Source organism: Lissotriton vulgaris, chromosome 8, assembly GCF_964263255.1.
Source record: "Lissotriton vulgaris chromosome 8, aLisVul1.2, whole genome shotgun sequence".
NCBI classification, from domain to species: domain Eukaryota; kingdom Metazoa; phylum Chordata; class Amphibia; order Caudata; family Salamandridae; genus Lissotriton; species Lissotriton vulgaris.
The window spans coordinates 369,504,313-369,576,401 of NC_141696.1; positions in this window are offsets into that span (position 1 = coordinate 369,504,313).

Consider the following 72,089-nt stretch of genomic DNA (forward strand, 5'->3'; position numbering starts at 1 on the left):
TGCTAGATCGTAATTTCATGCGATAATTTTCTTGAGGAGTCTTTTCTCGTTTAGATTCTGTAAAGTCTTTTTGTTCGACACAGTCTTTGGTGGGGGTGGACGAGTCTCGGTCAGATTTCAGTCCAGAAAATTTTTTTATATGACTCGTGTGGACCCACCCCTTTCTTCCTTCTATTTTCACGGCCGTCCTTGTTGTAAGCAGTACGGTCTTCGGAGACTTCCAGCGGGGCTCCAGCGGACTTTTTCTGTCGAAGTTTCGGACGAGTACCGTATCACCAGGACGGACGTCGTGTGGCTTTACATCAGTGTTGTCAGGGAAGGCTGCGGCAACCTGTGAACGACATGATTGGAGTGCAGACATCAAGGAGGCAAGGTAATCTGTCAACATGTTAGAATCAACATCAGTAATCTTTTTTGGAATGGGCGTCCCCCACATATTCGGTGGTCTTCCAAAGACCACCTCGTACGGGGATAGCCCTGATCTCGAATGGGCGACCATTCTCATGTAGAATAGTGCCACTGGCAGGGCGACTATCCAGTCGACCCCTTTCTCCTGACATATTTTGGCAAGGCGGATCTTTAGTGTCTGGTTATGCCTTTCAACAAGGCCTGCGGCTTCTGGATGTCGGACACAATGGAACTTCCACTGGTATCCCAGTAATAAAGAAACTTCTTTCATTAAGGCAGATGAGAATGGCTGACCGTTATCTGAGTACACGACACGAGGCAGGCCGTATCGTGGGAAAAATTCACGAACCAGCTGCTTGGCAGTGGTCGGAGCAGTGTAATCTGGGACTGGGTATGCTTCGGTCCAGCGGGACAGAGCACAGACAACTACGAGAACATATTTAAATCCTCGACAACGGTCCATCTGGATATAATCCATCTGGAGGACTTCAAAAGGGTGATCGGGAGGATGAAATCCACCTTGCTCTACAGGGACGCTTTTACCTGGATTGAACTGACAACAGATCATGCAAGTACGCACTTTCTGTTTTGCGGCTGCTCGTAAGTGTTTATTGTTCCAGAGATTTTGCAAACTGTCTAACATTGCTTTCTCTCCTAGATGTGCAGGACTATGTGCTGTATTTATCATAACTTGAACCATAGAGTCAGGGAGAAACCATGTAGATTTTCCCTTCGTCATCCAACCTTGATCTGTCTGGATCCCTCCTAGTTCGATCCATTTCTTTATTTCTTCTGGAGTAGCATGTGTCTGAATGTCGATAACATCTAGTGTGGGATCCCTGACTGTCATACAGTTTGTCGGATCTGTTGTCTTTGTCGTATCAGTTATCTGAGTGTCGGTCAGTGCTGTATGTTTTGCTGTCTGATCTGCCAGGTCGTTACCCTGGGAAACAGAATCTGTGACTTTAGTATGTGCTTTACACTTCATGACGGATATGGCTGAAGGCAGATGTATTGCTTCTAACAGTGCTTGAATGAGAGGACCGTGTTGTATCTTGGCACCATGAGAGGTCAAAAAACCTCGTTCTTGCCACAGCATGCCGAAGTCGTGTACGACTCCGAACGCATAACGGGAATCTGTGTATATGTTGACATTTCTGTTCTTCGCTAGGATACAGGCTCGGGTCAGAGCAATGAGCTCTGCTGCTTGGGCAGATAGTGTATCAATACGATGTGTTTCTTTAACTTCAGTTTCAGTGGTCACTGCATACGCGGCCACTAACTCTCCTGTACTTGTTCTCATGCATGAACCATCTACATAAAGTGTCAGGTCTGGATTTGTCAATGGAACATCTGTTAAATCTCGTCGGGGCTTTGTTACTGCATTAATGATCTCTATGCAATCATGCGGAACTGGATCTGTCATAACTGTAGGTAACAGTGTTGCTGGGTTCAGGATACTGCAGCGTCTGATTTCTATGTGTGGCTGGAATAGTGTCAATTCGTAACCTGTCAGTCGTGCTATAGTCAAGTGTTGAGTCTGGGTTCTGTTTAACAGAACCTCTACAGAATGTGGGACTTGTACTGTTAACTGATGACCTAGAACAATTGAATCGCTTTGTCTGATTGCTAACGCTGTTGCTGCTACTGACTTTAAGCACGCAGGGAGTGCCTGGGCTACTGAATCCAATGTACTTGAAAAATAAGCGCAAGGCTTATGTGAACCTGCTTGGTCTTGAGTGAGGACAGACAACGCTGTACCATCACGTTCTGTAACAAAAAGTGTAAACGGTTTGCTGTAACATGGTGTCGCTAAAACTGGTGCTTGGCATAATGCTTTCTTTAATTCCTCAAAGGCTTGTGTGTGTTCCTGAGTCCAAGGGAGGGCAGGCGAAGTTGCTGCCTCCTGCGTCGTTAACTGGATGAGTGGTTTAGCTAGAAATGCATATTGAGGAATCCATTGTCTGCAGTACGAGGTGAGGCCTATGAAGGCCCGCACTTCCTTTTGTGTCTGGGGTCGTGGCATATTTACAATTAACTGAATGCGATCGGGAGTGAGCTGTCTCCCCACTTTGGACAGCAAGTGACCCAAGTACACAACTTGCTGAACACAGAATTGTAGCTTCGAAGGAGACACCTTGTGTCCCTTGTCGGCCAGGAAATGCAAAACTGTTAACGATGCTTGTTCACATTCGGGCTCACTTCGTGCGGTGATCAGCAGATCATCGACGTATTGCAGTAAAGCGGTATTAACTGGCATTTGAATACAATCTAGTTGTCTTTTCAGTGCTTGACTATAGATGCTGGGGCTTTCTGTGAATCCTTGAGGTGCGCGGGAAAATTTGAAACTTCGTCCATTTAAACTGAATCCGAAGAGATATTGGCTCTCCGGGTCAATAGGTACACTGAAGAAAGCGTTCTTGAGATCTATTACAGTAAAGAACGTCGCTTCTGAATCAATAGCAGTCAATAGGGAGGAGATATCGGGGACCACAGGATACTGTGGTACAATGCATTTGTTCAGCTCTCGAAGATCAATCACCAGCCGATATACTGGCGGTGCATTGCGGTCTGTACGTTTAAGAATTGGAATGATGGGTGAATTACAGATATTGGAGTCGGTCTCTACGACCACCCCCTGGGCAATAAGCTCTTCAATGATTTTCAGTAAAGCCACTACAGCATCGGGTGGTAACTTGTATTGTCTGATTCTGGGTAGAACAACTCCTGTCTTGAGTGTAACACGGTATGGAGTGATATGCATACAACCTACATCAGCTGGGCCTTTTGCCCATAAGTGATCTGGTACATTTTTCAATCTGACATCAAAATCTCTTAAAACATAATGACCCTTGAAATCCCGTAGAAAGAGTCTGACTCCCTCCGGGGAACAGCATATTATGGCTCCTAGAGCCTTCAGTGTTTTAATTCCTAACAGATTTTCTGGACATGATTTCGTAAGTAACAAATCTGTAACTCGGGATAATGGACCCACAGCTAATGGTACTGGTTCTGATACTTCATTTACAATAGGCTGTCCTGAAAAACCAAGGGAAACATTCTGTGAGCCTGAGAGGGGTGCCCCTGGGACTTCATTGTGACTGATTGTAGTGCGACTTGCCCCTGTGTCAATTAAAAACTTTCTGTCTTTTCCTAATACGTGACTGTGTACATAAGGACCTTCTTGATCTACAGGAATTTCAATAAGAGGCAAACCACCTTCCCTCTCTAGGCTGTTTCATGTGTATCGGGGGTAATCTGGATATGCAGATTGGGCATACTGGTACATCTGTTGTGAGACTTGCTGAGTCGCGGCAATGGGCTGTGGCTGTGGTACTGCTACTGTCTGTGCTGTGTGAGACTGAGCATGCGCAGGCTGCATATTCTGGATTGGTTGTTCGTTCTGCGAGGTCTGTTGATGACCATGTTCATGTCTAGGCGGATGCGGTCTTTCTTTAGTTTTACCTGTCGCGATGTTGTGTTTCAGGACTGGGCATTCATGTACATAATGACCTTGCTGCTTGCAGTAATTACATGTCCCTTTAACGGGAGCTGCAGAATGATTAGTCTGGGCCCCACCTTTTCTTTGACCGTCGGCTGGGACCGTCTGAGCTACCAACATTTTCATTTTCGTGTCTTTCATACGTTTCTGTTCCTGATCTTGTTCTTCTCTAATTCTGTTCTGGTGATATTGTAACATTTGTAACATCTGGGACGGCGTATTTGCCTGCCAAGTACTTTCAACTTTGTACACTCTATTTTTGACTAATGGTAGGGAATTCTCTACTAATTTTGATACAAAAAGATGTGGATATGACTCGCTACTAGGTTGTAGGCCACTATTTATAATGAAACATTTCTCGAATCTGGAATAGAAGTCACTAGTATCTTCATCTTGTTTCTGTTTACAGGACGAGATTGCGTCCCAATCTTCCTTTCTAGTTGTCAATAATCTTGGCAAAACCTGTACTATTAATCCGGGCAATGCTTTAGTCCTATCCCCAAGGCCTACCCCTGGGATTCGTTTGCTTTCTTCGTCTTCTATTTCTGCCCATGCTATCTTTGACTCTCCCACCTCCCAATCCTTTTCCTTTAATTTCTCGTAAATGCCCGTGGGCAACAGTACCTTTAACATTTTCATAATATCATCATACGTGTAATCCCCCATCAGTAACATGTCTTTGAGCTCTCTGTGAAAACCTGCAGGGTCTTTATCGTGACACGGGACTAATTTCTTCATTTCTAACAGTTCTAACTTAGTCAGTGGAGTGTGGACATACACACGCCTTAAAACTTGATCCGCACCCATAACTGGGTGTACTTCTCGTAAGGGGTTCTGACTTTCAATGCCACTACCGCATTGCATGTGATACGTTTTCCTTTCTGGAGGCGGCGGGGGAACATATTCAGAGCTTATGAAGGTGTTATACTTACGTCGTTGTTCTAGAATTATTTGTATTAATTTGGTACTGAAACCTCTCCATCTATCCATGAGTAGTGCTTCTAATGTTTCGTGTAAGGGACCTGGATCAGAATGATGGTTTCTGAACTTGATGAGGAGGTGCTGAATCATGTATACACCTGCTATTTTCTGCTCGTCTGGGGAAAGGTTCAAGAATGTCTGCACTAACGTATCGTCATTATATATGTCTGGGTTTTCGGCCCATAACACGGCTGACCGTGCTAGTTCCTGTTCATCCATAGAATTGAGTACATGGTACCCCATTCGGTCTCGAAGCCTTTTATCAGTTTCCTGGAACTGATGCTCAGAAGAATTCGGATTTGTTAAAGCAGAGAGAAAAACTCTCTTGTTTTCCGGACGGACGCCTTTCCTAAGGTAATTTCCCTTACCTACATACGCTATAGTATCTGTAGTCCTTCCTTGTTCTGTAAGTTCTTCTTCCTCCTCGGAGGAAGCTTTATCATTCTCTTCCCGGTGTGCAGTTAATACTGCCTTTCTAATTTTCTGGGACATACTGGCTATGCAAGCCCCCCTATCATGTTTTCCTTCGGCTATATTTTGACCCCACTTGTTTAATGCGTCTAACTCACTTTGATCTGTCTCGGGCCTGTCTCGTTCTCTTATTAGACAATTTATGAAAAATCGTAATATCTGGGCTTGAATGTCAACTTTCTGTTTATGCATGGCATCTTTGACACTGTCAGGGTCTTTCCCTGTCTGAACAAACTCGTATATTCTATCGAGACGCTCCTTCATTCCTACATAGCATAGCAAGCTATCAGTGGCAGATCTTAATCGTAGTGATGCCAATATCATTAGATCGTTCTTTCCGGGTACTGGATCATATCTGCAAACTGACATGTTTTCTTTTAATGCGTCAAGACGCGACAAGTGGGGAGACTGGAAAGGATTCTGCGTGTCCCTTAAATTGAATCTGTGTGTCGGTGGCGGGGTCTGCGGACCCGCAGTCGCACCTCCTGCGGCGGATGCTTGGGCATTATCTCTCCGCGGAGTCTGTATCTGAACTTGAATTTGTCGCTTAGTAGGATCAGGTAGGACCTGTTTTGGTAAGTCAATCTTGAGTGCGGGAAGTGGCGGAGCTGGCGGAACAGGGGAGGTCTGTCGCGATACCGGCGGGACATGATCCGGGGGCGTAGTGCCACCCCCATCCCTGTCAGTAGGCAGGGCACGGACAGGCAGATTGGTGTAAGCTGGTACTACATCCTCTAAATATGAATTTAGGAATATGTCTTTAGTAGTTTTATGCATTACTTTAGTCGGAACCAATGGTGTCGGTAAGTTTTTCGGTATTTCTGATAGGGCTTCAGATGTGCCATCTGCTGCAAGATACATACCGTTTACAAGATTATTTCGGGCACGGTCTATTTGTTCTGTTTTTACTCGAATCCCTTCAGTAACTAATTCGTTTTCTTGGTCTTTCTCTGATTCTTTAAGTCTGTCTTCTCTACGGAGTGCTTTGTCAGCACGCTTACGTGATTCCTTACGCCAAAATTCTATGGCGTCCTTCTGAGATTGTCTAGCTTTCTTTTTCCATAATGCTTCTTCTACCCTCATGATGCACTCGGCATCCCATGTTCCGGAGACCGGCCATCTGTGTCTTTCGTCTAGGTGTTTGGTGTAATCGGCCCATAAATCTAGATATAATATGGCATCTATGCCATGCTTCTGGTACATAAAATTGCCGGGAGTGTCCCTAGGGGGAATAGGAATTTCTTCCTCCAGTATCCCTTTCCTAGTTCCTATCTGCTTTAACTTGTTGAAAAACGGCATTTTGCTTACTTATTACTGAATGTTTGATCTTTACTATTTAATACGAGTTACAGCTAGTTGATTCAAGAAACACAATAATGCACATTAAACAGTCACATTCATACCACGACATTAATCACATAAGGACATTGAAGACATAGATGACTACCCCCCTATACTGGATGTACTGCTAAACAGTACAGATACACTGGTGTAACAGTGCAGAAATTCAGAATACTAGATATACTGCTAAACAGTACAGATACACTGCCTAAAAACAGTGCAGACCGGACTTGCGTACCCAAACCCGTCTAGATACGACCCAGCAATGGTACTCACCGGGAAGCACGGAAACAGAAGGCCTCGGAAAACTCGACTGGACTCGACTCGGTACTTCGGAAAACTTCGGAAAACTTCGGGAAACTTCGGAAAACTTCGGAAAACTTCGGAAACCTGGTGGGCCTCTTGACACCTCGGACCTTGCTTCTTTCGGCTAGGCTCTGGTCGGGATCCTCCGCACTCCTCACCGCCTCGTCTGGGCACTGATCGCAGTCTTCGTCACCTCCTTGAGTCAGAGGGAGATGCAGGAAATCCTGCCAGTACGCGTAGGTTCCTTCTAACTGATGGCAGGGGACATAGCTTGCAACGCACCAACCGGCGCGTGAGGTGGGGGAGGGGTCCCTGTTCGGGCGCCAAAATGACGTAAATAATTAATTTACTCTCTTAATTTCTATGCAGGTAAGTACTTAATCAATAATAACTCAGATCGGATGAAAAAAGACAGAGTCCGTGGTGTTAGAGTTTCTAAGGGTTTTATTCCTCAAAAAGGAATGGTCTTGATCAGGATATCATGTTCTGACCACCACAGGGGTGTCAGAAGGGATAGAGCGCTCTCGTTTATTAACAATACATAGCTTATATACTTGATTTATACCATAAGAAGTAATGTAAGAGGCGTAACAGCTGAGAGAAGACAAGATAACAGTATACACGTGGTACTAATACGTAATCAAGAGGCGTGAACTAGGCGTGAACCAGAGGTGTGTGCTAGAAACGTCACTGATAGGTGACGCAAGTGGGTGGCACCAAGAGGTGGTGCTAACAGAATTGTTGCAGTGTCAGCAGAAATCGGAAGCTTGGATGCGCGCGCAGCTGCATGACGTGTGATTGACGGGGTGCAGGGGATTTGACATTTACACTGACGGAAAGAGACAGAAGTCTGGCATGTCAGATCAACTTGTACTTCTATCATATCTGATATCTGATGTTTAGGAACTATACTATCTGGACGGAAAGGTCTCTAGGGCAGAAACTATTCTATGCTAACTGTGGATGCGTGTATAAGCGCCTAAGTGTCTACATGTGAAGCGTGGGGGCACGGGGCCTTCCATGGAAGCATGGCAACAGAGGCTATGAATTATTTGCATTGAGACAGGACGGCCCTTTGGCTCTGCAGCTGGAGAGGATGTTTACAGGATCTAGTAGGCAGGAATGTATTCTCGGGGAGCGGAATAGATAACTCGAAGGTTATAGTCAGTCTTGGCAGAAAGCAGGCTTGAGCTGAGCGCGAGGGGCCGCGCTGAAAGTAAGTCAGAGTTCACGGGTACAGAGGTAGCCTGGGCAGACGCTGCCAGAGTCAGGAGCCACAAAAGAGGTTCGATGGCAGAAATTCAGGGCCTACTCTGCTGGAGCAGGAAAACACGTAAAGTGTACTACAAAAAGACGGTGGCATAGCATACTTAGGAACGGACTATATAATCCATTCATGGTGGATCTGAAAGAGGACATGTTAACGGTGGACGCAAATGTATTTGCGTCTTCATAGAAGTACACAGGAGGGAAGTTACATGCACTTTAAGCTGGTACATGGAGTCGGTGGGGTACGCGCTAGGGAACATAACATGACCAAAAATTTATATTTCCTCAAGTGTTCGACCTCATGGTGACAGTTTCAAATCTCAGCAGGTCCACTTAGCCTTTCACCCATCTGAGTGAGATAAAATGAGTACCATTGAGTTGGGTAACAGTAAAAATTGTTATTTTGCGCCAAGTTACCTTTAGATTAACGTACGCTTTACAAATACACGTTATGTTATGTTCTATCTCTGATTTGGCAAATATAAGAATCTCATCACTTCCAAACATAACGCCGGATAGCCCTTTGAGGAGTTCATGAATGATAGTTTGGAATACCTCTGCAGTGCTTGATATTCCGAAGTTGATAACACATTAGTGCCGAGCTCCACATGCGTGGAAAATGTAGTGATATAGCTCAAGTCTGAGTGTAAGGGCAGTTGGTGGTACCCCGATTGCGGGTATACCTTGGAGAACCACTGGACTCCATTGAGTTTCCCTATGAGGTCATCAATGGTGGGGTTCAGATGGCTTTCCCATTTAACTGCTATGTTTGGGAGTCACATGTTCACACAGATATGGCCTTCTCTGGGTTGTTTTTTCACCACTACTATGGGCGATACACATGGTGTGGAGCCTGTGACATTCTCAATGTTTCTTTCCCGTTCCAATCTGTTAACTCCCTGTTCCACCTTGGGTCTGAGGTGAAACGCAGTGTGATGATGCTGAAGGGCTACTGGCTGGATTGGTTTCTCAATGTGCAATTTCAGCACTTTGTACTTCAGACAGTTGATTCCTTTGAAAATTGCTTCGAACATGGCTATGATGTGTGACAGTTCCTCAACTTGCACTCCAAAAGCGAATGTGAATAGGCCAAAGGTTTTGGCTATGCTGCAGGTGACGGGCATGCCTTGACCTCCTTCCGCTACGCATATGGTGGTCTCCACATTTAAGTCTCCATGGGAGACTGGTGACTGTGGTTGAGTTTATCCATAAGCAAAGAGTCGGACTTTGGCTAGTGTAGGTGGTTGTGGCATGGACTGATACTTACCTGCTGACATGGGGTCAATGGATGCTCCTGTATCAATGGTTGCGGTGACCTGGTGTTGCCCAATGTGTATTTGACATTAGGACGGGGTCTCCGGGTGGTGTTGCTGTGGCTGATCGGTATGACGGTGTTTACTATGCTGTCTGTGACATCATTGTCATCCAACTCTCTGGTCCCACTCATGGCTGCTGAAAGAGCGTGGATAGTCTCTTTTGTACGTGTATATTCTAGCTCCCTGCATACTTTAGCAAAATGATTTTACTTGCTGCATGCTGCGTTTCCTTTCTTTGAGAGGGCAGTCTGTCGGCCTGTGGGCCTGCCCTCCACAATACCTACAAGGCCTTTTGGCATTAGGTGGTCTTTTTGAGGGCTCGGTGCTGCGTTGCGTTTGAACTGCATTGACCAGTTCTGCTTTGATTGTTCTGTGGAATATGCCCTTCTTATGCAAAACCCGAGCTTTGGATAGTTCTTTGGACCTGCCAAGTGTGAGTTTGTCTCTTAGGGACTTGCCAGACTCCTGTAGTATGGCTTCCCGCGGCTTGGATGAGTCACAGCATGAATGATTTGGCTACTGATCTCCTCTTGTTCATCATTGAACCCACAGGTACTGGCAATCTCTTTGAGTCTGCCATAGAAACCATCAAATGATTTTTCCAGTTCCTGACGGGCTTGCCTGAAGATAAAGGGCCTGATGAACAACCGTTTGGAATTGTGACTCGCAAATTGCAAAAAATAGCGAGTCGCAATTCCAAATGTGGTCGCAAATTGTGAGGCTCATCAATATTCATGAGGCACTTGCATTGAGAATGTCTGGCCTTCCCAGGGATGGTGACCTGCTGGGCTCACCAGACCACCATGTCTGGGATTCCTTTTAAAGTAAAACTGGATGCATTTGGAAAAAAAAAAACATTTCCTTTCATTTTTTAAGGGCTGGCAGTGGACCCTGGGACCACTGTCTGCCATTAAAAAATATTTTCGCATGCATTTTGCAAAGGGGATGGGGTCCCCTAGGGACCCCTTTCCATTTGCAACTGAATTATGACCTACTTGAAGTAGGTGGCAAATTGCGACTGTTTTGCGACCACAATTGCAGTCGCAAAACAGTCATACATAGAGCTCAGAGTCACAATTAGGGAGGGACGCCCTAGAAATGCCCCTTCCTAATTGCGAGTCGCAAACGCAATTTAGCGAGTCACAAATAAATTGCAACACGCTAAATAAAGTTTGTACATGGGCTGTAGGGTTTTTGCATGCACATGCAAAAATGGGTGGTACATCTGGCCCTAAATGCTCATAGTCCCTGTTGGTCATTGGCTCAAATTGAGCATTCAGGGCTGTGAAGACTGTGTCCCTGCCTCTGTGAGTGTATTGTATAGTTTATGGATGTCCCTGCCTCTGAGTTGCATTAGAAGGGCGCGGCAGCATTCCACCATGACGTCACTGGCCTCAATGTAGAGCTCAAGGTGCTCCAACTAGTCTCTCCACTTGGGTAATTGGGAGGACGGTGCGTGTTGGATGAGAAAGGGTTCGATTGCTGGTACAGTGGACATTCTGGTGTGGTCTACGTGGCTTACTGCCACAACTCTGTGTTTCTTTAGTTGAGGAGAACTTTTGTTAAAAGAATGTCCCTCCCAGCATGAGCACTGTCTGTGCAGGGGGAGCAAGGCAGCTGCCTGGGCACGAGTATAGATGTCAACAGGAAGTCCACGAGGCCCTCTGTTCTCTTCTAGTGTGTCAAGGTATGTATCCTGAGAGACTGATACTTCTTGGATAGGTACATGCCACTAACCTGATGGAAGTGTCACTGGTGAAGGGCCACTGACTAAGCTTTTTGATCAGGCCACTCCGTGCTGGGCCAGGGCCAATGTGCTGGGATTCATGTAGAGGCTTGCACTGGTTGAGAAACCTGTCTCCTAGAAGAATGCAGGATGTGTACAGGCTTTCATTTGTGAGACCGGGCCCAGCACTTCCCCTTCCACTATCTGGACCTCACCGGCGACCCCACCTCTGAATAGTGCAGGTCAAACTCGAGGGTACTGCCCTCGTCACCAGTGTTGTGTCGGACTGATTAGCCAACAACCACCGCTGCACACAGTGTGGCCTACAGCCGCGCGGCACGCGCAGCACGCGCAGCATAAATAATTAACATGGAGCTGGGTGTTTCCTTATTGGTCTCCAGCAAGTGGATTGCCTAGGCAGCCATACCCAGCACTTTCTATTAGCTCCCATACGCGGCACATGGAGAAAACCATCTCCCCCTCATTTATTGAGTGGCGACATTACAAACCCCAGTAAGGACGGAAGCATCAACCCTCAAAAAACTAAAATAAGTGGTGCAGCGCTGCAGCCCCTAGCTTTAATGTAAAAGGAAAAGCGATGCTAGAGCAGGTGGTGTTTCAAAAGAAATGAAATGCTGGTAGGGCTGAGCCGGCTGTGATGAACAACTAATCCATACATCAGGGCCCCAGCACAGGAAGATGAACAGTTTTGAAAAAATGAATGCGTACCTGAATAGGCATACACATGTGTTTAAAGGAAATGCCACTGCAACCTCCAATAGCCCTAACAGTATAAAGAGTATAAACAAAAAAAACAGTAAGTTGTTTGTGTGAGGGAGGGATTTATGGAGGTTCATTTTAAAGAAGAACAGTTTATGTTTATGTTTGGGATTTGTAAAGTGCATGGCTGCCGAGGGCTTCCCCGCACTGGTAAGTGCTGAACTGGGTAACTGTATCTATTAACGCATTAAATAAGGGAACAACCAGGTCTTGAGTTTTTTTCTAAAGGTGGGTTTATCTTGCAGTGATCTATGGCTGAGGGGGAGATTGTTCCACAACTTAGGTACCAATTGAGCGAATGATCTTCCTCCCCCTCTTGTCCTTTTGACTCTGGTTGTGCTGAATAGATGTTGAAAGGATCTTAGGAGTCTGTCTGGAACATACGAAGATACCAGGGGCCTCACTTATGAGAAATGACGCATCGCTGCGTGAAAGCAGCGATGCGTCACTTCTCAGTGCTCACTCCTTGCGACATTCCTGATGCGTCATATTTAATGTATGACGCATCATGTCACAAGGAATTACATCTACCTTGATGCGTCACTTTGTAAATATGGCGCAACAAGGCGCATTTTTTACGCCACTGGTGTGTCACAAAAAGTGACGCACCGGCGGCGTAAAAGTGACGCACAGCCTCATAAATGAGGCCCCTGATTTCTGAGCTTCACTGGCCCTTTGTTCTTTATGGCCCTGTGTGCAATACAAAGGGATTTGAACTTGATTCTTGTCTCAGTCGGCAACAAGTTGAGCTGTTTGAAAGCATTTTGGGAGAAATAGTGGCAAACTGTTCATTTTAAACTACATTCGGCCTGCAGCTCAGATTAAGGCTTAGGTCATTAAATTGATGAATGACGAGTTTGGAGCCCCCCATGACATTTCACAGTTTTTTTGCAAAACAATGCACTTTGATGTAGATATGCACTTTTAATGCTAAACCGATGCTCGGTGGAGCTGTCTTATGCAGCTGTTGAGGAGTCTAGCTCTGGGACAACCCCTCGGCCGTCACCTACCCACCCGGATATCGGACATTGTTTTTAACAGTTCTTCACGGTTTTATCTGTCTCTCTAATTGACTGCTTTGACTACTTTGTTCCCCTGGAGTAATTTTCCACTTCAGTCTACCTGACTCTGTCTGCTCTCCCCTCTCCTGTTTACCTTTCCCTCTACCTTCCATTCTCCATAAGACATGTGTCTTGGATATGCTATGCGCTAATATCTTATATTACTGTGTAAGTTCACCTTTTTCTCAGAAGCATGTACTGGTAACTGGAAATGTCACTTATGTAACTATGTAACAATGTTCTGAAACAATGTCCTATCTCATGTAAAGCTCTTTGATACTTCTGGGTCTAGCTAGCGCTACATAAAACATTTCAAATAAACAAATAAAATAAATAAATAAAACTATCTATAAAGGAAATATTATGTTTTCTGATTCCTGCAACCATCCTCTCTCAATTAATTCTATTTCCTTTACCCCCAAACCTTTAATTTCTTCCACCATCACCGGAAACCAAGGTGTGCTTTTCGATTTTGCAGCTGAACTCTTTAAACCTTCGAGAGTCACAGCTGCAAAGTACCAGCTCCTTTACATGAGAACAAACTGCTGTCACCTCGAGTTCTCAACCTCACACTTATCATTAATGCCCTCGTCATCAGGATGCTGGACTATTGCAATGGATTGTTCATGGTAGATTTCCAGCAGCGGCTGCTGCCTAAATAAAGTGGTAGTTTAAAGAATGGGGGAGTCAGGTCCTGGGACGTGGGGCTAGCTGGACCATAAATATAACTAAGTACACAGATTGCCAGCCACACACTTACTTAAATCCTCTATTTTTGAGAGAACAAACCATAAGAGACTTCCTGGTTCGTTCGGGTATATCACTCAAACCCTTTTATTATGTATTTGTTTTTTGTCTTTTTTTAAGTATTGATGTATGAAAGGGACACCTTATCGTTTTGTACACCTTATATACATTTATTTACAATTCGCGATTATTTACAACACAAACACATACACATACACATAACTAGTTGTATTATACAAAGTGAATTGCTCTGATATATATACACTCAAATATTCATACTACGAAGAAAAAATCATCTGTAATTCCATAAAGACCAGAGTCAAAAGTATAAACTTGGTGACAATCATAAATCAATGAACTACAGTTGAATGTAGGCAGTTCAAAAAAGGAAAAATAGACTTCAAATTAATTCATTCAGTCCATTCAACCAATAAATGGCTAATCTTTTTACGCCAACGCGTTTCGAATCCGGTATGTCAACTCTACAGATTCTCATCTGGGCTCTGTCTTAATACAGGATATCTGTTGAACCAGCAGCCGCCGGTCAAGGGTAGGGTATTAGTTCTGACTGAGTTTCTTTTCTTTTCGGGATCTTACTGGATCATGCTCGTGATCCTACGTATCCACCAAATGGGGTTTGTTCCCTCAAAAATAGAGGATTTAAGTAAGTGTGTGGCTGGCAATCTGTGTACTTAGTTAAATAAAGTGGTAGGGCAGCACGGGGTGAATATTTTTTAAAAAGCACGTACCTGCCAATCCTGCTGCCGCTCCCGCTGCTGGCCGCCTGTTAGAAGTAGGGGTCTCTAGTTGGGAGATTGTTTCCCTGTTCAAGTGGGGACCCTTCTTCCTAGTCAGGATAAGGGCACTGCACTTCTAAAATAACCCCTGCTCACACCTTTGGTAGCTTGGCACGAGCAGTCAGACGTATCTCAGAGGCAGCGTGTAAAGCATTAGCACATTACATATAGTAATACAGTGAAAACACTACAAAAGGACACCACAACCGTTTTAGAAAAAATCCAATATTTTATCTGTGCAACACAAGTCCAAAAACAGTAAAAATCCAGCATACAGTTCTTAGACATACCAATAAGCACAAATAGACTTAAAATACAGTTCTTGAAGTCAATAGCTCTGTCCGGGGCTATCACGGTGTCATAAACAACAAAGCCAAACAGCTCTGGCTGATTACGGCATCGCAGGCCAGCTACGATGTCGGAAAGACCCCAAAACCGTACCTTTAGAAATGTAGGACATTGGGGACCTTGCGGTAAGCTCCGAAGAGCTGGTGTCAGCAGGCGCCAGTTCCAGAGGTTAGTGCAGGAGTCGTCGGGCCCTTGAAGTCACACGCTTTGCAGATCAAACTCTATGCGGTTGAAGTCAGAAGCACTGGCGTCGGTGGGCATCGGGGCTGTGGTGTGAAGTGCAGCGGCTTGTGATGCCCTTAGGTCACGGTGCAGGCACAGGTTCGGTGACACCATCCAGGGGTGTTGGTGAGACCAGGGCTGCAGTGTGAAGGGAGCGGGCTTATTGAGGTGCTAAGCGTGGTTCCCAAGGGGCAAGCAGTGCTTGGTGACAGGGTCGGACCTTGTTGTCGTTGAGACCAGGGTTGTGGTGCTAAGCATGGCAGTGCCCTCTGTGGTGCCTTCAGGACATGGAGCAGACAGCAGCATCATTCTGCATCTGTTGCAGCACAAAACATGCAGTTCCCAGTGCTGGTAACAGGTGAACTTGAAGTCTTTGCTGTTCCCGAGACTTCTTGAACAGGGGGCATGGTCTACCTCAAGACCTTGGAGAAATTCAAACAAAGAAGTTGCAGAAAGTTCAGTCCAGTCCCTTCTCCGCCCAAGACAGAAGCAGCTACCATAGGGCAACACGCAAACACACAGCAAAGTGGTAGTTCCTCCTCACAGCTTCTCCAGCTCTTCTTCTTGGCAGGTTCCTTGATCCAAAAGAGTTCTAAATCCTAGGGTCAGGGCCCCAATATTTATATCAAATTCTTTCTTTGTTCTGTTTGTGGCAAGGGTCTCTGAGCCCAGTCTAAACCAATTCTGCCCGCTTGCCCCAGCTTCACTACAGGAGGAGGGGATGGCATTGTGCAGAGGAGATACTGCCTATTCAGGTGCTAGTAAAAACTCCTCCCATCACTCTAAATGCAGAACATTCCTATTCAGCCCAACTATGAGTTACCCAGGAAAGGCAGGACACACCTCAACCCCACTAGTGGATGTCTACAGTGAATGTACATCCCCAGCGCCTGTCACTCCAAAACCAGATAGTCAATACACAAACCAGCAGAGGCACACAGAATGGTTAAACAAGAAAATGCCTACTTTCGAAAAGTGCCATTTTGTAATTTGTACTTGTAAAGCACACTAATACCCCAACTGGGGTGTCCTTGCGCTGTAACGCATACAGCTGTGGAACCCTTCCTGGCTTTTCCTTGTGAAATGTCCACTCCTGGGCACCCCCAAGGTGAAGCCAGGTATCCCATCGCTGTTGGGGCCGTTGTGGAGATTAAGCAAGCTATTGCCCAGAGTTGCAGAGTGGGACCCATGATTAGAATAGGCACCAAGGCGAGAATTATCAAGTCCGAGAAATTGAGCCCAAGACCTGCCGAGGCCGGAATTGAACCCTGGTCCCAGGCCAGACCTCTGCATCAGGGTATGCCGCTCTAACCATTGAGCCACACTTCTCCACATTTTCAAACACACAATTTAAAAACCATATCCCTAAAAAGATGGTTTATTATTCTGAGTTCAGAGAGCCTAAATTCCCTTTATCTATGTTGCCCCAATGAAAAGATATACTTGTAAGATGTTACAAAGCAACTCTCATGTTAGCTTATGGGGCAGATAGCCTTTCAATACTGAAAAATTTAATTGGCAGTATTTCACTATCAGGCCATGATCACACACAACAGGACATGTCATGCCTTTCACATACAGTGCACATTGCCCAGGGAGGTCCTTGGGCCTACCTGAGGGTTACCTTACATGTAAGATATGGGAAGGTTAGGGACTGGCAAGTGGGGGCACTTGCCAGGTCGATATGACACTAAACACTGCGTGCAGACACTGCAGTGGCAGGCTGAGACACCTTTGTAAGGCTGCTTATGTGGGTGGCGCAATTACTGCAGGCCCACTAGCAGCATTTGATTTACAGGGCCTGGGCACACACAGTGTACTGTACTAGGGACTTAGTATTAAATCAAATAGGCCAAACATGGAAACACCAGTCCATAAAGACAGTTTACAGTAGGAGCACTTGCACTTTAACACTGAACAGCAGTGAAAAAGTGCACAGAGGCACTAAACCAGCAAAACGAAGTCCAACATACCATGAAAAAAATAGGCCAAAAAGCAAAACGACAGAGAAAACACGCCAAAAGATGCCCGGTCTAAGTGCTCCTCTTTTCAGGAAGTCCCTGGGCCAGCACAGGCTACCAGACTCCCACCCAATCCAGATGCTGTTCTCATGCTGTGAGAGTAGCACCTGGATTGATCTGAGCAGCCTGGTTAGGTGCCCTTTAAGGGACCGGGAGCCTGTGCCATTTCTCCACCCAACTGTACTATACAGCAGGGTTGGGGAAATTCCCAAGTGCGCATGTCAGTTTGGCCGGCCACTTACTAGTGCCCTCTCCTCCTCCTCCCAGTCCCTGCACTGTCAAGAGAGAATTGCCTGGCCTGCCCTAGACTCAGAAGCATTGAAAAACAAAAGGATTGTAAAATTGTTTTGTTATCGTTTTATTTTTCATTTTGTAGTGGGGAGACGCTCCTCTGCCATTACGCTGGAGCCGCCGCTGGAGATTTCACTGCCTGCATGATGTCGACCATGAATAATCTGCATACCCATTCAGGTGCTACCTCAGCCGTCACTCCTACTCCATTACAATTTGTTTTCAATCTGCTGTCCACAGGAAAAAATAAACAGGAAATTTGTATCTCTTCTGTAATGAGGCTCCTCCACAGATGCTAATTAAAACCCTGCATATCCCTAAATGAGCCTTTCACAACACTGTGATCACTTGATACATGTAAATCTGCATGGAAGAACAACAACAGAACAATTCATTTCCTGTATTAGAAAAAATAAATGTTTTGAGCTTTTAGGCTTATCTCAATTTTTACTTAGATTATAAATGGTTTCATCTTCATATTTTTCCTGAAATAAATAATTATTGCCAACGTTTAGAATACACATACAAGCAGCGACAGAAAACGATCAGTTATCAAATGCCTATCAGACCTTTTTTATAAAAAATATCTTTATTTGCATTTTTTTCTTTTTAGTATGACAAAGACAATGGATAGACCTGTAGCAAAAGTGTGCATAAACCAGATAATAACTTTTAGAGGGTTACTAGTGGAATTGACATTGGTTTAAAGGCTGGAGAGATTCAAAGAAGAAATATTTTTACATTACTATGAGTTGGCATGAAATATGATAAGATTAAAGGATGAGATGGTGCTAGCTGAACCAAACATTTTCTCATAACAAGGGTGAGAACCATGGGAAAGTAACGAAAATGTGGGAAGACAAAGGTGTGGGGCGGGGGGAGACCAATATGACCAGTGCGAAGGTGAAAGTTGGTGGTTATTACGAAGTGCATGGCCAGCAGTTGTGGGACAGCAAAACACTTTGGATAAATAAGAGCAAAGTGATAGGTGAAGAGATAAGCTGCTATCCAGTTGTGACGGCAGTAGGTGGCCCATGCCCACTATGGCCCATTGCGGCTAAGAGGGGAGGGGGAGAGTTCGTCCATTGGGGACTGCTGTTGGTGCAAGAGAGCATCCCCTTGAGTAGCCAAGGCAGCTATCAAAGGCTCCTGGCCTCCCCTCTGCACACGGTAACACCTTCAGCCCGTTTCGAGAGGGCGAACACCAAGGCTGTGATCGATGATGGATATTTGGACTTCCAGTCCAAAGTGATCTCACGTTTAAGCAGGCCATGTTTGCCAGCCCCGAGGCAGCACACTCCCTCTTGGAGCACTTGTATATCCTCAGTGCAATCGAAGTCCCAATCTAAGGGGACCGGACTGGCTATCATGGAGGACAGGAGATTCATGATATATGACTAGAATGGGAAGAGACGTGGACAGGCGCACAGCATGTGGATAAAACCAGCATCTGGGTGCTGGCAATGGGGACAGGTTGCTGCAATGTGATGGAAGCATCTATTAAGTGTCACAGGGGAAAGGTAGCCTTGTGGAACACAAATTATTGAATCAATTGGAATTTCACACTGAAGGATCTTAAGCAAGGGATTTCAAAGGCTAAGGCCCACTCCTTATCATGGAAAGCTCTATTGGCATCTGTTTCCCGCTTGTCCCTCAACAGGGTCAGCCTGGACGAGGCCAATACCACTAGTGAATTATAAAACCAGGAGAGTTGGTGAAGTCCTTGACCCAACGTACAGAGCGGCTGGATACGGATGTGGGCCTCAGAGTATGAGTCTTGGCAAACTCCACCTCTTGGGCAAGGGAGACCAAACAGGGGAATTGCCAGAGTATATGTTACTACCCCTGTGGAGAGAGGAAAGCAAGTGGGAAGATGTGCGTAATGCCAATTAAAGGAGATGGGGCGAGTATGGAGGTGGCGAGAGAAGTGAGAAGCTCATATACAAGCCCTATATGGAGGCCTGACTAGTGGCGTCTGCAAAGGAGAGCACCCGCTAACCAACGACACAACCACTGGAGTCGGGATGCTAGGTAGGAATGACAAAATGAGGGGCGCCTGAGAGTTTATATCACATGATCACTCAATGAGCTACAAGTACTAAGCTGTAAACACATTTATTATGTGATAAACTCTTTTTCATCATGCTCTTCTCACCTACCAGTAATCGTCATTAATCCAAGTCCTGGCCTTCCTGATCACAGCCCTCCCTATCCCAATGGGTCTACATCAAGGCTAATAAGCTTCTCTGTATTTCAAGCATAAATGGTCCTTGCTCCACTCTGTGCCATTGGTTTGAAAAGTAATTTGCTTTGTTACAAGTACCCTTCTGTGAATGCACTGAATCCGTTAGCATAAAAGGGTAAAACTCAGATGTTCATACACTCGAGAATGTTTTCTTGTCTTGGTGAATAAGATCTCAAGATCTTTGTGCGGCAAAGGCAGAGGAAGATGCTACCCATCAGAGCCTCCATCAGCTAATTGAGGACAATGACCACAAGAAATCAGAGAGGGAAACATAATAAAAATATGATGTAAAAATGTGGTTACATTTGGAAGATGGGACAAATAAATTAATATATACAATATAATAATTAAAAATGTGATACCATTCCTAAAATATTCCAACTGGACACATCTTGCTGTCCTTCTTACCTCTACCTTCTGAAACTCTTACATCATCAAAAACAATATACTAGTTGTATGACAGAACAACGCAGGGAAATACTCAGAATACCTTTCTCATGCATTTTTTGGCATAGGTTGTAAAAGTATATGTGGTCTGAAAACATGCGAGTTAAAAAATGCGTGATAAAGGTACAACATGGTAAACACCTTGGGCCTCATTTATGAAAAGTGGCGCATCGCTGCGTGAAAACAGTGATGCGTCACTTTTCACTGTGCCCTCCTTGCGTGACCAATGATGCGTCAAATTTACAGTATGAGGCATCATGGCGGAAGGAGTTACAGATACGTCTGTATTTCTGACGTATCTGTATGGCGCAAAAGTGACGCATTGCTGGAGTGTGTCACAAAAGTGACGCAACTCCAGCAATGTGTCCTTTCACATGGGGCACGCCCCATGTGAAAGGGCCATCGTCAGTCTTACGCCTGCTGTGAGGCAGCCGTAAGAAATTGACGCATTTGTATCCTAGAAGTGGTGCAGTGAAATCGTCACTTCCATGACCCTGTCTTGCGTCAGAACGCCCCCCCTGCATACATTGGGCCTCATTTATGAGAATTGACGCATCGCTGCGTGAAAGCAGCGATGTGTCACTTCTCAGTGCGCACTCCTTGCGACATTCCTGATGCGTCATATTTAATGTATGACGCATCATGTCGCAAGGAGTTAAGGATACGTCAGTATTTCTGACGTATCTGTAAGCGCAAAAGTGACGCATTGCTGGAGTGTGTCACAAAAGTGACGCAACTCCAGCAATGCGTCCTTTCACATGGGGCAAGCCCCATGTGAAAGGGCCTGCATCAGTCTTACACCTGCTGTGTGGCAGGCACAAGATTTTGACGCAACAGCGTCCTAAAAGTGACGCAGTGAAATCTCATAGATTTCACTGCGTCACTTCTACGACCCTTCCTTGCGTCAATACGCCCCCCTTGCATACATTATACCTGGCGCAGGTATAATGCGGCGCAGGGGTTTACAAAGTGACGCATCTACCTAGATGCGTCACTTTGTAAATATGGCGCAACAAGGTGCATTTTTTACGCCACTGCTGCGTCATAAAAAGTGACTCGCCGGCGGCGTAAAAGTGACGCACAGCCTCATAAATGAGCTCCCCTGTTGTAAAGGCTGTTTCCCCATATACCGTATCAGAGCTGGCTATGAGTATTGAGCCCACTTTGGTAATCTTGATTTCAAATTTTTTTTGCTGGATTCTTCAGTATATGAACATTCAAAAATTTCCTGTTTGACTACTATTTAAAATCTGTCTCCAAAACCACTGTATTTTATGAATACTGAAATCTTTCAAGTTTCTTTGTCATGTCCACTTCGAATTAAAAATAATTACCGGTAGAGCTCATTCTCATTTCTTTCTTTATATCTTCCTCTTTCTAATACACATCTGGTTCAACAACTCGAGTAAGCTTTGCAGTTTCCTTTTCTTTTTTCAAAATACCAGTTCACATTGCAGATTCACACTAGTTCCCCATAGAAGACTTGTGGACATTTCACCGAGGGACAAACACCGACACATTCTGCACACTGCACACCTGTGTTTACCCCGAAGTGATTGCCGTTTTTGTATTTGTTTTTTTACAGGTGGAACGCCCACCCACACACCCACTGCCCTCCCCCCCACCCTACCCATATCCACCTACAACGCTGTTTAATCAAATGTTGCAGTGCATGTGCCAAAATGTCAGTTGGCAAAATGAATGCGGCACAAAGTCTGTATATCCTCATAGACAATTTACCCTGATGTCAAATGTAAATGTAAATGTCAAGGTATTTGTAGAGCGCACTGTCACCAAGCGGTTTCCTGGCGCTATTACTCATACCGTATGTCTCCCATACAAGCATTCAAATAATTGAGCCAGGATTCATATGTAACATTAAGTTGTAAGGGTTTCTTCTAAATTAGAGATTGAATCCCGACACCTGATCCTTGCATTTCAGAAGGTCCTTTTGTAACAGCTATTTAGCCTACGTAAGTCCTATCTACATTGTGCTTTCTCTACCATTGCACAGATTCTGAGGTGATGTGAACTGTTTTGCTATTTTATCAACTAATGCACTTGAGACACACTAGCTTTCTGAGCACCTCTGGATTAATATTCCAAAAATTATTGTCCTCTACCGCTTAAAATCATTGATGTCATTACTTCTCTCCTTTTATCTGCATTAGCCAATACCCTTTTACTTAAATTGAGTCTATTAGTAGCAAAAACGTTGGTCTCTAGAGACTTCCTATGCAAAATCAGAGAAGATCCTACGTTACCCTTGATCTGGGCTTGCACACCACACTCTCTCTCCTATCCTCCCCCGCCTCCCACACGATCCTCCCCACTCTCCTCCCCTCCATTATGTCTTCCATGGCTCTATCGTACCCAAAGACATGGATCATACCCTACAGTGAGTACTTGACAAAAACCTCGAGCCGGTGGTCCACAATGCTTTTGTAATTAAATACCCGCCTCATGGGCCTCAAACACAGATTTCTTAACCGCATCGATGTGGCGCATATTTCCGCTGTGCGCTAACGCTAAACGGAAACCTATGCGTTCATGACGAGCTCAGCTCGTCATGAGCATACGAGAGGTGTACCTCCTGACGAGCTGAGCTCGTCATGAGCGTCGAAGGGGTTAGAGCATATCCAGAAACCCTAATCTCTGATCCATATTTCTGCTCTAGAAAAGCAATTACAACAAGTGATCTCATCTTCTATACTAGAAGAAGAGCTCGCATTTCGCCACCGTAGTGGCTTGTTCAACAAGCCACTACGGTGGCGAAACGCGTCACGGCGGGTTTATGACTTACAATAAACCCCCATACCGATTGCAACCAGCTTGTGTTTTTTTTCGTCAGAACGATTCAGAGTGTGCGAGAGGAACTTCGTTTTACTGAGGAGATATATATATATATATATATATATATATATATATATATATATATATATATACACATATATAAAAAAACAGATAACCTGGAATCAATACTGATTTCCCTGCTTGTCCAAACTGTGTGATTCTTGGCAATACTTTATTTCACAAAATCTCCTTTTTCTGTATTATCACATATGAGAACACTGTAAGTGTACCTCTTATGTTTGATTTAATAAAGTATTATGATGACCCATCTGTAGTAAAAAAAAAAACTAGTTCACATTCAGTGTTTATAGGACTACTGACTTCCCTCTTAGTTCACTGATGGCATTGTCATTGGGGGGTGAGCCATTAAAGTTTCTAATATCATGTTTAAAAAGTATGACTTTTAATAAATGTCTGTCCATGCAGTGAGATGACCTATTCTACTAGGGTGAAATGCTAACGCATTTTAACCCCTTCGATGCTGGTGACAAAGCCAGCTCGTCATGGGCGTTACCTGCGCTGCGTGCATGACGAGCTGGTTTTGTCACGTAGCCCGCGAATTTCGAATCTTCAGCGCGCAGCGGGAAAACCCGCTAGCGCGCATGCGGTTAAAGAAATACAGTTTTTGGAATGTTGAAGAGACTGTATGACATTTCTACATTATGGTTGTTACAGAATGTAAATTCCAACCATTTTGTTGACTTGGTTAGAAGACTTCACTTGCCGGCATTAGTTGGAAATCTTCCGTTTATTTCTGGAAAATCTGTACAAGCTACCACTGTCACAGTTCTCGAGGATTGCCCCAACGGACGTCCGTCAAACCTTCCCTCTTAAAGGGACAGTGATGAAATCACAGTACAACATTCTATTCTTGTGACCTACGTAAAACAATAGAACACAACACTTGGCTTGGCTTGTGCATGGAAACTTATAGCCAAGCCAGTTCCTTTGCTTGGCTCTCCCTCTTAATTTGCAGAACGTCCACCTCAATTTTCAACTTGCGCTTAGTACTTGGGGCCATCAGTCACTTGATAAAATGATTTGTAAAAGGTGAGGACTGGATGGAAATATGGAGAGCTGTCTACATGCACCGATTTCACAAGTCTTGCATCAAGGCTTCTTTTAGCAGAGATGAAGAAGAGTGTGTGCAGAGAAAATACATTTAAAGTAAGGGATGTCAGGGCAAGGAGTCAAGGCTGTTGTGTTATATTTGACTGTAGTCCAGGTGGGATGGGCAGGAGAGTAGCTTTAGGAAAGGGGTTTGGGTGTGACACCCCCAAATGCATTATTGGTTTGGTAGATAGATCTGGGGGTCCTGAGTCTGGTTTGCTACCTCTGTGCCTGTTTTTTCATTGATCTAAGAGCTTTTAACTTGTTTCTTTTTTGGATCAAAAACGTAAATGTATATGGTTGATGATTCACCCAAAAATTATAAATCAGGACCCACAGAAGTACTCCTTGAATGGGTGCAAATTTACTACTTTTGGAATTCACAAAGAAAGGCAGTAGGAGGCTTAGAAAGCTGCACCAGTCTCTGGATTCCAGGCATACCACTGGCATTTAAACACTCAAAACGTGAAAGGACTGAATATTGCTTTGATAACTTTATTGTGGTCATAGACCATAAAAGCACAGATAAAATATGTACATACACGGAATAGAATACATAAATAATTTAAAAAACGCATGGTTAAAAAGTTATTAAACAGTAAGTTATCAAAATAATGGTATCAAACATCGCAATTGATCACAGTTTGTCGCAATTCATTAGAGTAAGCCTTCTGCGCCACATACCATATAAAAAACATATTGCAAACAGTCTAACCAGTGGCAATCACTCAGGGTGGCATCCCAACCCATTGCTTTTCACCCACTGTGCCACTCCGGACAAAGCCCACCTAATGCATATCAGTACTAACCCTGTTCCTCATGGAAACAGTCCATCCCAAACCTTAGTCATCTCACCCAATACCCTGCAGTCCACTGCTTTTCAGTGATGAAATGCGTGATTCACACCCTCCGAATCTCACTGACTAAACTACACCCATGCCTGTATGCAGCTCACAGGGTGGTGTCACGTGCACCACCCAGCTGCCCCCTCATGAAAAATGCATTGTGAAGGGAGGGTCCCACGCAGCCCCATTCTTGTTTTAGAGCATTCGACGCCCAGGAGGTGTAACGAAGCAGGCGATGTAAAGTGTCAGGCTGTCGGGACGTAAACGATGAAAGATCTCCCCTTTCTACAAAGAAGCGCTCGGCGCTGAGGCAGATGGAGCGGGGACTCCACGCTAATTAGTTCTCATCTCAAAGCCACAGCCCGATGAGGAGAAACCTGATGAGGAGAAATGAAACAAGTGTTAGCTCGAGGCACCAAGCTCAGCTCTGCCCTTCAGGGTGGAAGCGAAACAATTCAAATACATTTTTAATTAGAGTTAATCAGCCATGGCAGAAAAAAATGACAAGTAGAGTTGAAAGATGGAACTCTTGAAAGTGTAATTAAAAAAGAAAACCGCACTGGTTCCCTCAGCAGACTGGGGTCTTGCTGCCCGGGATCCTCACAGATCCGAAGGTCTTGGTTAGTAGGTTCATGCTCCTGTCACTGGTTACTTGGTTCACTCTTCACAAGCAACCTCAGCACCATGAAACCACTTGGTGAACATGCACTTTAGAAATTGTTTTAACATAACATACCAACGTCACTAGGTTACGGATGCCCCTCCACCCTTTGTTTTGCGGGCAAGAACCGCTGAATAGCCTCACTACCTGGAGGCATGTACCTCAGCAAGATCCTGAAGGTGATTTTGCCCTGTCCAGGTGCACTATTATGTCCCCTTGCCCTTCTTCAGGACATCCTGAACACAGACTTTTGTTTTTTCTTGCTCCTGGTCCTCCTGGTCTGGGGTCAGGTCCTGTGCTCCCGCCATATTTTGTGTTTTACTTATTTTTATTTTTGCAATTGTATACAGCGTGGTTATGACGCGAACGCATCAGTGAGCTTTACAGCAGTGGCATGATACAAGAGTACAGCAAGTTACAGTTACAATAGTTACGTTCAGACATATTGCATCAGTAGCTGCGACCACGATACATACAGCCGTTAGACAAGACATGTACATGGTTCAAGCATTGATTAAGATGGGGGGGGGGGGGGCACCATGAAGATAGTTTGTCTACTGGATAGAGTTCTTCAAGAGTAGGCCACCGCAGCAGAGCCCATAGGAAGAGTCACACTGGAAGGGTAATCCTCAACAGTATCATTGTCATCATCCTCCCTATAGGCCTCTGGAGGTGAGCCTCAGGCATGCTTTGGGATTTTGCACCATGCCTTTTTTCAGAGAACTGTGCAAAGGAAAGCATCCCTTTGACCTGATGAAGGTCTCTTGCACGTGCTTCTGCAGGCAGGTTTTCCAGAATTGTGGATGGTAGCACAGTGGGACTGGTAACCTGAAGGTCAGTGGGGCATGGTAGGGCACACAAGAGAGAGAGAGGACTGCCAGGCAGAGGTCAGCGTTTCTATAGGAGAGTATAGCGTCAATTGGTCGGTGCTATTGCGTCTCGGAGAGGGAGGTTGAAGAGAAATTGTGTAAGCATGTTGTGGCTTTTTCAGAAATAGCAACAAACCCACTTTTAAAGTCAATGATATAATTAAAGAAGCAATTAACAGTAAAATTAACAATAACATAACAACAATGTCATTTTAAAGGGTAATGACAGGAAAGTTGCAGCCATGACAACCTTTATCCTGAGTGAAAATGCTGACAAGTAGCTCAGCAGCTCAAAAGCCCCAGGTGAACACTCGTGGCAAAGGCTTTGTTCCACACTCTCAATGTTTCTCTTGCTTTAGAACCGAATATGGATTGATTGCTTTATCTTTTTTTAATCTGCCAGAAATCTTTTTTTGATGGAAATTAGCACTCCAGGGAGGTGAATGTCAAGCGCCAGCAAAGATGGATGTGGTGAGTTACTGTCCATACCCTCCGACAAAGCAGATGTCTACAGTTTGGCCCTGTCCAGGTGCCCTCCAAGGTCCCCCTTGCTCATTGGCTAGACACTTTTCAAGGCAATCTCCTTTCCGACCAAGTCAGGTGAGCTCCACCCATCACACTGAACTGTAGAGCTTTCTCTTCTTCTAAAGAAGGTCAGAGCAGCACGGCCTTTTCAAACATTGAAGGCTTGTTCCCTGTCATTTTCCTGGTCAGATGGCCCTTGGCTCAAGGCTCAAGAGATTCTCTGCATATGCAGATGAACGACCTACTAACTCCTGGGGAAAGTATGAACCTTGAGCTGTGGGCATGGCTGGGACGAATGTGCTGCTACAGATGAGATTATAGGTTAAAAAAGTATCATTCCCACCAAATCAATATGAAGGGTATGTTCTATGGCTTTCTTCCAAAGTCTTGACAATGGAGAGGAATGGCAAAAACTAGTTTGTCAACAAATTCTGGATTCACAATGAGACAAATTCACCCTTCCTGAGTATGACCTTTGCTCTGTCCAAGTAGTTCCAATCAAAGCAAAAAGAGGGCGTCCACAGGTGGCCACATGTTTTGTATTGAAATCAAACAGATCACATGCCCCAAACTTGGAGCAGTTTGGCTAAGCAGATCTAGAATCCAATCAACCAGCACAGTTTAACCACTGATGGCCATTCTTTTGAGATCAGGCACAGCTCTGGTCTAAATATATATAGCATCCAGACAACAAACAATGGTGAAACTGATATAACAGGTAAGCTGAAATCTTATCTTTTGCACTGCACCGCCATTTTGTACCTCATACAATATGGCATTGATGGGGATGTCACTCATATCATACACAGTTTAAATGCACACGTCACACTGACCCAAACACACAACACACACTCATAAGGCGGAGAAGTGCCCACATTCTGATGTATGGGTGCGAAAGAGTTTTAGACGGAGACAGCAGGGTTGGTTTAAATGGCACTGCCCACTCCTCATCTTCAGATGTCTCATTATTCTTGACATGAATAGTAGCCGCCAATTTTTATGCATGGTGTGCACTTTTGGTGTATATGCAGCCAATGTGCAGAAAGGTTGAGAAGCATAGAGCACCGCCTGTGCACTCTCTGAGGATCAAGAATACAGATAAGAAAACAAAAAGCCTGTCACGAAAAATAGGAAAGGACAGCACACAACTCCTATCTGCACCGAGAGAATGACCTGGGGTTGTATAGGTTTATTAAATGTATCTTTTTATAATGTTTTGACCTAAGGTGCTTTGAAAAGTCTATTGTATGTGCATCTATTGTTCCTCAGTATAGTCTGGTACTTTGTTTGCTGACCATGGAAGTATAAAAGGCAGAGTAGACCATTCCAGAATCGCGAACTTTTGACCTGCAGGTCTCAGAGTTAGCAGGAATGAATGCTTAGTATATAGTACTTTATTCAGTTATGTTCATAAGGTGTCTAAATCAATCCAACCATGGGCATTTATTTTCCAGAAATTCTTTTTTTACTAAACTGAATGAAAACAGCAACCCCATAGATACGCAGGGATGATTTTGTTACCCACATGTTCACCAAGAGTTCTAAAACGTGCCAGATTGAATTCCTGGGACTGCTCTTAGTATGTCACCTGCTGAGGTGCCACAAAAGGTTTGCCAACAAGGGTTCTACCATGTCTTGGTGGGCATGTCCAGCGCCCAGTGCGGCTGCACCAATCGCACTGCCCTCTATGAGGAGGAGGGGTGGGGTCACGTGCACAAAGAATATTATTTAAAAAATAAAACTTACCTGGCGCAACGTCCTCGATCCGGACCTCTTCTTTACTGGAACCAGATGATGGTACTCACTTGCCCAATCCTGGCGCTGCTCACATGCAGCAAGTGAGCAGCATCAGGATTGGTGGGAGCGAACTCACTTGGCGCTCCACAGCACTCTGGGGGGCCTGCACTTACTCTCAACCCAGCTGTCTCAAGACAGCTGGGTTTAAAGGTTTAAAGTGCACGTGTGGCTGGCTGTCGCAAGACGGCCGGCCAAAAAGACATGCACACTTTAAACAGTGCATTAGCCAACCCGCCCTTCTCACTGCTGCTATCATTCAGCAGCGGCCCCGTCCTGACGCTAGGCTCTGGACGAGGGGATGAAAAATAAATTGGTAATAAATTACTATTTTATTTTTCATATCTGGGGCTTGAGGGGCGATTTTAAGTTGGGCGAAGCTCCTACGCTACCACTGAGGAGCCGCCCTCTGTCACCACCCCCTTGAAAGCAGTGCTAAGTACTGCAACTCAGCTTATGAAGAGACTTTGAACATTCAGCGAGATCACAGCTGTAGTGACCGGCTGGTCACGGTCTAGTGTTTCCACAATAATGTGTTCTCCTCTAACCATTCCTTGAGGGCTGGCTTCCAGACTCATCCCACACTCATCCATCACAGGTGTCACTGGTCAGGTGACTCTGCTAATAAAAGGGGCCGGGCGCACGTGCCCCTGGCCAGTTGTGTCTGTGTCATGATTCCAGCTGCATGAGTGCCTACGACCCTAACAGCTGCCATAATGATGCTTGATTGAGTACCGCCAAATACCCATATTCTATTCACATCCTGCTCTGTCATTTGCAAGGTGCTGTTGACCAATCATAACTCGCTGAGGAACATGGGGTCTTCGAAAGATCTGACACCAAGTCAAGCATTGTCATTCTAGACACAGAGAATTGAAAAAACTAGGAAACAAACATTCCCCTCCTTTGGTCCAATATGTGGGATAACATTCCCACGCACATCAAACTGGCCCAACACCCTCTTCCAGTTCAGGAAAGGGATGAAAACTCACCTTTTCAACTAATTCTTTCTTCAAAATAACTGATGTCCAATTTCCTTCGATCCGCCCCCTGACCTCTCACAACTAAGACTGACAGCTTCCATGCCTACTACCACCGGCAAGCCCTCCATTTCCCCTGCTGTATAAAGGTCCCAGAGCTCTTGACTCCATGACTCTCAATTCTCTTGTTTGACTTATCGTATTTTAATATGTATGTAAAGAAGCGTAAACGTAAGTACTTCAATTCGTTATTCATAAATCTCCAACAAGACAGGAGCAACGACCGCAGTCCTCCGGCATCAGCTCATCAGCTCAACTGTCACTGTTCCCCACCGTATATGTGCACAAATTCCTAGGCAATTGATAATGGAAACAAGTGAAGAAAGGGGAAACAACCGAAGGCAACTAATTAAAAAAGAATGTTCATTTTAATAGTCATATTCGAAAACATATTGATCATTATTGGAAAAACATAATTGTCAATACATAATTCAACAAATAATAAAAACTACATATTCATTAAAAAATTCAAGGTAAAACAGTAAATATTTATATTTAGTCAGAGGGTGGCAATAAAACTCTACCGTACCTTCCGTTCTGGAATTCCGCAGTGATGGATATTCCTTACAGTCACGAAAGGCATGGCACATAATAAATACACATATGCAACCCAACACATCTTCCTCCTCTGCAAAAGAAAACAATTGAAAAAATGGAAAAACAAACAAAGAGTAAAACATAATAATGCATAACATAATCATGAAACTATTTAGGTACTCTTGAAACTCCAGACGAAGAAACGCGGGTAATTCCTTAATAAATATACATATGCAACCCAACAATGTACTTCAGTTGTAATCTAGTTATGTTATGTGGGCTATAACCTCATGCATTTAATGTGAATATTTGCCTCTTAAAGCTTATATATGCTTTGTAAAATTCACCTAACAAATAAAACATGTTAAGCCGCAATTACCCTACATTCTGTTGCAAACTATCATACGCTATCTTACTGAGAAATTTGGTCATTTTGTCAGCGCCTTACTAAGGGTCTTTCATCTGTCTTTTTTCTTGCTTTGTGGTACTCTACACTCAATAACTACAGCTCAGTGTAGTGCCCGCCCACACTGATATTGCAAGAAACCAGTGTAAGATCCACAACCGTCCAAAGGCTTCATCCTAGAGCTTGTCATGCCAATTTCCCTTGCCCATGGCACCTTTCATAGTCTGATTCTGTTAGACCTACCAAGCTCACATTAAAGGCATCCCATAATTAGAGTGTGCTGAAACAGAATTAGAGTGTGTTACTGACTGCTGTGGAACTAGGCTTTGGGAGCTAATCCAGGGATTAAACTAAAAAGCATGCTGGCAGCCCCTACATCGAAAGTGAACAGTAAAGTGTGAAGTAGTGCTCTGATTCAAGGCAGCCAATGAAAACACAGGAAAAAGAAACATTCCAACCTATAAGCCCGATCACCGCTCCCTATGCAAGCACCTGCTTGAAATTCCAAGAACTGGGTGCATTGAGCTCCACGCACCCGCAATTTTCCCCAGGTCAATTCGGCAGATCAAATCGGGAAAATGCCCAGTAATTAACAGAATTTGAGGATATCGGTGTGGTAGGTACTGATTTCCATGTTATATCCCATTTTGGAGTGTGAACTTGGAATAGAACGTAACTGTGCCTGAATTACGACTTGAGTGGTATTTACTGCATCCGGAAAAAATACCGGGTACGTTAAATATCTCACCATTTGTTAATTTACTGCAGGTTAATCCTGCTAGAATTTAGCAGGGGAAAAGTGTATTGTATTTATTATACCATATAAAATATGCAACTTATTCCCCATAAAGGTCATGGTAGGTGTTGTTTATGACACCCGATAAATAACATACCCTAGGATGTCCTTATTTGTCTAGAGTGATAAAAAGCACCCAGATTCTGGCAAAGTCTTAATCAGAGCCATAGACTCAACGGCCCTCATTAGAATGGCCCAACTGGAAGGCGATTATGGATGCGCCTTTTAAATTCCAATACCAGGGAGATCAGAATTTAAAAGGTGCACTAATTATCACCTATTCCTGTGCAAACAATAGTTTTCACAGAGATCGGAAAAGAAGGGGTGATTCATAATGAGGGCCATAGATATATATTGCTTACACTTCCACCTTAGCCATACAAAACATTCGACCTGCTTTGATACTCTGAATCCAAACAAACTCATTTTCTACATATTCTAAACGTGGTTTGATTTGCTCTCTATCACTGGTCTATTTGGAGCTCAGGACTTGTGGGTAGGTTTAGGAGTAATTTGACTGCTCAGTTGAGGATATTTGTCTAGGGTCATTAATTAGCCTCTCTATAGCCCCCATCACAAGTGTGATAGGGGTAAGGAAGAATTTACCACACCTGGAGGTAGATTTTCAAACATTTTGTGCTGGGTTGGCGTCACAAAAATGATGCTAACCAGTACAAAATGGTATTTTATCAATTTACTTTCCAGCGCAAAACTTGTTTTGCATTGAATAGTACCGTATAGGTAACACAAAGCAGTGCGACACATTGCTTTGTGTTACTTAGCGTCAAGAGGACGTTACATGGGTGGTACCTGGGCGTTCACATGCAACCACCCATCCCTTTTGATTTAAAACCATATCTACAAACAAATATAGACAGGGTTTAGCGCTACAAGTTAACACCATCTGAAAAGCAGGCGTTAAGAGGAGAAATTATTTCATTTCTACTTTCTTTTCCTACTTTGCATGTGTGCTGCACTGGGCAGCACACATATACAAAGTGGGTAAAGTGTTTGAACTTGTCTAGGCATAGTTATTATTATTATTTTTAGGTTTATATGTCGCACAGCTACCCGGAGGTTTCCCGGCGCCTGTGGACTCACACTAGAAGGAAGAGGGCAGGACTCTAGTGGTTAAATAGCCACGTTGTTAATTCTTTGAGGAATTTGTGGAAGATCGTTTCGTGACATAGTTGAAACGGGAGTGAGTTCCATAGAGATGGAGCCAAGTAGGCAAAGGACCGTCCGCCCATGCGTGCTCATTTGATCCTGGGGACTTTAAATTTTGACTGATTAGAGGATCGCAGGAGACGTGGGGGGAGGTAAGGATGTACTAAGTCACTAAGATAATGAGGTGCTGAACCCATTTTGATCCTATGCAAGTAGCAGATGGCTTTGAATTTGGAACAATTTTCCATTCTAAGCCAGTGAAGGTCACGGATTGGCCCTGTAATAGAGGCCATTCTAGGTAGCTGACATAGAAGTCTGGCCGCAGAATTCTGGACCATTGCAGCTTCCGAATCGCCTCCTTACTTGCGCCCAGGTACAAGACATTGCCGTAGTCCAGTCTGGACACGATCAAAGCTTGGATGACAGTTTTTTGCGTGGAAGGTGGAAGCATCCATAGGGTTTTTTGGAGCCCTTTTTAGGTCTCGCCTGTCGATGCGCATGCGCATCGAGCTTGCGAGACTATGGGGGCTTATCCACTCTTTAACCAACTTGCAAGGAATCGTGGCGATTCCTTGCAGTGCACGAGAAATTTAAGCTCAATGCGCATGCGCATTGAGCTTAAAAAAGCGCGTGCACATGCCCCCAGCCGCCTGCCTTGCCTACTCTCTCTCTCACTGCCTCCCCCAGCTCCGCCCCCTCACTTCTTGATTGCAAGGCCGCTAGGCCGTGCCTACCCTACTCTCCTCCCCCTTCCTCCTCCTACTCTCCTCCCCTGCCTGCCGTGTCGCACCTCTCCCCTCTCCCCGCTCCGCCCCCTCCCCTGCCCGCCGTGTTACGGTCTTTGCAACTCCCCAGCCATATGTTAAAACCCCTCGCACTCCAGGGCCCCGCTCCGCCCCCTCCCCTGCCCGCCGTGTCGCATTTCTCCTCCCCCCTCCCCTTTTCTGCCTTGCCTCCATCTGTTCCCTCTCCCCGCTCTGCCCCCTCCCCTGCCCGCCGTGTCGCATTTCTCCTCCCCCTCCCCACAGAAATGCCCTCCGTCTTCCCGTACTTCTTGCTCACAACTGCCTGAGCACTCGATCCTCCATCGTGACTAAGCAGGGAGGGACACGCTTCTCGCACAAGACTAAAACAAAGACTACGACCCTCAAAAACATCCCCTCAACCCAGCACACATTGCCTCCATGTCGCGGCCTTATCAAGAACGTGCTGCACTGCAAAAAAGGAAAACGATCCAACGGCAATTCCTCTGGACGTATCTGAGGTCACCAACACTGTGTCCAAGACGCACAGTCAATGCTGTGGTCGAGTTGATATCCCAAAACGTTATTTTTTGGGGTGTCTTGTGGCAACTCTAAATGACTCCAGCCACTATGGAATTGCGCCAACTCCTTGCCTCTGGGCGCCTCTCACCAATGTGCAGATGGAGCAACCCCCCTCCGCCCCCACAGACTAGATTTGATAGAACGCCCAATCGCTTATAGCCAGCCCCCACCCTGTTTTCCTTTTCTGAAATATTAATTCTCCTGAACAACCTCTCCGCCCCCATGATTTAACTGTGACCCCCATGAGGCACCTCAATGGTATTGTGAAACCTCCTCTAACTGCCAGTCTCCTTTAATAGTACTCCCCAGGATGGTGAAGTCTATATCCGGGTACCAACGGGAGGTTGTCTGTCTGTGCCCATGTGATTCCCGGACTAGTGCCAGTACCCCCCCCATGGCGCACCCATGTGTCAGCCATTTCCCTCACACGCACGTCGCATTTCTCCTCCACCCTCGCCCCCTCCCCTGCCCGCCGTGTCGCATTTCTCCTCCCCTTATCTGCCTTCCCTCCTCGAGGTTCTCCGACGCCCCGCACCCTTCACTTTCCGGGCCACTGCTTGTGCTCTCGTCAGTCACTCTCTGCCGGCCTGTGTATGTCATTCTTGTCGGCATGCCTCTGCTCTTTGGTAGCCTCGCTGGGCCCCTCTATGCCCGCTGGACCCCTCTATGCCCGAGCTTCCTCCATTCCTTCCGTATCGCTGCCTGTCCTGCCCCCCCACCCCTTCGTCCCTCCCTGAGCCCCCCCTCCCTCCCAGCAGAGCCCCTAACCTTCGCACCCCGCAGCTGATGCGCCCTCCCTATTCTCCTTGTCTTACCAATTCCTTTACTCTGCCGACCCCTTTTTCCTACCACTTACCCCTTACGCCGGGTCTTCTGTGGCTGCCTGCGTTGGTGCCCCATCCCCCCAATCCCTTTGGCGCCCTTTCCTTCTACCACAGTTTCTCTTTTGCACCCTGCTATCACCCCGAGCCCAACCACCCGTACATTTCACTGGGACCGCTCTTAATGACATTCTATGCCTTAATCGCTCCATTTACTGGTCGCCTCTGCTGGGAGCCCCCACCAGCTCCGTACTCACAAATATATGCCTAATCCCTCCAGTATACCTTGCGTGCCTCTTCACCAACCAGTGACCTCCAACAATATGAGGTTGCTACACATGTAATATCCGCCTCGTCCTTCCCTTTAAACGGTAACTTTCACAATTACTTGCCACCCCGCAATGTCCTTGCCTGCGTGCAGCACAAGACCCCTTGCCCCTACTCCGCCCATCACCAACCCACAAGCTAGCCTAGGACCGACCCCCACGGTCCCGGGCCAGTGAAGCCAGCACCAAGAACCCCAGCTGCCCCCCCTATCCTCCGACACCCCTTGCTGTGCTTCTCTCCCCTGCTGCACTCTCCTGCTCTCTAGAGATGTGGCCTAACGACCAGAGCTGCCATCTAAGTCACGTAAATACAAAACATGTTGCATTCCAAATGCTATAGGTGTCACATTCGCGAAAGTTATAACTATTGGCATTGTAAATGACAAAGATATCAATTTAGCTATTTTAAAAACTAACAAATACATAAAATATTTGTCATTTACAAGACCAATAGCTCCAACTTTTCTAATGCGAGACCTATTGCATTTCCAATGCTTGTTTAAAATTGTAAAAAAGGTTGAGGCACCCTTAACCACTTGCTGTTTCATAGAAAGTTGGTCATCAAGGATTACACCAAGGTTGCGGACCGATTGTGAGGGTTGGGGAGATCACCCATGGGGGTGCCCAAGAGAGGACGCCTCACAAGGAAAGCCAGGATGGGTTCCACAGCGGTATTCGTACAAGCGCCTTGAGACCCTTGCGGATGAGTAGTGCGCTATACAAGTATCAATTTACATTTACATCTGTGGTGGCCAATGCTGGGGACACTTTAGTACTTTGTAAAGTGTTTGAACTTGTCTAGGCATGGTATTTGTGCAGGAAGAGAACCCTTCCTGTACAAAAACTATGCTAGACTTAGGCACGCACCGTAGATGTATGGGGCTAAGGTGTGTGCCTGACGCAGGGCAGCTGAAATCAGCGTCCGCATTCGGGAAAGAGGAGAGAGCCATATTTCTGTACATATGACGCTCACCTTTTTCCTCCCTGTCACGCAACTCAGCAGAATTTTTGGATGCTGCACTGTGTTGGGTGATAATTTTGAAAATCTGCACCCCTGGTATTTCCCAGACCTGGTAAATGCAGACGCTGCGAGGTGATGTGTTAACCTAGCCCAAATTACGCAGGGGTGGGATAACACTGCCCCGTTCGTAACAAGGGTTATGTCTGCATCTGTGTTTTTTTAGCCTCTGTTGGGATGCTAGGGAGGGGCAGGCTGGGTGTGTGCGCGGCCTCATATTTAAATGCAATTGTACTTCAAACCCAAAGTTGTTACTTTGTGTGCCTGCGCACTTGCGTTTAAAGTCGTGCTTAGGGTTCACTTAAAAATAGCATGAGACCTTTTTTTTTTTTTTTAAACACATCCACAGTTGACTACAGTGCAAGCAGATTGCCTGTTCTGCTCCAGTCACTTCCAGGGAATTGATATATCGTAAAGAAAACCAAACGCCAGACTGTGACGTCGGAACTGCACAGGTTGACGGACAGCCACTTTTAAGAGGTTTTTAATTTGAAGCCATTCATGCGCTAACAAAACTTATCGTTTCCAATTTGTCTGAAGCGCCGCCCGCAGACTTTCACTTCGTAAGCAGTTTCACCACCTGGCTTCGGCCCAGAAAGGCAGCTTTTGAGTCGAGCTGGTGTCGCTGAAGTGGTTGTTCGAGTCTGACAGCCGCCCGAGAATGTGGAGAGTTTCTGTGGCTCAGGACGGGATGACCGGTGCGGAACGAGTTGCTGCTTACACAATGTGCCACACAGTCCAGGGGTAATTTTGTTTTTACACTTTTGGGTTTACTAATCTCCGAAAAAATGTGTCCTGGAGCTGAGATTAAAAGAAGAAAGCATTTCCAAAAGTAGCAGGTTTCACATTGCCCAACCCTCTCTTAAAATATGGGCGTTGGCAAGAGCATACGTGTCCCAGGTTGTGGAGGGAGGGGTGGCTCAGTATGTACACTGGTTAGCAAGTTAAATCTGTTCACTTCCGGTTAATCTCTTCTCAGCCTACTTCAGCTTTAATGTTTTCATAGGTATTTACATCTCTTTCTTTGCAGGATCTCACTATGGCTGGCTACAGATTGCCAAGAATTACCACCACTAGGCAAGACCCAGAATGTTGCCATGGCTGAAGAACAGGTGCCATTCCATGGATGCCCACAAGTTGCCAAGAATTACCACTATTTCCCGAGGTCCATCACTGGTCAGCAGGGCTGGCTCTAGGGCGGTGCGACCCATGCGACCACATCCGGCGATGACTTCCGGTGGGAGTGTCCTGTTTGCAAGTATATTATGGTTTAAAAAGCACCTGCTGCCACGTTCCTTGCCTCCAGCAATTTTCAGGCAACAATACAAATGTAAAGATAAGTCTGTGATTAATGTTCTTCCTAGAAAGAGATCGGAGGTTTTTCTAGTGGCAGTTTTGACTCATGGTAAGGTAGCGCAGAGGGTTAATGTGCCTGCTGCAAAGAACATGCACAATGCAGATCCCAAAGTGCATTCCATCTAAATAGGTCAGTTATTATAAACCTAACATAGAACAGTGAACCATTAACTGTCATCAAAGAGCTGCATGCAAACTGCAAGGTATAGATTAGAGCTTTATGATTTTTGCCCCCGTCTTTCATTATCATAATGTTGGAAAAAGGGTTCATTTGGATAAAAATCCATTCTGATCATTATAGAGAACCCCCAACCATGGCATTACATTTTAGAGTCTGAGTTTGGGGTTCTCCAGATCAAGCACTATTAAACTCTACTGCCTACCAGTATGGATGACATGTGACTCCTACACCTTGCAGTTCCCTGTCTTATGAAACCTTTCCGATTCACTGATTTACACACCTATGATTGATTGTCTGTGTGTGATGTAAAGTGCTCTGAAACCCTACACTGATATGAGTGGTGCTATAAAACAAATTAATTAACTCTGAGAGAGAGTGGTAATGGAGACTTCAGGGGCTCTTTAAAGGGTGGTAGTGAGGGAATCCATGGTGTTGGTAGTCATTGGGGTGCCAACAAACATTTCCTCTCTGGGCTCCACCTGCACCAAAGCCGGTCCTGCTGGTCAGCATGGGAGAATGAATGGTATTATCCAAATGGATGCCCACAACTGGACAAGAATTACCACCATTATCCGAGGGACATTACGGGCCAGCACAGGAGAGCGACTGGCATTGTTCTATGGAAGCCCACTAGAATGACCACAATTAAGTGAGTGATAGCTTTTTACTACTCATACGCACTCCGCAGGCATGCACACATAATAGCATAAACTCATGTATATTCAAGCATATGCACACACATATACACATATATTCAGCCACACACAGACATACCTGTGTATGAGCATAGACACACACATAAATCAGGGAAACTATTGTTTTTCAATATCCGAAGCTGGTGCTCTGTGCAACCTCTGCTCTTCTTCACACACCCCTCCTAGGAAGAGTGAGAAGCAGAAGGGCACACCTTGGGCATCCTGAGGGAGGGAGGACAGCAGTGCTGGAAATAGTGGGCAAGCATCAGTGCCCGGGACAAATGTAAGCACTGGGGGAGTTGCAGGGGGTAAGCAAGAATGCTCCGGTGTTGCAGGGGAGGACTTCATGAGTGCTCCCAGAAGGGGGTGGCCAGAAGCACCTTGGGCATCCTGGTGAGGGGGCGTGCGAACGATGGTGAAAGGAGGCAGGAAAAGGTGCAAGCATCGCTAAGTTGCCAATGGAGAAGGGAGAGGACAGACAGGACTGCCATAGGCTGATGGGCAGAGAGGTGATGGGCAGGGTAGATCTTCGACAAGGTCAGTATGCTACTGGTGGAAGGATTCTCTTCCCTATGCCATGCATCCAGTGCATTACCTCCTGGCCCGTCTTCCTGTTCCATTCCTTTCCCATGAGCAGTTTGTCTGCCCACAGAATGTCTTTTACCCTGCTACGGTCATAATGCATCCCCCAATATGGCGCTGCCTAGCCAGCAGGCATAAAGGGGAAAGTACCTCACCCTGAAATCCTGAGAATACCAGAGAAACTCAAAAGACAATAAAACCCCAAAACAATCGCCAGAAACCAGGGAGAGATGGACAGGGCCAGGAATGCAACAGGAAGATCAGGACTCATAGTAATGAAGATTACCGGTGAGTAACCGGGAATGTGCACAGGGCCTAGGGTGGCAGTGACTGCAAACAGGACTTCTTGCAATGCACGCAGACAGATACTATTTCCCTCTGCAATGGCAATGGGTTGTTTGATGTGTCAAGAAAAGTACCATTCATAAGGCCCCTTCCATGATCATTCTCATAAGGCTTCACCACAATGCATCACTACAGGGCACCTATGAGACTTAACCAAATGAAAGGAATCAAAGAACAAGGGAGTAACCACGGAATTATCAAGGAACATTGAGAGGCCCCAAGGCAAAAAGCATACTATAATTGTATTTTAAATCCGTTACACATATTTTTAAATGCACAATTTTATTCATTCAAATCTCAACAGGCACTATGAAGTAGGATCGGAAGTGTCAAAATACCATATTGCAAAAACGAATCAGTATTTCTAAATGACCAACCAAGATGCAAATAACTTTTGATACTTTCAATATCTGCAAACTAGCCTTCCACAACTTCACTGTGGATATATTGAAACCCAGATTGTATTTTACAGTTCGGTTGCTCGGCGAGAACACTCATGCTTGGATGATATTTGTTTCTAATTAAGTTTTGTTGAGTCACTTCTTTGCAGCAAAAGCTTTTACCCATATTCAGTCAAATGTTGCAACTCCATTTCTTTAGACAATCCAGTGTTTGTAATGATTTATTCACAACCTCGCATGTTGGCAGTTTATTTTCATGTTCATTGTGGTGTCTTTCAGGCAATCCTTTTTGGTCAACATCCCCCAGGAGGCAACACTGGTGGCAGCAGCTCGCTCCCTGGGGGAATGTGAATGGTTCTACGACACCTCGCACACCTTTGTGCTTCAATGCATTGAAATTGCGCTCACGAGAATTTTTTTTGCGTACAAAGATCAGCTATACCTTCAAACATCTGGAACTTCAATGGGGGCTACTTTTGCCCCCAGTCTGGCCTGCATATATGTGGGCCAGTTCGAGACCAACTTAATTTACCATCCATCGAATCTCTTCCAGGGGAACATTGTCCTCTGGAAGAGATATATCGAAGACATTCTGTGCATTTGGAGGGGCTCAAAGGAAGCACTCATGGAGTTCCTACTGTGGCTTAACAATCTGGACGGATGCTTAAAATTCACATGGAGCATGAACCGTCACGAGGCCACATTCTTGGATCTAGATATTAAAGCAGAGGAGAATAAACTTATAACCACCGTCCATCAGAAACCGACGGACAAAAACTCCCTGCTGCGTTATAGATCTTACCACCCGAGGGCCCTCCGGGACAATCTCCCGGTAGGGCAGTTTTTTCGCTATCGACGAAACTGTACATCTACTGCAAGTTTCTTGGAACAGACTGAGGACTTGTCGAACAAACTGCTCACCAGGGCCTACCCCCAGAAAGCCATCAAACAAGCCCGCAAGCAGGCCCTCAACACTCCTAGAGAGGCCCTTCTAGAAAGAAGCAAGAAAGACCCGGAGGACTGTATACCTGTGGTCATCACATTCGGTCCATGTTCTACCAGGATCAGAAAGATAATTAGGAAGCATTGGCACCTGCTAAGTACAACATCTATGCAAATGCCACAGCCTAGATGTGCTTTTAATCGCTCTACAAATTTGAGGGACCATCTGGTCCACACTGGACCACCACAGGACAGGTAGGATCAAGCCATTCTCCCAGGACACTACACATGTGGTGGGTGCACAGTCTGTACACTAACCACCAAGACAAGAACAGTGACCCTTTCAAGTGGCATAATATGGCATCTCAACAAATTTAGTAATTGTAATACAACTAATGTCATATATAGGATCACTTGCCCATGTGGTAAGGATTCGCGCCAGGATACTATTTTCTTAGTAACAGAGCGCGCTACAAAAGCCTCTATAATATAATAATAATATAATATAATGTGGTATGCATTACATAGGCCTCACCACCAGAAAGATAAAAATCAGAATTCAGGAACATCTGAGTACTTTGAAGCTAGGTAAACTCACCACAAAACGAGTTCAGCACTTCTCTACCCTCAAACACCAGCCCAGGGATCTGCGGTGGGTAGTCGTGGAAAGGGTGGTTGGGGACCAATTCAATATGGAAAACAGACTGCTCAAAAAAAGAGGCCCGTTGGATATTTCAGGAGGGCACTGACCAGACGGGACTTAACGACGTTATAGAGTGGAACAGGATATCCTCCATATAAAATGGGCTCATTAGGGACAACTCCAATAAAGCCAAAGACACTGTAAAATAAAAGAAATATATGTATCTATCAAAATAATGGTCTGATAGGAGGTCATGCCAATTTACTATTAGGCCACAAAGATAGAGTTACCATTGGATGATACAAGGGAGACCTGCCCCTGTGGTCCCATACCACAGGATGGGCCACAAATGAATATGTCTAAATACTGTATAAAATCCATAGACATATAATTGCAGGAGTAGGGTTGTAGTAGTAGGCAATCAGAGGGTTGTAGGGCTTTATTGTTGGACGCAGGTACCCCTACGGCAGAGGTCTTCAAACTTTTGAAGGTTGAGTCCACCCAGCTGAATTTTTTTAAATGTCGGGCCCCCCCACCACCTGACAGAAATTTCTGGAATCTGGTACACTACATAATCGACCGCAACCCACATATCCCGGGCCATATCAGGCAAATAATGTTCAAAACAATGAGTGTTTCCTCCTCCATGAATTCCCTCACTACCACTCACCAACAATGCCCCTCATCTCTCTATAGCACCTCTCTGGCAAACATATAATTTTTTATAGTGCTACTCATAGTTTCATCATACTCAGGGGCATATGTACAAGCCCCTATAGACACCACACCGTCACTTTTTACGACTTTGTGGTGGCGATAGGGGCATTGTCGTATTTACACGGCAGAGTTAAGCCACTTAACTTTAATGCTGCCTTGTAAATAAGGCCCCCTTTCATGCTATGCTTAGCATGAAAGGGTGGGCAGTGGTTGTTGCGGTGGGCGTTCCACTGCAACAGTCACTGATTTTGATGTTGTGCCTTATTTACAAGGGCAGCGTAAAAGTGAGGCAGCATTAAAATTAAAACAGGGAAAACCTGGTCTTAAGCTGGCGAAACTAGGAGAAATGCGTTATTTCTCCTCATTTTTGCTTCATCCATGTGTGCTGCCTTGTGCAGCACACATGGAAAAAGCAAAATGCCTTGTATTTGTAATGTTTAAAAAAAAAAATCTATTTTGTGATTTCTGTGTGTGCTGCATTAAGCAGCCCACATGTAAGTGGGGCAAATGGCATTTAAACATTGTTTATGTACAGGAAGGTCCCCCTCCTGTACATAAACAATCTTTTCCCTTCACCCAGACACCCTTGCACTATGGTGCAATGGTGTCTACGTTGGCACTACACTGCTAAGTGTAGCGCCAGCGCAGGGGAAACGCAAGGCTGCACCATATTGTTGTAAATATGGTGCAGCCTTCTTTTTCTGAAGTGGCGGAGAGAGGCATTAACCCATGACTGCTAACGCCTCACTCCGCAACTTCCTTGAACATATGCCCCTCAGTTCTTTGATCTGCATGGTACACCTTCTTTGTAGCAGGCCCATTAAACCTCTGTGCTGTGAGGGTGGCAGGAGTGCTCATGTGAGTGCACAGTGAGGTATGTGACAGTGTGAGAGTAGGGTAAGTGGAGTGACTGCAGGGTGAGGTGACCATATGAATTTGGGTGTGCATGTTAGTGCAGAGTGGGACTAATGAATGCATGGTTAGCGATGGGCTTGTTTAAGCGAGATTGCAGATTGAGCAGTGAGGGGGACAGGTGAGTGAAGTGTGACATGAGTTCAGGGTTGGTACTGTGTGTGTGTGGCTGCAGGTTGAGGTTCAGGGAAAACCGCGCAAGTGCATTGTGAGAGCAGAGTGATCACTGAGTGCAGGGTGAATGGTGTGAGTGCATGGGGGTTAGTGTGAGGGAATTGTGATCGCTGTGAGTGCAGGGTGAGCATGAAAGTGAAGGGCGAGAATGAGGAGCAAGCTGTCTGAATGCAGGGTGCATTTCCAGACACTTGCAGTAACTCAGCATGCTATTGACGGTAGCGCAGGGTTTTAGATATGTTAAACTATTGCTATTGCAATTATGGCATTAACCAGGGATCAAGGGTGGAGAAAATAAATACTGGGCTGATCTTGCAACAAAATTCCAGTTTTATGATTAGGGTTGCCAGCTAATTAATTTGATGTCCCACGTGGTACAAAAAAACCAGTCACCTAAAGCTCTATTTTCAGCACTTATCTGTGCATACCCTGAACAGCAAATATAAATAGAAAGAACTTTAAAATGTGTTTTAGGGCTGCTTGAATGATATGCCTGATAATAAAAGGGAATAATTAATGAATACATACTTCTTTATAACTCATATTTAGTGTCAAGAGAAGCAATGTGCAGGCTGTTTAAACACCTGACTGGGATTTGTCTTTTGACAACTTAAAACCCTTTTAGCCCTGTGATCATTGCTCCTACTGGTGTAATTTAAAAAGCAACATTGTCGCCTTTCTGGGAAGAGCAGTCCCTCCCTGGAAGGGGTTAAATTCCGAGAGCCGAAATACTTCAGCTGCAGTGGGAGGCAGGAAGCCTTCCCTGCTAAAACTGAAAGCAAGTAACAGACATTTATTTCATCTGCAGTGTGAGGCAAGGAGTCTCCTCTGCTATGAAATCGTCGCTTTCAGTTTTAGCAAAGGGGGCTCCTTGCCTCCCATTGCAGCTAAAGCATTTCAGCTGTAAGAATTAACCAGGATAGCCCCCCCCCCCCAAACCCAGTGTGTGGCAGCCTGATAAGACAGCTTCCCAGCGCGCACACAGCCCGAGTATTTCACAGGTCTTTAAAAGACCTTTTTCTTGTTAATGAGGATTTGATGGCTTTCACCCCTTCTTAGGGCCCCTGCAGCTCCACTCTGACGTTTGTTAGAGGACAAAGGTGAGATTTTAGTGTGGAGTGCGTGCCCCCCCCTGAGACGGTGTCGCGACCCCCCAGGGGGGCGCGCCCCACAGATTGAAGAACTCTGCCCTACGGACACTTCCCTGCATCATGGTTGTAGCGAGGGGCGCCGCGCTCTACTACCGTCCTTATAATCATAAAATTAGATGAAAAGATAAAAAGAAAAATTAAATAAAAAATAAAACATCTAAATGCTTTTATATCATTAACTACCTTAGTACATTGAAAGATTTGGCATTTAAGTGGTGGGTTTCAAGTGTGTTTACTATTAAGTTCCAATGAGTTGAGGGAGCGACTTGATTTATACAAAAATATCACTGGTTCACTGATGTGGATTCCCCAAAATGTTCTTTATTCAAATTATTTCAACAGAGAAAATGGCGACCAGTAGTACATCTTCACTGTTCATTAATCAGTACACATGTCAAACAGCCGACGCATTTTGTCCAGATATGGACATCATCAGGGTTCTTATTATGACCACTTTGAATAAACGAGATTCTGATTCAACACTTGTACAGCCATATAATTCGGCAGCAATATACACATATAGGAATAACCTGTGATTCATACTCTATTAATTTTAATGCCTCAACTTCCCCTCTTATGACTTATTTCTTCTATTTAAGTCCACATTATAGAGTTGTATTCTTTTCAATAGGTCCTCTATTAGTCAATATGCAATTTTGTTCAAAAGAACACTCTGATCTCAACAATTCTAATGCACCATTCCTTATTGTCGTGTTTACAGGGATTATTGAGGGGGAGTCTCGGAAGGCGACATCTGGCATCCTTCCGAACCAGTGTGCCACACTTGTTCGGAAGGACACCAGATGTCGCCTGCCGAGACTCCCCATCAATAATCCCTGTAAACACAACAATAAGGAATGGTGCATTAGAATTGTTGAGATCAGAGTGTTCTTTTGAACAAAATTGCATATTGACTAATAGAGGACCTATTGAAAAGAATACAACTCTATAATGTGGACTTAAATAGAAGAAATAAGTCATAAGAGGGGAAGTTGAGGCATGAAAACGAATAGAGTATAAATCACAGGCTATTCCTATATGTGTATATTGCTGCCGAATTATATGGCTGTACAAGTGTTGAATCAGAATCTCGTTTATTCAAAGTGGTCATAATAAGAGCCCTGATGATGTCCATATCTGGACGAAACGCGTCGGCTGTTTGACATGTGTACTGATTAATGAACAGTGAAGATGTACTACTGGTCGCCATTTTCTCTGTTGAAATAATTTGAATAAAGAACATTTTGGGGAATCAACATCAGTGAACCAGTGATATTTTTGTATAAATCAAGTCGCTCCCTCAACTCATTGGAACTTGATTTTGGACATTATTGGATTTGTACGGTGGTACCAAATGAGGTTTTGAGCGTAGAGTGGAATGGAATTCAATTGAACTACAGAATTTTGCATGAATTTGGTTATTTTCTGTGCTGATATAGTTAACCCTCACTGTCTTTTGTATATGAGTATTTGTGTTTACTATTAAAACACACTACTATAGGTAGCATTGACCATTAGATATACAGCTACACAGCTCCCTTCTAAGATGGCCCCTACTTTATGTGAAGCCACGCCCCCCAAAAACATCACGCACGCCAGAAGTGGGCGGCGCAATGAACGCCGATTGCAGCGAGAGTGCCGTACAACTTTAATAGTGTTACCGGCACTCACAAAGAACACAGGGGGATGAGCGGAGGCCATATACCTGCACATAGCGGTAAGAGTGGAGTACTTTTTCTTAGCGTAGGACTGCATCTGAGTCTGAGGGGGCAGATGATTTCAATTTGGATTTACAAGTGATGTGCCGCGGCATATGAGAGATACGAATATCGGATGACAGGCTTACTAGCCTGTATTTCTTGAAACACTATTTAGAACTACGAGGGTAGCCTCGTGAGGCAGCAGAGTTAAGAAATGATAACCTGATCGGGGTAAGACATTACAGCGGGTCCACAATAACTCCCATACGATCAGGGGATGATTTAAGCATGTACATCAGTTAAAGAGAGACATGCTGTATAAATGGCATAAAAAGCTGGTTCCTTTTCAGAAAACGGATATGGATTGTGCAGGATCTCTTGCGACTCAATATATTGGTGTAACCTTTTAATAATCACCTCATGTATGTTGTTTTATGTTGTAGACTGACCTAAGGCAGTTTACGGTAGCAACAAAGATAGCTACAAACACCGGAGTTTTCAATTTCTTCTACGGGGGCGCTGGTATACACACGAACAGCAGCTACCTGGTAAATAATGAAGATGTTATACATGGCAGATACTTGTCGTAGTAACACCAATTTTGTTGATGTCTACTCCCTGTATATTTGCCCAGTGAATGTGTTTTAGTCGAGTCATTCAAGATGTGCAATGTAATCATGTGATATGTGTGTTGTTTGTGTGTAACCACAGGTACAATAAATGGAGAAATAAGGTGCAGACAAGACGCAGACCCAAACCCTGATGAAGTTGCCGGTAAATTTAAACAGGCAATGAAACATGTTGGTTTTAACAAAGCGGGCTCACAGCAAGGAATAAAAGTAGCACAGCCAGTGCAGCCTAGCTCTTTTTAATTGATAGGTGCTCCAAATCCCATGTACAGAGTTTGGCACACCTTTGGGTCACTAGCAAATAAGCACGTATGTAATTTTTACTTTATTTGCACTGTTTTCTGCCCATCCCTCATTTGGTTTTCAGTTGGCAGTAGCTGATGATGAGAACGTGAGGACACAGGCGAGTACCAGTCTGTTTGTTCCTCCCCGGGTGTTGCTCCTGTGAGGCACTGCCAACTTTCCCTCACTTTTTTTCCTGTTTTGGTGGGTTGTTTTCACGTGTACTGAGGGTACACAGGTTACCGCAGTTCAACACATATATATATTTTTTACACATTGTAAATCATGACTTGGCAGTATATATAAGCGGCTGTACAAAGTTGTCCACCGTGGCGGATATCCTAAAACAGGTATCTGGTAAAATTTCCTGGAAGACATGTGTCTTCACAAAGAATAGGGGCAGGTCTAGTATTGATGAAAGTGTATTGAGTGGGGGGAGACCTGTTTAAACCCCTTCCTCCTCCTGTGGCTCCTATTAGTTTAGAATCCTTCTTTGTCAGCCAACAACATTAAGGGTGCAGGGACTTATAGTTTAACTATAGGCATTGACCTACAAGTCCCAGAATGCTTAGTGCAATTTTCTCAAAAGCCAGTAGTGGCTGAAAGCCATTCCCAAAAAATCAGGATGGTGGCTAGCTATAACCCGAGACACTGGAAATATGCAGCAGGGGAGGACCAAATTACGTGACAGGGTTGACTAAATTATGCAGCAAGAAAAGGCCAATACTGCCATGTAAAGCAGCATATTTTGTGATAGTATCACTTCATAACTTTTCCATCTTTTACACATGGTAACACTGTCTGGGCAGAGGTTCCACTGTTCTAGTACTAGTTTAATCCCAAATACAACAATAAGCAACTGAAAAGTGACCAGTCAACCTTTGCATAGGGCCTTCCACTATGAGGCAACACGTGCTACCGCAGCTTTAGTAACGTTTGCTCCGTTTGAGATAGAAACATTCTTTTTGTTAAAATCTGCAGATTATGCAGCAGATGGTGGATTATGTGGCAAAAGTGGAAAATCCATAATTATACGGAAAACCCTCAAGCCGCAGAATCGTATAATTCCAGTGGCACTGCTACAGAGTTTTTGTCTGTATGGGCGTCTGTCACAATTCTTAGTTGCATTTCATGCTGTCAGTTTCATGAATTCAGGATATAAAAATCCTGGGTAATTAAGTCATTAAACTAAAAATAATGGTGGGGAAAATCTAGAGTAGTGCAGGTAAGAAAACAATTAAGAGTTATTGTTGTGTGGCCAGCTTGTGGACTACGTCACATGAGAGAGAATGGTGAAATGCGTGTGGGTGTTAGACTGTGTATCATCGTTGGTTGTTAAATGCTGGTGTGTGGTCTGTGGTCAGTGGGGGCTCCTTTATCCATGTCTTGGCAGTCGTGCCTGAATAAAGCTTCTTACCGTTTCACATTACGGGGAGTTAGTGATTACCTTACAACAGTGGTGTCTTGTAAGAGAAGATTCACGTAACACAGTAGAAGTGACTTCACATGCCCCTTGACCTTCACATTCACTTACACATACACATGCGTTCACACACAGTCACACACACACACTCTGCCTACACATGCACACACATACACACACTTTCTCTTACATAAACACACTCAAAACTGCAAGCAAGCATACAACATACTTACATTCAAAATCATTTTTTATTACTTACCTCAGCTGCCAGGGAAAGTCTTATTTCAGCTATTAGTACTCCATTTTTCATTAGACCAATAGCGAATAATTGTGATATTATTCACTATTAGTATAATACAAAATTGACAAAACACGAGGTAAGTGAAGCTCCCACCGACTTCTAAAAAGACAAACAGCTTCTGTTCCTGCCACTGATTCCACTGCTGACGCTAGGGGACGCAATTTAGGGCCAGGCATGCAGGGGTCGCAGTAGCAACCTCTGCCACCCCCCTAAATAACCTCCATGCCACACAGCTCTGCCCCGCCCCCAGCATCTTGCTGAGTGTGTGAGCTGCTCCACTAAGCCGAGCATTCTACCTACGCCTGGTAGTGCGTGATGAGTCATTGTTTCCGGCTTCCCTTGGTTTAGGGGATAGTACGTGCTGAGTCATTATTTCCAGCTTCCCTTGGTTTAGGGGAATGTTGAGGAGCAACGATGGAGGAACCAGCAGTGGAATGCATCTGCGTTTAAGGATATCACGAATTGAATGGTATAACATAAAACATGGAACATTGATAGAAGGAAACAAGCTTTGGCAAAGCCAGTATGTGAGTTTTTGGCTTTATCATTGTTTTTTATGTTGCACAGAAGCGCAGCTGCATCACTTCCCCTTTCTGTTTTTAAGTTGCTGATGGAAGAGAGGGCAGGAAACCTTTCAGAGAACGGGAGGACGTGCAACACGAAGAGTGTAGATGCATCTTGCCGGCCATCACACCAGCAATTAAAACAAACGTTAGCAAAGTCAACAGGTCTCGCCTTTAAATCCCTATTGGCTGTGTCATTGCCATTTGTTCATGTCGTAAGATGCTGATCATGTGTGGCAAACGCGGAAAAAGGTGCTAAGAGGTAGCTGCGTTATTTTGCACGTGAAGTGGTGTTAGCCTGGCAGTAATATGGGTAGCATAAGAGAAAGCTCCACTACCTGTGACTTACTCATATGAAATATATGTGTAACTGGTGAGGATAGTACTGCTGTCCTTCTAAGACCTGACCATGCGAGCGCTCACATTAGCACATATTTTTCCAACTGAAAGGGCATTGCATGCAGTGAGCAATTTTCTAGCAGAAGTGAAAGCGCCAAAAATAGTGAAGTGAGACACTGCTGATGCTAAATACAAAGGAACTGTTGCAATAAGAGAAGGAGGGAAAAAGTGAAGACCATACAGGGTCTGTGACTAAAGAGCTGTCAGGAAACATGCATCTGTGGGTGTTTATCAGCTCACTTAGCTTCGGTGTTTAGTTGGTGCCAACTCCTTTGCCCCCTCCAAGTTCTCTGAAATATTTCTGCTTTGTCCTCAGATGTTTGTTGATGTGGCTTCCTGTGTGAGATTGGGAGACCACGCACAGAAAACTCCCATGGAAAGAGTGACGTCAAAAAAAAAACTGCACCTGTATAGACTCCATTAAGAGAGCTACAGCATGCACCGGGGGACAACACGCCTTGAGAAGGCTCACATGGAGCGAAAGCCCACTTGATGAGACTGCACCCACAGAGAGACTAAATAAGTGGATACATTGTGGCAAGTGAGGAGGTTGTGTCATGAGACCCTTAATGTGATTCCTTGCCTAATGTGATCCCCTGTAAAGCGCTCTGATACCCTAACGGGTCAAGTTTGCGCTCTATAAAACAATAAAATAAATAAATAAATAAATAAATAAATAAATAAATAAATAAATAAATAAGACGGAGAGACCACCGACAGAGCAGAGGTTGTGCAAGCTAAGAGATTTCATCAGTGAAATCAGCAGCCAAGAAACAATGAGGAGGAAGCATCAATATGACGAGGAAGGAGAAGTAAACAAGAAAAAAGTGCTACAGATGTAGCAGCAGGAGTGAGAGGGGGAAGAAATAGCACCTCAACCACACCGGGAGCAGCCAACGGGCACTGATTAAGTTAAATCAATCTGTCTTGGGCTGTGCTCGAAGCAAACATAGGAAGTGACGTTTCTGCTAATCTAACGAATTAGGGTTGCTGCACAGAAGAGCCACGCTGAAGCGCACAAATGGTAAGGAATGGGAGAAATCCAAGCTCTTTTTGTAAAAAATAGTGTCTCGCAAGCAAGAAGCATGCCCTAGTGCATGCTCTCGCAGGCTCGACCCTTAAAGAGCTACAATACAGCAAACACTGGCAAAATCAATTCAGAGACACGCATTAAGCCACAAAACAAGAGTGTGGCGGGGGGAGGCAAGTAACAATACTGAGTAGGACAGGAGAGCCAGAGGGGGCAGGCAAAAACAGGGAGCATGTCAGGAGATGGTAAGCAACAACACAGAGAGGGGTGGGAGGGGGGAGACAAACAACAAGATGGAGAGGGGAAGCAACAACATGGAGCAGGACAGGGGTATAAGCCCATCAGGGAGATGGCCTGCAATCACATGCACTTTTATGGAGTATTTCAACTAAAGGGAAAAATGGCACCAAAAGCCTGAGCTGTGGAAGGATACAACTACTTGGCCCATGCTCCATGGCAGGGCAAAACACACCAAAAGGAAGTGAAACCGGCATGCACTGACCAAAGAGAAGCAAGGAAATGAGTTTTAGGTAGAGATGACAATGAAGCCAGCCAATGGTAAGCAAAGGGTGAGCTCTAAATCCACTCTAAGCTAAAAAAATATCTTGCAAGTCACAGTGCATGTGATGCCTCAGGCGAGTCCTAAAAAGGAGAGCTCATGGGTGTTTGCTCCACAAAAAATATACAAATTAAGAAATGGGTGAAGAGTGAGTAAATTTTATTTTTTCAAAACCACCTTATTGATTTTCATAGAAATGGCATGCGATTACAATCAAAGGGTAAAGTACAGCAGATAGGATCATCAGGATACATTATTCTACAATGCACATGGGATATATCACACCTGACTATCACATTTTGGTTATCTACAATTGACAACTGCTTCTCGCTCTGGTCCATTGCATGTAAGTTTGTGGAGCATAGGGTTAATCTTTTCTGCTGCTTCGTTGACCTCCGAGCAGCTTTTGATCTTGTTGACAGAAACTGTCTAAGGGAGGCACTGAGAAAATTAGATATCCCCAAAGACCTAATAAGGCCAATTCAGGAGCTGCACAGGAGGAACTGGGCACAGGTTATCCCGGACACTATGGGAACGCTAACACAAAAAGTACAAGTGAATAATGGATTGAGACAGAATTGCGCATTGGCCCCTCTACTCTTCTCCTTCTTTGTTGCCGACCTGCCTGCGACTCTAACTGCCACAAATGGTTTTAGCCCCAAAATGAACAGTAAACACGTGGCATGCCTTTTGTATGCAGATGATCTTGTGATCTTAGACCACACTGAAATAGGCCTACAAAGGAAATTTGAGAAATTTGAGAGCTATTGTAGATGGAAAAAATTATTGGTAAATATGGATAAGAGACGAGTGATCTGCGTTGGGAAAACTAAAAGCAAATTTAATAGTGTGACCTAGCACGGAGAGCCTTGAAGTAGTAAACAAATATAAGTACCTTGAAGTTTGGTTTGAGCAGTCTCTGAAATGGAAATTTCACCTAGAGGCCTTAAAGGCAAGGGCTATTGCCTCGTGAGTGGGCAGCAAAAAAATGTGATAAGGCCTTTGGAGTAATGTCATGTAGACCAGTGGTAAAAGCCTATGAAGCAATGATCCCTCTGCAACTCCAATATGGAGCTGAATTGTTATATATTAGCGGTAAAAACAGGTGGGATGCAGAGGAGGGGACATGCCTGAAGTATTTACTGTCACTTCCCAACTCAGCCATGATACAAGCAATACGATTAGAGACAGGCATGATTTAATGAAATATGCTGGCTGAAAAAGCCCTAATAAGATTCTGGGTAAAACTGAGCTGGGAGGATGGATAGAAATGTTCTCAGTGGTGCAAGAATGAAATTCTGCAAAGTGAATTAAAATGGGCAAAAAAGGTTAGGTCTAACCTGGCTGCCGTTTGCACTGCTATGAAGGTAAAGCAGCTCCAACAGACATTACAAATAGAAATCTCCAGAGTGAGCTAAAGGTGCTAGACACAGAATTGTCAAACGAAAGTGACTATCAATGCTTAAAAGAGAAAGAATCTGTACATTTTATGTTTAATGCATAGCGTAATGAAGTGAATTACCCATATGTGGATACCCTACCAAACCGGATGATAAGAAACGAAGTACTAAGAGTAAGAATTAGACTCAACCATTGTAAGATAAGTGCTCATGCAAAAGCAAAACTGATTAGAACAGGAGTGAACTGTGTTTGTGGGTTGAACACTAAATGTGACATGCTGCATATTTTGTTGGATTGCCTAAAACTCAAACAACAGCGTAGGCAATGGTTACGTTCAATATTCCTGAAATATTAAATTAGAACTCAAGGGCGTGCCATAGAATGCTTTGCTGAGATGTGTTTTTTAGATATAGCATGTGTTATTGGAAGATTTATGAGGGCAGTTAGTGCAATGTTCATTGATAACCAGTAGGAGTGTGGAGGTGCTTTTCAAAATTACTGGCAATATTTTATTGGAAGATATATTTTATCTGAATAATTTATATATGGCTCTAGTGTTAGATATGTATTTTATCATATCCTTGATTTGATTTGACTATTGACTAATGGAAAATAAGTCTTTCCACAATAAACAAAGAACATAAAAACTGCTCCGTATAGGGGGAGGAGGGAGAAGTATAAAGGGTCCCTCATGCAGGGAAAAGGTCATAAGCAGGCCACTTTGTCTAGTGCACTTCGGGGGGGGGGGCTGAATGGGAGAGATATGAGTTTCAGGACACCAGAATATCAATAGTGTATGCAATCTGGACTATTGGTGTTTATGGTGGAAGGTCATCATTGCTAATCATTAATTTGTGGGCTTGGACTAGGTTGTCCCAAAGGTTGGCTATAAGGACACATCTTAATACATGCTGTTCCTTTCGCCTCAGGGCAGTACCTTCCACCTAGGCCCAGTGTTGAAGATCAGTGTGCCATGTCACCAACGAGGGGGCAGTTTGGGATTTTCAAAGACAAGTAATAGTTTGGCCTGCAAGCAGTCGAGCCTGGTCTTAAAATTGGTTTGTAAATTAGGCTGTTTCAGGCCGGGGCATCTCCCAAGAAGCACCAACCGAAGGGAGCGGTCTGTATGAGAGCCACGAAAGCACCAAGTCGTCCGCTGACCAGAAGGAATTTAGTTGTGTACAGCTACAGTTCATGTGCATCAAGTGTACTGGGCTCGACTGTCATCGAGGACAGCTCATCGATGCATTGAGGAATATAGCCTGTAATCTGTTTGGGGGCGAGATAGGCTCTATGGAGTATACATGTCTGAATAAATCGAAAAGCATACCTTATGCAGGATTTGGGATGGGTATTGTAGGATCACATGCCGTTCCCTATCATTAAATGCTATGGGCAATTCATCCTCCCAGTTCCAGTGTAAAGCCTGAAAGACACCCCAGTATAGGCCCAGAAGCCTCTATAGAGCCAGGCCACCAGAGGTCTACTGTGGCCAACAGTATATAGAGGCTGTACCCCAGTATGAATTGGGGTTCCCTTTGTGGGTTTTTCCACAACAGGACCATTGACATGCAGCCCCTTCTATAAGAGAGAACTCTCCAGGGGCAGCCCATTACGATCGCTCAGAGTTGGAAAGTCACAGAGGAGACAATCCTCATACAAGTCTCCATCAGTAGTCAGTCCAGCTTCCTCCCAGTGAATAAGATAACATAGGGAAAGTGGAGGTGGTTGCATTGGGAATCCCATTAGGGGTATTGCTGGGGCATAAGTAAGCATTTCCTTAGTGTTTTGCAACACATTACAGTGGTATGTTTGCACCATTTCCAACAGTGGCACTACAGCTTCTGTACAGGTGCCCTGGAGGGCCAGCAAAGTGTACAGTGTGTGCAGTGATCTGGTCCTCAATAAATCCAGTCTTGGTTAAGCCAGCAAATACACGCCCACTGTAGTTGGGCCGCATAATAATTGGTCTGGAAATCTAGTGCTCCGAGACCTCCAGATTCAGGAGGAAAGAGAAGTTTGGTAAAGCTAAGTGGTGCTGGCCCACGCTCCAAATCAGTTCAAGATGTATAGGGTTTAAATCTCAAAACTGTTTTGTGGGAATTAATACAGGTACATTAGCAAAGTAGTATAATAAATGTGGTTGGTCTACCATTTTGGAAAGAGCTATACGCTCCATTATTGTTAGGGGTAGGGTGTTCCAGAATGTTACCTGAGATCTACTGGTACATAGCCCAACTCCTACGGTGCCTTCAAGGAGGTTTACAGGGGAATGGAATATGTTAATCCCAAGGTATTTGAAGGAGTGTGGAGTTGAGTGTAAACCGTCGGTGCCAAACAGAAGGTCTGTACCACCTTAAAAGGAATATAAATGTTTTGGTGAGGTTAACTCATAGGCCAGAGAGGGTATGAAAGGTATTCAGTGCTGTTATTAGGGGAGTGAATTCCATGCGTGAGTCCCTCAAAAACAACAGCATATAATATGCATAGAGTGATATGATATGCGTATCAGCCCCTAATGGTAGTCCCCAATCTTTTCCAAGCATAAAGAACTTATTAGCCTTGGTTTCACCCACCAACACGAATTGAAGAGAAGAAAACAGGCCCTCCTGCCACGAGAAATATCATATGCCGTAACTCGGGTGGGAGGATACGAGTATAATAATTGTACCCACCCAATCATCTAGGAGACCGTAGTGCTTCAACACAGCAATCATATATTCCCTATTTAGGGTATCGATATCTTGATCGAGGTCAAATGAAATACAGGTGGAATTTGGGCATGTATGTGCAGGTTGGTCCATCACATGAAATAACAACTGTATATTAAGCGAATTTCTGTGTCATGGTACAAACCCATTTTTTTCTGGCTGGATAAATTTTTGTATTTATGGGAGTATCCGATCTGCAAGTTTCTTGCTAAGGATCTTATAATCTGTATTTAGGCTTGATGAAGGATGATAGGATGTGACAAAAGTGGGATCTCCTTTGGTTTTCAGTATAGAGGTAACTAACATTTCTCTCGTAGTCGGAAGGAGATATTCCAGTTGTGCGGCCTCCATATATAAAATTTCAAAGCAGAGGTGCCTGTAAGCATTCATAAGTGGTGTAAAACTCAACGTGGAAGCCATCTAGGCCAATGGTTTTATCACAGGCAAGGGCACCCAAATCACTAATCGTATCTCCTGAACCTTGATCAGAGAGTCTAGCGTCAGTGCCTCACCTGGTGTGATGTGCTGTATGTCTAAGTCATCAAGCAAATAGTGGAGAGTGTGAGTGTCTAGTGCAGGACTATCTATGTAAAGGTCCTTATAATGACAAACAAATGTCTTGTTCATGTCACATTGTACAAACACCAGCATAAATACTGGCATTATCATGAAAGCATAGATGAAGGGCACAGAGATTTGGGGGTTTATGAGGCAGGCTAAGCATCAGCCCAGTATGCCCTCCTCTAAATGCGGGCCCCGTAGGCCCATGCGTGGAAACAGCACAGGCATTCAATGAGTTCAGCGCGTTCACCTTTCAGGGTTGTAAGATGGTACCTGAAATGAGAGGTCACAGGAAGTTGATCCTCCAAGTCCCACAACTTAGTTTCAGTCTCCCATAAATCCGGCTTCAATGACACACATGCACCAATGGTGGCATGTGGATGAGGCCTCTTATTATCACCTTAAATGCTTCCCATTCAATCGTTTTGGTGGAGGTTGTGTCAGGGCTTTCAACAAAGTATTGCACCATAGCCTCTTGTAGAGTTTCACAAAATGGTTGGTCTTGCAACCAAACAGCTGCATCTGCCAGGTGAGTACTGGAGTGGGAATCCTCCACCATGTCAGGCAGGCTTTCAGTGGGTTGTGATGAGAAAAGGCTTTACTGAGGTTGTCAATTATAGTAAATTGTTTCTCAAGAGGAGTAGGACAAACTGTGGTTTAGGCGTGCATGGACATCATGGGCAGGGGAACAAAAGGAGTACTCCTTTGCCCTTGAGTGCCTTTATATGCCAGGCACTTCTGAGTGACCACTGGTGGAGCCAACCTTCAAGTGCCACCATGCTGCAAGCAACTTGTGTATTTTGTGTGGGGGGGGGGGGGGGTAAGAGCGATCAAGCTATATATCTAAACCAGCATTGAAATCACCTCCCAGTAGGCAGCAGAATTCCAACCAAGACATGAGTGCTGTAGGGAGCGTAGCCCAACAACGGCCTGATCCAAACTAAGGGAATAAATTGAGCCAAGAACCAAAGGTAGACCCTCAAGGCACCCCTTAGTCAGGTCATACCTGCTGTCTGGGTCAAAACAGGATTACTCCACACATAAGTGCCGGTCCAAATCGTGGCCACCCAGGCATAAGAGGAGTAACATGTGCTGATAATGTTCCTCCTCCATCTGCGATGCAAGGCTGCAAATGGGTTTTTTTGAAGGAAGGTCACATGACCATCATAGCGCTTGTAAGACATGGGGTCTCTAGTTGGCAGTGGTTTGCACTCTAGTCAGGATAAGTAAGTTACACCGTCAGAATAACCCATGATCACCCCCATAGCAGCTTGGCAAGAGCAGGCATGCTTATCTCAGAGGCAATGTGTAAAGAATTTGTACACACACACACACAGTAACACAGTGAATACACCACAAAAGGACTCCACGACAGTTTGGAAAACTAACCAATATTCATCTGAGTCAAACAAGACCAAAATGACAAAATTCCAACATACAAACTCAAGATATATATTTTCAAAGGTAAATAAAGTTTCAGGGCCAGATGTAGGAAAATCGTATTTACCGATTCATAAATACCGAATTTTACCGATTCGGTATTTATGAATCGGTAAATATGAAGGTGTGAGATGTAGGAAAATTTGGTAATTGAATTACCGAATCTGTAAAAATCGGTATTTACCGAATCGGTAATGCCATTGATACCTATGGGCATTGAAGCCCATATGAATCAATGGGCATTACCGAATCGGTATTTACCGATTCGGTAAATACCGCTTCCAGCAAGGGTGCAGGGGGTGTCACTTTGACACCCTTTAGCACCCCAAAGACGGGCATGGCTGTCACATGGCTAGGTGTGCATGCACACATGTGCATGCACACCTGGATTCGGTATTTTACCACCCAATTGGATTGGGTGGTAAAATACCGAATCTGTAAGGCCTGTGGCACTCTCAGGAGTGCCACCTACATTTGGATATACCGAATCGGTAAAAATACCGATTCTGTATTTTACAGAATCGGTAAATTTACCGATTCGGTAAATTTACCGATTCTGTAAAATATATGCCCCTACATCTGAAAACCCAAATACCGGTCGGTAATGGCCGAATTCGACCGTTACCAACCGGTATTTCGGCTCCTACATCTGGCCCATAGTTCTTTAGAAATCAATGGTTGCACTTGACCAGGACAAAGTACTTTAGATGCTCTAAAAATCAAAGATAATGCATGCTGCAGGGGATGTGATCCATCAAAAAGGTAAGTGATGCGTTGGTGCCTTACAGCTATGCAGGGCGATGGCACATTGGTGCTTGGAGACAGTGCATTGTGCAGAGGATTTGATGCATTGTTTCCGGGCACGGTACTTCAGTCCCTTACTGCAGTGCTGTGTTGTTGATGAAATTGGCACCTAGAGGTGATGCAGCAGTGATGCGTCAAAAGTCAAGTCACGCTCGTCGATTCCAAGGAGTTGAAGCAGGCGCTGCATCAGAGTGGGAGCAATGCATCACAGACTTCAGTGATGCAGTGCTGGGGTGATTCACCAGCGCTGGTTCTTCAGAGGCGCTGCAAAGAAAAGTCAGGGCCTGTAATGAAAGCCGCCAATTTCAAATGACATTGGGAGTCGATGCATTGATTTTCTCGCCTGGTTGCACCAAACTCACTTCCAAGGGCCCAGGAACTGGATTTGGCACCACTTGACAAGACAGGGCTCGCAGCAGAGGAGCCCATGGGCTTATAGGTGACATCTTTGATGGCCCTGAGACATCTTAACAGGTGGCAAGCTTAGCTCAAGCCCTTGGAGAACCTCATAAAGCAAGAAGAAGAAAGCACAGTCCAGTCCTTTCACTCCCAGGACAGAAGCAGCAGGCCAACGCAGCAAAGCAAAGAGCAAAGTAGCAGTGTATCCTGAAGCAACACAACTCTTCTTCCTGGCAGAATGTCCTCAATCCAGAAGTGTTCTGAGTATATGGTGTCAGAGGTCCAGTACTTATACCCATTTCAGCATTTAAAGTAGACAGACTTCAAAGGAAAGTCTTTGTAGTAAAAAAGACCCTGCCCTTCCTGGCCCTGGCTCCAGAAACATTACAGGGGTGGAGACTTCTTTGTGTGAGGACAAGCACAGCAATATTCAGGTGCAAGTGTCAGCTATAGCTCAGGAATACCTATCAGCATAGTCAGGCTATGCAGGGGACACCTCTGCTCCGTTTGTGTGACTGTCTAGAGTGAATGCACAGGAACCCAACTGTCACCTTGTGCCAGATGTGTATTCAGAGGCAGGCAGAGACACAGAATGGTTAAAGTAAGAAAATGCCAACTTTCTAAAAGTGTAATTTTCAGACCTGTAATTTAAAAAGTAACTTCATCAAAATATGTATTTTTAAATTGTGAGTCCAGTGACACCAAATTCCAATTTTCTATCAGCTCCCATTTGAAAGATACACTTGTAAGATGTTACAAGGCAGCTCCAATGCTAACCTATGGGAGAGATAGGCCTTGCTGTAGTGAAAAACCAAATTAGCAGTATTTTGTTACCAGGACATGTGAAATACACCAGTGCATGTCCTACCTTTTAAATACACTGTACCCTGCCTATGGGGCTGCCTTCAGCCTAACTTAGGGTGTCTTACATGTAATAAAAGGGAATGTTTAAGTCTGGCAAGTGAGTGCACTTGCTAGGTTGAAATTAAGTCTGAGAGTTGAACTCTGCTCCACTCACAGGGTTTTCGGAGTTTTCCACACTCCGCGTTGCACGGAGCTTGCGGAGTTCTGAAAAACGTGTCTTCGCATAGCAGAGTGCAGTTTTTTCCTCTATCGTGCTTGTCAACGTCAAGTTGGCGAGCACGAGTGAAGAAATTCCACCTACCGGACGGATTTTTCCTTCTTCGCGATCGTCAACGCAAAGTTGGTGACCGCAAGCGTGGAAAATCAACCTCCTGGGCAAGATTTCTCAACGTGGGTGGTCAGATTTCTCATTGCGAGTGGTCACGTTTGCTTGCGACCACTCATGTTGAGAAACCGTCCGTTTGCATTGAGAAAGCTGCCGCTCGAGTAAAAAATCTACTTGAGCGGCAGAAAGGAAGCAGCGCCCGCTTGCGCTGTGCATGGTGCCATTTGCGATGATGGCACAGTGCGGACAAACACCCAGCACTAAAAATCACAGTTTACAGCTTTTGTCTAATGCACTCTGATGCTTGCGGAGCTCTGCGTAGTGCTGTGGAGTATTTTGTGCACAGGGAACTGCGCCTAGGAAGTTTAAACTGCACACACTGAAGTGGCAGGTCTGAGACAGGTCTGCAGAGCTACTCATTTGGGTGGAACAATCAGTGCCACATGCACACTAGGAGCATTTGACTTACAGGCCCTGGGCACCTCGGCACACTGTACTAAGGACTTACTAGTAAATCAAATAGGCCAATCATGGAGAAATCAAATACCATTACATTTTATGGCAAGAGCTTATGCACTTAAGCACTGGTCAGCAGTGGTAAATTGTCCTAAAGCCAACAAAAAGAGGGCCAGAAAAATAGGACGAAGAAGGCAAAACGTTTGGGATAACCGTGCAAAAAGGGACAGGTTGAACAGCGGCTAACTTTGACCGGATTTTGTAACACTTCTTCACGCCTCCCATTCCAAGAGTGTATATTGTAGTTTCCCTGTGCCTAAGGAGCTGTCATGGTGGATAGAGAGGTTGTAGGGATTAAAGTGTCATCAGGAAGGTGAAAGCCCTATCCTGAGGGCAGGGGAAAGGAAGCAGGGGTAGGCACAAGCATGCCATCATTGTACAGGCACCAAATGTCCCCCCACAGAGCACAAATGGTAGGGCAAGTGGCAAAACAGGCATCCTGACAAAGTAGAAGAAACCAACTAACTATATGTTCCCAACAGGGGAGCTGCACATAATGATCAGGAAGTAAAAGGAGATAGGGAAGAGAAAAGGAAGGCTAATCCAAGTGACCATGTAGCGCAGCTGTCGGGAGCGAGTGTGATATAGTACGTGGGGGCCAGCAATGGGAAGCCAGCTATATCACGGTAGTACACAATAGGATAAAATAGTGCAGCAGGATGCCGGTGTAAAAGAAGCCAAAAATGATGGAGCCAGTCAGTACTGAAGGGAAGTCAACCCAATCGGGCAGCATTGTGAGGAATCCATTTCAGAGGAGTTTGTAGAAGGTATGGGAGGGTGGGAAAGGGGAAGGAGGGATAGGAAGAAAGCGAAGGGGGAAGGAAAGTGGGAAAGATGAATAATTGAAAACAATGGGTAAGGAGACACAATCAAATCAGGTCTTCTACTGACTGAGTCTGGGAGCCCCACTGGAGTCCCGGGTGGGCAATGTGTCACCAGAGTCTTTTTTTAAGGAAAAGTCCAATGCCCGCCTTTGTGTGTTGTGTAGTATAGGTGCTGTCACACTGGCTGATATGCAATCTGCCTGCATCTGGGCCTGGTGTGGTAGACCGTCAGCGAAGCGCCACAGCAGATGTCTAGACCTACGGCATGGCTGGCGTTGACTCTGTTTATTCGTGCGAGAAGCTTATTAAGTGATAAGCAGTGAAGGCTTTTTTTTTACGGCCATGAATGAGGCCCAGTGAATCTGCACCGCTGAGGTGCAGCCGAACAAAAGGAAGCTCTTGACGCTCCCTCCAGTATAGGGTGACGATGTCAAGCTTCATGCAGGATATGGTCGAGGAATCTATAGTTCAACAGTTTTGTCACTAAGGGGAGAGTATGGGCTCCAGGAGCAGGAGCTCTTGCTGGGACTCTCTGTGCATTTTCCACCATATATGTGGAGGGGACTCCTTCCAGACCAATCACAGATTGTAGTCAGAGCTCAATGTAAAGGGTGGGATTGGCGCCTTTCATCCGTTCACTCAAACCAATGATTCAGAAGTTATTTCAGCGCAATCTGCCCTCTGCATCCTCAGTCGGACAGTCTCCTAATTTATTCAGCGAGCTCCCACAAATTGGCAGTATTATCCGTGTGTTGTGGATATATGTCTTGGAGTGCTTGCTCAGTGGCCCTAGACGTTCCTTGGCCTTCTTGTGATCCTCCCGGAACAGGTTGATGTCAAAAGATAGTGCATCAGATTTGGCTTCCATTGCTGTTCAAGTGTCATGAACCGGAGCGAGGATAAGATTGGGCCTATCGGGCATGGAATTGGTTGAGCAGTGTTGGTGCTGAGCCTGCTGAGCTACAAGATGCAAAGTTGAGCTTGCCATAGGGGAGTCACTGAAGATGGTGCAAGTAGTGGTGACTATGACTTTGGTCGAGCTGAGGTGCCCCATCAATGACACTTCTGAGGAATAACAGTCAATGTGCAGTGTAGTGCAGAATCTGTGGCGAGTGAAGTATGAAGAGTCCTGGAGGACGGGTAGATCTTGGAACCTCATGTGCATTGCCCGCACCAGGCACTCTTCCCGAGAGATGGAAGGGGGGACTGCAAGAGTAGCTATAGGCCCTGGCATGTGTGTGTGCGCAGTCGCAGGACTGAGGAGCTTCAGTAGACAGTGGCCACAGACCCCTTTCTGAAAGAGTTTCACAGAGGGGTAGTGGAGGCCATGAGTCATTACAGAGTGAAAACAGGTCACTGACCGCACTTGCAGGTAAGTGGCGCATTCACCCTGGCTCAGCTATGTATGTAGGGGTCTGGCAGAAGCAAGTGGAAAGAGTTGAGCCCCAGTGAAATGAAGAGACTGTGCAGCCAGAGCTGAGATGGAAAAAGAAGAGTCTCTGGGAGGTGGCAACGAGGGCACACAAGACTGGTTCGCAAGCCATACAAGTATCTAAACTGTCCACCTCCACTACCACAAGCCTGGTTTCAAGCCTGGTCAGTGCCTAGCATGAATATGGGGCAGATCTGCTCATGACTCTTCACTGTGGGTCAATAGTCCAGTTTTAGGATCCAATTCAGGCTCATCTGGCGATGCAGAGGATGCAAGCGGTTATGTAGAGTAGGCTGTGGAACATGGGCCCTGAAATCCACCGTGAGGGGGGATAAAAGGAAGAGGGGGCCCTGATCTCTCTGGGGTGGGGTCCCAGCCCCAGTGATGCACGGGTAGAGGGGAGGGCCCACAGCAAGATCCACTGGCCCAGGTCTCTCTGTCCAATCTCAAGCTGGCACCACGGCACCACAGGGCAAACAAAACATTAGACGGCAGGATTGAGGCCCAGTAGGCCAGTAGGCCTCTGAGCGACAAGTGTCAAACAGATCTCCAGTCACGTTGGAGCCCCGCTCCCAACAGGAGTGCTTGCCTCTTAGCTCCGTGGTCCGATTGGGGGGGCCCAGGAGAGATGAAGATGATGGCGGGCTGCCACCCCAGGCCACACAATGGAGCCACGGGCTGATGGAAATCTCCCAAACAAGCTGAGGCCCGATTACAGTCCAGTCGTGCTGTGGAGCACAGGCAAGGAACGGAGGGCTAGAGCTAAGCAGCCACAATCTCCAGCTTCAGTCCAGAGGGATGTGTCAGGACAAGTTAAGCAAGCCAGCTCCACAGGTCGCCAGGTTTGAGGATCCTGCTGGATAAGCTGGTTGTGCGGGCGGCTCCCTGAGTTTACGTCTGCCATGTTCCCCATGGGTGAACAGCCCCCAGCAAGTAAATATTAATGCTAACATGGAGCAGGGAAGGGAGGAAAGTACAGGGAATCTTGCCCTGTAAATAAAAAGGAAAAGAAAGAAATCTGTGATTACCTTCGAATCATTAAAAAAATCACCAAGACTAATGCACAATTAGTACTAAATATACACATCTGAGATTAATTGAACATATTACATCATATATGAGAATGCTTGATCCAAACTTGAAGAAAGTTGTTAGTTATCTCAAAAAATTGTCCACTGTGACGGTTTATAGCTGCTGGACTTGCCCACTCATGTTTTAATAGATTATAATTTCTAGCTTCTTAGTAGAGAAAAATGAGAAATCCTAGCCAAGTTAGCCTCTCATTATTTTGGTGTGGATAGAATGGCTCAATTTTGTATGACTGCCTAAAAAGCAGAAAATGGGCATGCATACAGATTTGGACAGAAATGAAAAGAGATTTAAGATTTTATGAGAAATGGTCAGAAGTTGATACCAGGATCTGAAGACATCAGAGCTAGTTTAACACCAGAGCTACCAGGTGACTCTGTATCTTTGGTGACACCATCTTCCATCCCTTCCATTCTGCTTGTGTTTAGAAACCATCCGTTCGCATTGAGGAAGCTGCCGCTCAAGTTGAAAATCTACTTGAGCTGCAGAAAGAAGCAGCAGCCTCTTGCACTGCGCACAGTGCCGTTCGCGCTGTGTAATATGTATGTGGGCGGACCAGCTGAGTCGGCCCGCGCCCCAGGGACTGTCACCTCGCTGGAGCAAACAATGTAAAATAAATATGAGGGGGCCAGCAAGCCCCTTGCAACCGTGGGGCATGCCACCTCTCCAGGGCATGTGTGCAAGCGGGCCTGCCCGCAAACCAAGGACCACCACCTCCCTGGGACACTGTATAATATGTATGTGGGCAGGCCAGTGGGCCACCCCGCGACCCACCAGCCCTGCTTGGGGCCTGGGGTCTACCACCTCCCCATGGCAAACAAAGTAAAATAAATGTGGGTGCCTGCATGCCCCCTGCAGCTCTGTAGACAGCCACCTCCCCAGGGCATACTATAACATGTATACAGGTGGGCCCTCTGAGCCTACCTGTACTCCAGGGACCACCACCTTCCCCGGACACTGTATAATATGTTTGCAGGCAGGCCAGCAGGCCTGCCCACACCCCATGGACTACCACCTCCCCGGGCTAACAATGTAAAATAAATGCGGGGAACCACACAGCCTCCCCACACCCTGTGGACCATCACCTCCCCGGGGCTCAAAGAAAATAATGAAAGGGATCCATCGCGGACCCAAAGCCCTGAGACCTCCACCTCCCTGGGGCTGAATAAACATTGGAGGGGCCTATGCGGCCACCCTCTTGGAACCATGTATGGCCCTGGGGAGCACCATCCCCTAGGGCCGGCTCTTGCTACTTCCAGAGGTGTCCACCCTCGGGAGGTAGCTGTTTGCTTTTGCTTGGTGGGAACTGACAGCTCCCACCAAGCAAAAGCAAAACATAACACCGCTTTCTGCAAGCTGAAGATGTCAAACAGCGCCAGCTTGCAGAAAGCTGAGTTTGCTGACCAGACAAGATGCTGCCTTTCAGCAGCTCTCTATATATCAGAGCAATGCCAGCTCCCACAAGAGGTGGGGAGCTGGATAGGACTGTGGAGGTCCGTGGGTACCCTGGGGCCCCAGGTCAGTGGGTGACCTGGAGCCTGGGGGCAGAATAAAGAGGCCAGACCCCAGGGGATGGGATCCCCGAGCCTAAATCGGCCTGGGGAGGGGGGCCGTGTGGCTCCCCTCCCATAGTATAATGGCAGTGCCATGGGGAGTGGGGTCCCTGGGCAGAAAGCAGCCTGGAGAGGGGAGAGGGGCCACACAACCCCCTCTCCTATTCAACGAAGTGCCAGGGAGGGGGACTGCGTGCCCCCTCCAAATAGTGTAATGGCTGGGCCCTTGCGGATGAGGTCTCCGGGTCTGAAACTGACCCATGGAGCAGGGCCGCATGGCCTTCCCTCTCCCATTTAATTTTGGTCAGTCTCTGGAGGATAGAGTCCCAGGCCTTGTTATGGCTGGATTTTCTGAGTAGGTGGGATCAGCCCCCAGGGGCCCCTCCAACCCAGCCAGAACGTACTCACCTTCCCTCCTCAGGATCACCTATCCAGGCACCTGGTACCTACCTGAGGATGGGGAACTCGCAATATACAAGCTCATATTATTAAGAACACCACTAAATCTATAGGGATACTAAGAATACTCACTGATTACTAGGGATATCCATACCCTACACCACACTTATTTACATCAGTTGGTCTCGCGGCCACCCTGACCCAGACCGTTCTACCCTAGGGCAGATATGACACACAATCCGGTGCGTCTACACACGGGCCTGCAGAACCCAATGCTCCCTTTTCCAAACTGTTCGCAATCCTGCGAAACTACACACTAGTTCAACCTCCTAGTGTTCTCACTTATTCAAGCCACAATCCAGTGGGTATACACACTGGTTCGACCCCCCAGTGCTCTCATTAACGCCGCATATCAACGACGACCACATTCCTATGAACACCTATACATATATATATATATATTGGGAAGTCTCTTCACTAAGGGTCTGCTACTACAATAATATTATGGGATGGTGTACTAACTTAGTCCCTTGGTTGCAAGTCTCCTCTCTCCCTCACCATTACTTACCTGATCAGGGGTAGCATCTGTTCAAACAGCAATACTTACCAGGAAAGATTATCCTTACTGTATGAGGACAAAGATATACACACTATGTGATTGAGTTGTTTTTTGATTTAAGCGCTCCTACCCCCCTTTTGATCCATCAGTGGCTCAACGGCAACTGGCTTGAAGCCAGGATAACTTTATCATAAAAGAACTCATGCACACTAATTCACTAATTAATGGGGTCATTTATTATTAGTACAATATAAACCTTTACAAACTGACAAAGACTATAGGTAGAACACACCGCTTGAAAGAGAAGGATTAAACATAACAGGAACACTCCGCTGAAAGGGAAAAGATTAGACATAAAGTGTAAGTGTAACTAATTCAGACTACCTCACCTATTAGAAGGAAGATTTCTCTCTCTGCCTCTGGTGGGATTAGGGCTCTCTCTCTGCCTCTGGTGGGATTAGGGCTCTGCTCTCTCTGTCTCTCCCTCCTTCACCACATCACCACACCTCTGGTTCAGTTGCTCCAGCTGACAGCCTTCTTTGATGCTCTCTGCACTGCTTTCTCTCTCCTCATCTTCAGCAATCGTCTGCCTTCTTTCTCCATTCAAGAACTGCACTCTATTCTGCAGCTTCAGCAGACATCCTCTCTCTCTCTGCAAGCTGTTCTGAGCTCCAAGCTGTTCTGAGCTCCCAGCAGTTCTGTGCTCCAAGCTGTTCTGAGCACCACGCTGAACTGCACACCACGCTGGACTGACCTCCAAAACTGAACTGACCTGAGCTGAACTGAACTGACCACTCCTCCTCTCCTGTAGCTCACTAATATGGATTCCTCTCCCCTCATGGAAATTTCCACCGGAGGGCTGTCTCCTACCGAATTCCTGTGCCAGCTCCCAGGCTTCCACGCAACCGCAGTGGCCATCTGCTTGTTACGTCTGGGCCCAAGAGAAAAACACATTTCTCGGATAAGAAGCAGTCCTAACTGGATTTTCCCTCTAGCACAACAGCCTTAACTAAAAACATTGCCTTTGCCCTGAAAAGCCTCTCAGCTTCATCAAGATGGAGTCCCTCTAGCTCTAGGCCTGTAGGCCTGAAAAGGGGTGAAATGCTCCTTAGCTCTGTCAGAATACCTACATAAACCATACCAAAGTGTCTAATATGTCAAAGCCAATAGGCAATAGACAGGTGAAAGTCAAGAATAAAGGCATATTAAGCAGCTATCCTCTTCTAGATCTGGAAAAAAGGGCTTAAAAGGGCCAACACAGGCTAAGAATACCTATACTAGATGCGAGCAAGATTAATGATCTATATCACTGCTAAATAAAGCCAAAAACTCTGCCATTACAGGCCTGTAATTGGCCCCGGGAGGGGGACTGTGCAGCTCCCTTCCCCCATTCAAATGTGGCCAGGTCACTCACAGACCCATTCACAGGCCCACTCATGCACCCACTCACAGACCCCCACAAAATCATGCACACACTCACAGATCCACTCAGAGACTCACATACTCACTCACACACACCCATTGAGACACTCACTCACACACCCAGTGAGACACTCATGCATTCAGAGGTTTCACTTAGGAAATACAATTTAAAAACCTTAGAAATTCAATTAAAACACCAGAGGTTACAGGCATGTTATGGTTAGGAAACAGCATTTTTTTTAAACATAGAAATTCACTGAAAAAAACAAACATTACAGGGACATTTAAGCTAGGAAATAGAATTTTAAAAACCTTAAAAATTCATTAGAAGAAACACAAAGGTTACAGGGACATTAAAGTTAGACGCAGGTTTCACTTGTGCAAAACCAGTGAAATTCAGCAGTTACAGGCACCTGTGCTAACTATAAATTATGTCCTTACAATGCACTGCTTATGACCTCTCATATTGCATCATTCATTACATGGTCAGTGACATCATGGATGACAACACTGATGACATCTTAAATAACATCACTTATGACATCATCCACATAACCACACCTCTATACATCTCATACACCCACTCTCATGCTCACTAAGCCACTGACATACCCATTCACAGACCAATACAAACTCAATCATAAAGGGTCCATGACTTGTGGCGCACTGTGTTGGTGGCACAGGATGCACTGCAGCCGGCACAGGGCTACTGCCACTGGACGATGACATACGGTGCACAGAGTTGGTGGCAACCGATGCACTGCGGCCGGCACAGGCCTACCGCCACTGGACGATGACTTGCGGTGTACAGAGTTGTTGGCACCCAATGCACTGTGGCTGGCACTTGCCTACCGCCATGGGGCGATGAATTGCGGTGCACAGAGATGGTGGCACCAGATGCACTGTGGCCGGCACGGGCCTACCACCAAAGGACGGTGGCTTGCGGTGCAGTGAGATAGGCCTCAATACGCCGTCCTGCCAATCAAGATTCGATTTCAAGCTAGAGCCCTGCTAGACCGCAGTGTATGCCGAAGGCAGCAGTCAGCACACACATGACTCCGCAGTGCGGTGCCGCAGGTGGCCTGTAGTGCGGAATCTAGCGATCGGCTGATGAGGTTGCACCGGCACGTCGTTGGTGGCAGGTGAGCATTGAGGCCTGGGTGCCCAGGGGCAGCCAGTCATCACTGGGTGGCCGACGGGTCCGGGGTCCAGGGCTGGGGTGCAGCAAGCACACAGGATCACGCAGGCACCACCGGTCACGGCGGCGGCCACGTGGCTGGGTGGGGGGCACTGCCCTGGCATACAGCACCCTGCATGCGATGACAAGATGTGTGCAGGTTGGCTTGGGACATAGCCACCTCGTCTCCAGTGTAAATCTGGCCGTTGAAGGTGGTCGGCCACGTGTGTGTAGGCCTATGGACAGGATATGGCAGACACATAGACACACACAGTAGTTACTTTGGTGGCCATCCAGGAACTGAACCACGCCCAGTGCCCCGGGCTATTTATTCACGACATACGCCGCCAAGGCCACTCCGCTCACGCTTACAGGGGGATGACAAAGCTACATGTCCAAGGTCTTCTACACTGCCTGAGGTGACCTATGTGCATCCACTGTCCACACTACAAATACCAGCAGTATATGTCCACATGGACATATCTGTGCTCTGCATACTGTCTGTCCAGCACATCACCGCCACACTTGGCATTGTGTACATTCTCATTGATGGGTCACATACCTCCTTCACACATACTTGGTTCCCACCTCTCCCTACATTCTGCAATTGTGCGGCAGAGGTGCCATGCCGTGGATGTTTTGTCTACATGGCTGGCCACGGTTACCACAGTTACTTGTGTTGTCGTTTCTGGTAGTTGGGCATGTTGATTGGCATGTTGTATGTGATTTTGTAACATGTGCATTCCCACAGTTGTGAGTTGTATGATTGTGGAGTTGAGGTGTGTGGTGTGTTCAGTTGGTACCTACCGACAAGCAGTGCATTTCCATAGGTGCCATCCTCATGGCGCTGGTTGGTTATGGACTTGCGGAAGATGTAGGAATCATGCACACTGCCTGGAAAGTTTGCAACAACATTGGTGAACAGGCCCCGGTGGTCCAGTTTTGCCTGCACATTGATGGAACGTGTTTGTAGTTTCTGTTGCGGTGACTGTGCGCATTGTCGGCAGGGGGCACAAGTAGTACATGTGCGCAGTCAATTGCCCCGAACACGTCCGGAAAGCCAGCTATGGCGTAGTTCCTTGCTTGGCCTCCAGCTGTTCCTGCATGGTGTGGGGGAAGTGGAGGTGCAGGAGTATCAAGCTGATGCAAACCATGATGCTTACAGGTATTATAAATCCTGCATAAAAAGACCTTAACAGAAGTTTGGGTGGTCGTAATGTTCCTTTTCTTTCCTACATAGGTTACGACCACACAAACTTGCGTTACGGTCTTTTTATGCAGGATTCAACATACCTGTAAGCATTCCGGTTTGTATGGACGTTTGAGCATTGTCACCATTGTCACCATTTATCCAACAGGTTTCTGAATACTGACTTTCGGAATATGGAATTGTTCTGGGGAGTTCCCACAGCATATGGAGTTAATTGAATCCACAAGTTGCCCTAATGAAATTCACCGTTGGGAATGGAACGCGTTGCGTAGGCTGACCTTTTTGTATTGTTGATTTATAAGCTTGCTTAATCTCCACAACGGCCCCCCCGCGGCGGGATGCCTGGCTTTCACCTTGGGGATGCCCTGTATGGGCTATCTCACAGGGAAAAGCCAGGACGGGTTCCCAAGGCAAGCGCGGAGATACCCCTTCGGGGGTCGATTCAGGCGCTATATAAGAAACATAATAATAATAATAATAATAATATGTATTTGTAATGAAAAACTGTTTTCACACTACTGTTGACTACTGGACTTCATGGCCTGGCGCACCCCCATTTCAGTAACTACAATTTTGAATCTGGAGCATAGAGGTGTCAAGCACCGGCTGGCGTTGGGGTGGTTGCGCAGGAACACTATGAATTGGAACTAGCGTGTGGTGCGGAAACAGGGGTCTTTTGTGGACATGCATCCAAGACACGGGTGAAGAAGTTTGATAGGGCTGGCTGTGAGACTCCTCCGAATCTGACAGTTGTTGGTGGGAAGGTACCAGAGGCCAACAGGTGCATCACAGCCAGCGGCTTTGTCTGTGGAGGGATGTTAGTTCTCCGCTGTGTTGGTACCGTCAGCCTGTGGGCAATGTAGGTAAGGATGCAGAGGAAGGTTGTCCTTTGGAGCCTGTAGTGGGCAATGATATACTCTGGCGCTGAGTCTCTAAAGCTATTGCGTTTTAGGAACATCCGCTGTCTTGTTCTGCACTGCCCAGGTGGTAGTCTGGGTGGGGTGGTCGGGGGGGGGGTCCTTGGGGTGGTGGCAGTGGGTGTTGTGCCCTCTTGGGTCTCCGAGCTGCATGATCAGTAGCTCCATGACATGTATTGGTCTTCAGATGTGGCTCTGGCTGGGCTCCCTTTAATACTGCAGATTGTCGTCCTGCTTAACATCAGTAAAAGGCAGGCGTTAAATCCCTGCTGCTAACGTGCCTTATCTCCTGTTTTTGGATCGCATCACAGATCTGGCTGGTCATTGAGAATATTGCGAAGTGGTGTTTTTGTGTGTTTTAGCACGGGAACGCATACTCTGTATATCATTAGCGTTAGTTGTCGCTCTCCTCCATGGCGATGTTTTTTGCGCCAGCTATCGCTGGAAAACTGGCGTTATCGGCAGTTTGCACCAGCTTGAGAATAGGGCGATAAATCTATTGCCACCTTTGCGGCGCTAAAGTGCCGAAAAGTCGGCAATACGTTCTTGGGAATATGTCCCATTGTCCTCGACAGAGCTCAACTGCTGCATCAATGTAAATACCCACCCCCATCAGGCTCTGTGTTGATGCTAGTGCTACAATCAACTTCATGGTTCACTGCACATAGTATTCAATCTGGAGGCATTGTTTATCACTTCAATAGCAAGCAAAGAGGTACCCCTATGTAAGCAAACATCCCAACCTGCTAAAGGGCACGTCAGCACATTAGCAGCCACGCTGGTTCACAGCACACTTCACATTCTACATCACCAACCACGGCATCAATGTCTTACTGGGTTATGCAATCTCAGTACACGGATGTACACCTCTTCAAAGGGGACCTGAAAGCACAAACCAACCTATATACCAAGGCATTAGCATATGTTAGACTAAATAAATTGGCTCACAAAACCTTGACCCTGCCACAACAGGGCCCTTCTACAGTGACATAACCCACCTCCCACCGGAAGTGCCTAGAAGAAAAATAAATCACAAAACAGGATAGCATGAACATTAATGAAACTGTGAAAAAAAAATACGCACTATGTTACCACTACCTACACCAAAACACACAAGATGATGGACGGA